The 72089-nt window shown below is 44.4% G+C and overlaps 1 non-coding gene across 1 annotated transcript; it reads left to right on the top strand.

Annotated features, from left to right (window-relative positions):
* The first annotated feature begins 31297 nt into the window (after positions 1–31297).
* On the top strand, positions 31298–31473 carry LOC128784851 (U2 spliceosomal RNA). Its single transcript, XR_008429652.1, has one exon. It is a non-coding gene; the product is annotated as a U2 spliceosomal RNA (small nuclear RNA).
* The last annotated feature ends 40616 nt before the right edge of the window (positions 31474–72089 follow it).

The raw sequence follows: 72089 nt of genomic DNA on the forward strand, positions 1-72089 counted from the left end.
ACAGGGGGACAGTTTGTTTCACCATGGTATTGACCATGACTTGCAGAAGAATTTTGGCTCTGATGCTTGGAGCACCTCTTCCCCCTCTTTCTTTTCCACTCGCCATGGTGCCACCATATATTTTTCTCTTACATGTCTTCACTTCGTCCTCTTCTCTTACTAGAAGAAAAACTGTGGCTTGTAGGTACCCTTGTCAACAAGTTCCACTAATTTAAAGGTTCTTGCAAGATTCCACAGCACTGAGAAGTTGATGTCATTTAGGTTCCATATCAGGGAATTGCTCACCATGTCTTCTCCAATGGCCATGCAGCCTCGCCACCACCATGTGGACAGCCGCAGCACTGGCGCTATTTAACGCCTCTCTTCGTGTGGGGTGCTGGGAAGGGGAAGCTGCCATCACCACCCTGCCCTTCTGCCTGCAGTGGCTGGCTAGGGGTAGCCAGGCAGGCAAGGCTCGCCACAGATCGCGCTGGCATGGTGGCGGCCACCGTGGGGCCTCCCCACCCCTGGAGAAAAACTGCACGTGCGCTGTTCTGATTTTCTTCTTAAATATGTCATCACAGAGGCATTATCAACCTCTCTAACTGGGCCAGCACCATGTCCATCTTCAGAGCCATCCAAGATCAGTTCTGTCAGACATGGTCGAAGCTTCTAGCACCTTCTCACACAAGCTACTCCTATGCTGTGGGGTGGTCCTCCCCCGCTACTAAAAAATCAGGCTGTGCCAAATCCACACAGCCTGAATTTAAACTGCTTGGGTTTTCATAGGTGACAAGTGTCAGCACCACCTCCTACATACATCATGGCAAGCTTGGAAATAATCTTTTTTATTGCTGTAAATGCTCAAATAACAAATACTTTCTCTGGATTTCATCTTTCAAGATCATGATGAAATCATTATTTTCATCTATTAAAAAATTATGGTAATATGTTATTAGGTCCCGGCCAGAGAACACAGTCAGACAAATGCAATACTAAAGTGTTTCCAATTCTTCTCATTTTATCTGGACATTTAGTACATTCTAAAAACCCCAGACTTCGGATCAGGGGATTAGGTATGTATCTCAGGTTCCTCATATTTGTTTTTCCTTCTAATACAGGGAAGGAAAGGAAGTCTAAAATGTTTTTTTTAAGTCTATTCTATTGACTCAAAAACAAATGAAAAACTGGTTGGCAAAGAAAAGGAATTTAAAAATGTAAATGAAAATTGGAAACTAGTAAAGAATACTTTACTATTAATATTTAAAGAAACAAAGGTCCACAGATGAAAGAGAAGAGTAAACTAATTTTTTTTTAAAAAATCCTTTACATGATGTCTTGGTTTGAAAAGACAGGTGTCTGCTAAGGAAGGCAGGAGCCTCCCCTGAAATGGAAAATGTAAACCCCCTCCCTCTGAATTGTTATAATTTTGAAATTAAGGGGGCTCTCAGGCAAAGATATGGGAGTAGGAATAACAGTTCTTTATTAGGGAAGAAAATACTAATTTAAAAAAAAAACATAAAATAAACAATGCAGTAATACAAAACAACACTGACAGAGTCAGAATACAACCTGACACCCTGTGTCAGATAGCAGTCCAATTGAAATGGTGGCTGCAGTCCTCCAGGAGTGACAGATGTGGTTCTGTTGAAGCAGTGATCCTGTAGAAGGGTGTAGTCTTCCTCTGAAGATCCAGTGGTGGTGTAGATGGACCTGGTCTTCCTATGGGAATCCAGTGGAAAAGACTGGCTGTGGTCTTCCAGATCTCTGATTCTATCCAGGTAGGAATGCTTGGCTCATCCCTCTGGGCAGAGCTTCTCACAATGGGATGATATAATTTTATCAGTCATGCAGTGACACTCCATGGCCCATTAACAGAAGATATTTAGCAGAGGGAGGATAGGTTGTGGAAGAGATAAAGAAAACTGCCCAATTAACAGAAGATATCTACCCCATCAGATATGAATAGAATATACACACCCATTTCCAACCTAAGACACAAGGGCAGCTATGCAGCTATGAAAAGAATCATAAAACTCCAATATGCAATACCCAGGGGAGTTTAAAGACAAAAATTAAAATCTACAAATTGTAGGTATTTTTGGGTGGAGAAAGGGAGAAAAGAAAGCTGGCACAATAAGTATGACATCTTAATAAATCAAAATCAGAATGAATCCAAAATGTAATATTGGCTCATGGACAGACAGATGAATATAGAAAGACAGAACGGACTTCATAACATAATTCAGAAGCAATCAGTGTCTTCAGAAAACAGTTATTTCAGTTTGGGGGGAAATATATTTATATTGCATGGTGATGACTTTACATTAAATCAGAAAAACACATGAAAGAACAGCTAATGATATCAGATACATAGATAATAGGTATCTGTGTAACTAGCAGCCCAGATTTACAGAAAAAATTTACAGAAAAACTAACCAAGGACCAATATGTGCTGTTGAGTTTGAGGAGTAACTTGCATCCTGGGAACAGAAAGAGTCCTTCTGGGACAAAGAAACAAAATAACCTCAGTAAATTTGGGCTATCAGCCTAACTCCAGTCATGGAAAAATTCATGGAGTTAATGACATCACTGAAAAAAATAACACTGATCCACACAGAAAACAAATCCCATCAAGCCAATCCCACAAAAATTTTGACAGGTAAAAATGACAGTATGGATGTAGCATATTTACACAGGAATACTCTAAATTACACCAGAACATTTCTCTTATGCAATTGGAACCACCAGATAGTCAACATAATGTACATTTGAAGGGATAAAATTGTCAGATATGTCTGAAATTAGAGTTTAAATGCTTATGCATTAATGCTTTGTCCTAATCCATTTCATAGCTGTACTCCAGATGGATTTGTCTGTAGACTTACATTATATAAGATTTTTGTCAAAGGCAAAGAAGCATGAAAATTGTAATGGATAAATATAGCATATGACTCTGGAACTGGCAAGAGCAATAAAAACCAAGACAGGTTGCTAACAGGAGGCAATTCACTGTAGTTGACATGCAAGCACAAACAAACTAGTGGTACTTTCACATGACCAAATGTAAGCATGCTTAAAAATTATACACAGGGTCATGATTTACAGGGTTGGGGTACAGTACACAATCTGACAATCTGGAAGTCAGCAATTCCAGCAGGGATGCACAGGTCCTGGAAGGTAATGGTTGAACCTGAGAAGTCCTGTGAACCTCAAGTTACAAACAGGGGAAGTAGATACACAAAGTTGTGGGAGTCAAAGCTAAGGCTGCAAATTTGGCAAGGGTTAATAGCAGGGGGGGAAAGGAATTACTGTAGAAAAGGGAAAATGCAGTCTCTGCATCAAGGACAATTCACAGCAGTTTTATTTTGAACACAGAGATGAATTAGAGTCAATCTTGTGGTTCTGGCCCAGGAAAAAGGCTCACCACCTTAATGATGGCTCCTGGAAGCCAGAAATGGAGGTGCTTAAGTTTCATGTGAGCCAGCTCCAAATACCTGAAGTATTTGGACCTGTCTGAAAAGGCCTGGTCCCCAAGAAGTTTGCGGTGATCCTAGGGGAGGACTGGGCTCCTCACTGCCCAGGCCATAGCACCAACCAGCTGCTGAGATGGTGATGGGGTGGTTTCCTTCAGCAGACAGCTGAGATCACTCCAGTAACTCTCAGAGAGGATTATTTCTCTACCACATGCTCACAGTTTTATATGTGCTTTTCTTGCAGTCCTGATGTCAGATTACAGACTTGTTCTTTCACCCAGGCTTCTCCTAGAAGGAATACAAATTTCAGGTAGTAAACCATCCCCTCTTCCAGGGGACCTGGTTTCTAGGTAGAGCACCTGCCTGGACTGGTGCCAGCCTGGTGGCTCCAGAAGTATCTTCTGAGGCTCTTGTTTCACCTGAAGTTATGTTGTCTTCTTCCCCTTTCATGGTCCAGGTCCTGACTAGCATCTGACACCTTTGGAAGGTTAAAAAAAGAAATACTTGAAAGGATCTGAGCAGAGCTGAAAATCTGAACCAGGTGTGGCTTCAATTAGTCTGTGGAAGAGTGAAGTCAGAGTAGGACTGGAGAGTGGGAAAATCAGGGAGTGCTGGAAAGAGGATGCTGAACCCTTGGGTGTCTTATGGGCTGGTGGCATCCATCCTGTGCAGCCTGAGTGCTCTGAGACAGCACAGTGAGGATCAGGGGAGAACAGCCAGAGGACAGATTAGGCAAAAGAGGTAAAAAGGGTCATGTTTGCAAACAGATTTATAGAACAATTTAGGCTAGAGTAGCCTGGATTAGGTCCATCCAAACAGGTCCTAAGTGTCTGTTGATCTTTTTTTTTCTTTCTACTAGTCCCAATCACTGTTCCTGTGCATTTCTGTGTAGTTCTTAAACCAGCCCTTCAGGAGATGCCTGTGTACCAGCATGCTACCAGGGGTAGAGCAATAGTGGGAAGGACCAGAGGAAAGAACCGGACATGAACAGAAACCCCTGAAAACATCAGCAAGTGCTAGAGGGTGGGGGAGGAAAGAATAGGCAAGAGGCCAAGTCAATGGCTTTCAAGTGCTATTCCTTTCTCCTACCTTTCACTTGACTATCCTGATTTAAGTCCTTGTGGGAAGGATCTGTCTTTGGTCCAATGATACCACTCTTCATACTCATTTGTGCCACAACTGAAAGTGTAATAGACCTCCTTAGTGATAAAAATTAGGTCAGGGGATTTGTAAAATACACGGCACTGGGGATTTGAAACTGCAGAATACCTGCCTCTCAGCTTGGCAGCCCTTCTGCACCTCTGTTTTCAATCTGCATGGAAAATAAAGGCTCCAGGGAAAATAAAAGCTCTGCTCACACACTAAAGCAGCACGGCTTACTGGAGTGAAAGGGCTCACAGGAAGAAGTGGCGAAATTCTCATTGCCTTTAGAGAGGTCAGGACTTGGTCTGACACTTTTCATTGAAGTTTTGTGTAAGGTTCCCACTGCTTTCCAAGTGGGACACAGATCTTTTGGGGTGAAAGAGCTTGTCAGTGAGCCTGCAGCAAAGAGAAGAGAAAAAATGAAATTCAGTACAGGGAGTGTGATGGGGCTTGCTCAAATTCCTCTGAGGGAAGGAAAAGGTTTTATCCTGTTCCTGGGCATACGGCAACATAGCAGAGCCCTTTCTGCTTGCTGTATCACACAGCTAATAAACTCCTGTGCTCCACACACAGCAGATGGTTTTGTGGCTGATGAATGAACCAGAATGGGATTCTGTTCCCTTTCCCACAGCTTTCCTGGCTGTGCAGTGCTAGAAAGAGCAAAGGTCACCTGTGAGTTGCTGTATGTGTCAATGTAGCAGAGCAGGGCTGTTAAACCTTGACAGCTTGAACGAGGGATCATAGAGGAGGCAGGGAAGAGAAAATAGATGAGTGAGATTTCAAATGCTGTGTTTAGAGACACTGCAGAATCTTTCATCAGAAAGGAGAAGGTATTTTAAAAGCTGCCTCTGCTGAGTGAGCTTTTGCAGGACTGCAGTGACATAGCAGACTCCGAGGCTGACCTTCCCCAACTGGCCTTCTCCCTGCACCAAAAATATTCCCAGATTGAACATGGACTCCCCATGCAGAAAATTTCATCTCCCATAATGAGTGATTCACAACTGAGTTTTCTCAGTTTCCTTGCAGTGGCCATGTAGAACCAAAAGAGATCCTCCACTGATGGGCTGAAATTCCTGGAGTCTTACTGGCTTTGCCAATCACTTTTACTCCTTAAAGTTTGGTCGCAAGCCATAATCAGCCTCATAAATGTGTCTGGAGAATTTTACATGGAGTTATATATGGGGCAAAAGAAAGGTTTTTATGGCAGCTTGAACCAGGACTGATCAAGACACTAGACACTAGAAATTTTTGTCTCTCAGGGCATAAATCTGCTATCTCTCCATTTGCCATACAGGAGAGAGGTCAGGACTATGTAATGTCTGAAGGAACAAATCGAAGACTTTCTTTATAATAAAAGATGAACATGAAAACACAAAGAGTATAAACAGTATAGTGATGATTTCTGAGTTTGCAGTTTGAGGGTTGAGCAGTACCAGCTCACACAGTGTTGGCTTCATGAGGTGCTCTTCAGGACTTTACTCGTCAGCTGTGATGTCTGTGTGGGGCAGGAAATTATAAGTATTGAATAAAGCCCGGCAGAAAACCTGTGGAAAAGGAGAAGGAAGATTTCTCCACATTGCTGAAGACCTCTCTGCTGCTTCCCTCCTTACTGCTCCTCTGGGGACTCTAATAAATAGCAAACAGCTGCTGGGGCTCATTCCTTGCTGTTATGCAACAGTAAGAAGTGTCCAAATGGAGCTTAAAAAAATCTTCTAATAACAGCATACCTCCCCTAAACTGTTTCCAGCAAAACCATTCCACAGAAATCATCCCATAAACACTTTTGAAGATCCCAGTAAAGCATGAATGGCCTCCACTGGTATTATTAGAGGACTCCTTGGAGCAAACTGAGAGCAGGCAGCCACTGCTGGTGCCAGCATCTTGCTTGCTCCATTCCCTCCTTTCCTCCTACTCCCCCAGGGTTTTTCATGATCTCAGTTAGTAAAATGTGTCCTGTGATGCTGAGACTATCTTTGTGTTCATCTGCTGTCCTGCTCTGCCTGTGAAACAATCCAGCCTCCCTGCCAAGTTGGGACAGCCCTTGCAAGCCCCCAGCCTGTCTCTGCAGGATAATTCTTCCCCATGTTTCAGCAGGCATCTCTCTGCTGGGCCAGGGCATCTGTGGGAGCAAGAGAAAACCCAAGAGACAGATGCAGGTAAATGCTACCCTCCCTCTTCTACTGGTGCTTCCAAAGACAGCCCTGTGGAGTCCACCCAATGCTGACCCTTGTAAATAAGAAACTGAAATGCCATGGGCTGCCATGAGCACAGGAGAGATACTACTAGAACGTGTGCCTGGGCATGAAATTAAAAAATAAGTGTCTCCAAAAAAGAGAAGAAAGACCAGTTTTCAAACCCAGCAGCTGCCTTGAAATAGCTGAGCAGGGAGGAAAGGGGCAAGGCAGCTTCCCTGAACTGGGAAGCATTGTTTTAAGAGAGGCTGAAGGGCAATAGGGAGGGAAGACAGGACTGGCAGCAAGTGCAACCTTGTGTTGCAAATCATCCCCATCACCAAGAACCTGGGCCTGCCTCACATCCACTCATAGGCAACTACAGATGGACATGGTGGAACACATTCGTTGAAACTGCTCCCCGACAAAAGAGACTACTGCATGAGCTGCAGAACCTGTGCTTGGAAGCTGGTGCTATTGCATATCTCATTAATCTTAAAATCTGGCTGAAAGTTTTCCCATCATTAGTATATTCAAAATAACTTTTTAAATGGGGATTATCTGCTGCTTAGTGACACAGTAACTTTGCTGCAGGAAATGGTGGATTCTCTCCCTTCCATCAGATTTTGCAGAATTTTCAAACTTCCTCTCTCTGAGTCCTTTTTTGCTCTGCCACAGCTGGGACAAATTGAATTTCAGGATTTCAAAGCTCTGCAGAGGGATGCAAGTATACTCACACATTATATGATCAATAAACATTGTTTCCTTTGGAAATGCTGACCATACACATTGCTGCTGCTCTCAGTTTTCCTTCTTTTGCAGCACATTTATGAAAATACCAGTTTCTAATAAAGTCTGTCTTTATCTAATCTGGTTAAAATAGTCCATGTGGAAGATGAGTTTGAAGCTGAATTATTTTTATATCACTGTAAGCTTCATCAAGAGAAAGAAAATGATAAAATAAGGATTTTTTTTATACTGGCATTTCCTAGGTCTTCATTTTACAGCTGTTAAGTTCTGTGGATGTAGTGTTACTTGTAAGAAACACTGATGAGAATAAGAATGCAGGAATGACCTATCTGGGACAGATCAAAGGGGCCATCTGTCCTAGTAACTCACTTCTGACATTGGCCCATGTTGAGGAAAAGGGTATTAGAAATCCGGGACCCTTCCCCCTGCTTTCCAGACTTTCTCAGTTTGAGGTTGTATCCAGACCCATGGACCAGCTCTCCATGTGGTCTTCTTACCCTTTGCACAGGCACAGTCAAAACCTGGGCTTTATTTGAAATCCCAAAATCAGAAGCAATTGGTTCAAAATGCAATAAATCACTGAAATTAGACAGCTAGTGTTGAGATTACATTATCCAAGTCAAGCTTATAAGGTTTTACCTCTTGCTCTGCTTTTAGGTTTCAAATGAATGTTTTCTTTCATCCTACAACGTAGAGTTTTATTGGAAAAGGCTTGGAGTAAATATTTTTATTATTAAGAGATTGTCATTTACATAATCTCTTTATTATTAAGAGTGCCATTCAGGGTTTTGGATAGGGGAGATTTAATTCAGTTCCCCCTGCCTCTGGGACACACCTGCAGTTGCAGCATGAGATAGAGCAGCTTTGTCTCCCATTTCTTTCTGCAAATTCCTCAAAGAGATGTTCACAGCTCAGCAGGACAGGCATTAGTCCAGGCAAAGGTCAGCAATGCCATCCTGAGCCAACATGGGTGTCACATCCAGGAACTTGCCTTTGACTAGGACCAGCACAAGCATTTTCAAGGGAAGAGGCAAGAAAATACAGAATAATCTGCCCATAATGCCAACATTAGTTTATTTCCAGCTTTTAATATCCAAATATTAGTCAGAGAAAAAAAAAATACTATTTTTAGCCACACATCTGGGGATCAGCTATGACTATTAAATGCTTCCAGAAAAAATGGGCCAGGCTGCAAAGCCAGGCCTCAAAAATGAGGAAATGTTATCTCTGTCCAGTTTCTCTCTCCTGGAACAACAACAGCAGGAGGTTTCAGGCACCAAGGGAGCGCTGACCCAGCAAACCACCATGGTCCCTTCTCAGAAACCTCTTCACAGCCCTCTGCTTGCCCTTCGTACTTCAAAGGTGCACACCACCCAGCTGATCCAGCCTTGGGTTTTCTGGCAGAAGCAAGTCCTACAGCTCCAGCTCTGCCACAGATTTTGTACATGAACTTAAGCAAGACACTGAACTAAGGAGTTCTCAGAACAGAGTAACACCACCTTCTTGGACTATTCAGTCCAACACAAACTGTATTTGCTTGTACAGTAGTAAATGGGGTTATATCTGCTCTTTCTGAGGCCTAATATCATACAAATAATATAAATCCACTTTTTTCAATGGTTTATAACATGAAGAGTGATGCAGTAATGCATTATTTTAAAACTAGGCACATTTTTTTTGTTTTTCCTTTTCAAAAGCCTAACAGGCCATGGCAGACATGAAATCCCAGCACATAAAGGGGAGCTCACTTGCCTAAACATTGGGTCTGCTTTATATTCATCTAAACAGACACTGAGCAAATGCAGTAAGAAGATATGCACATTAAACTGGTTCAATTTTATCACCCACCTATGACTTGCCCCTGAAAAAAACATTTTGAAAATATTTGATTCAGATCTACGAAATGAGCCCTTGATCTGCATGAATCCTCATTCCATGACTGGATTTTCCTCACCCTGAGGTGAGATGCTTGGGAACAACTCAAGTTGTCCCCAAGTCACTTGCAAGTCACTTGGAAACAACTCAATTTTCACAGAGTCTAAATAAAAGTCAGAGACTTAACCTGTAGAGTCCTCCATCAGTCTGAAATACATCTATACAAATAGAGCAACAGTTTGGACAGTCTCAATCTCAGCCATAAATCATCAATCAGCTCCACAGAGGCTTTTAGATCTTGCAGCAGGTTGAATGACATCTTAGAGCTGGCAAAGAGTCCTTTAGGGAAGACCAGCTGATCAAATAGGAGATACTGAACACTGTCAAAGGATGTTGTCATTAAACTCAACCTGGCTAGGCTTCCAGGAATCCTCCAGACCTAAAGAGATTTAACACAGAGAAATGTAAAGTCTCACATCAGGGGTGGAATAACCCCACAAAGCAGCCCAGGCTGGGGCCAGCTGAATAGACCCAAGGGTTCCAGTGGACTATAAGGTGCCCACAAGCCAGCATTGTGCCTATACAGCACAGGATGATCACATCCACAGAGCAACCAGCAGGCTGAAGAATGTAACTCTTCTGCTGAGGAGATCTGTTCTGGGTACACCACACAGTTATGAAAGACAAAGGAATGGGTATCTTGAAAAAGTGTCAAAGAAAGCATGTCTGATGAAAGGTTGAGATCACCAAACAGGATACAGGTGGTCTCTTGTCGAAACAGCACCAAAAGGGAGGACATCTATTTAACAGATAGGTGTGCTTTTTTGCTGTTGTTGTTGATTTTGGTTTTTTGGGTTTTTTTGTGTTAGAGGGCTTTATGGCTGTGACTGTTGCAGACAGGCAATGACTCATGGCTTAAATTACAAAGGAGTCAAGTAAATCCTACTTGAAGCTGCAAGTGCCCCCAGCCCTGGTCCAACAGAAGCACGCATTGCCTCCCACCTACAACTGGCATCTTTCAGCAAAACACATCTCGCATGTACAGACAGGGACAACATTGCCCAACTCTAATGATGTCTCATAAGTCCAGCAAATGTCTGAAGCTGCTGTGTTCTGGACAAGGTTACCAGAGTTACCTTTTTGGCTTTGTCCTGTGACTTTCCTAGTGTTCATGAAAAAATTAAATGCTACCCTAGATGAGAAACACACAATATATTCCAGTACAAAGGAAAATATCAGAAACACACAGAGATGGTAACTCTTCCTACGTGAAGGAAATTAGTAACTCCAGAAATTATATACAGCTTCTTAATGCAACAGATCTCTTCTTTGGATAAATGTAGGTTTGGGAATGGTTTTGACCCTTGAAAGCTGTTTTTCCTTTAATCCACTAATCCCTATCTCTCCTCCACCTCCACTCTCACTTTCTTTGTCTTGACTTATAAAGATATGGACCATTTATATTTTAAAGTATTTTGCTGTGGTCCTGTATCACATTTTGAGTCATACAAGAGACGAGATTTCCAAACTGAAAGAAACTCAAATATTTTAGGAAGTTTTTCATATCAGCTGCCTGATACAAAGAGCTTCTCACCTGGTGATTCCTGGGACAGCATTTCCAACAAAGCAGGTAAAACCCCTTTCCCTAAGGCAAATTTTCTTACTGTAAGAGCAGCTGTCACCCCCAGGCAGCTCTAACATGACATCACAGCCTAGCATTAAGTGCTCACTGAACAGCAGTGCTTGCTGAAGCCAGGTAAGTAGCAAAAGAAAAAGAGAGGCCCCCAACATAAGAGGGACATGGAGCAAATCCAGAGGCCACAAAGATGTTCCAAGAACTGGAGCCCCTCTGCACTGCAGACAGGCTGAGAGAGATGGGGATGTTCAGCCTGGAGAAGAGAAGGCTCCAGGGAGACCTTAGAGTCCCTGCCAAGGCTTGAAGGGGCTCCAGGAGAGCTGGAAAGGGACTTTGGACAAGGGCCTGGAGAGACAGGACAAGGAGCAATGGCTTCCCACTACAAGAAGCAGGGTTAGATGGCATATTGGGAAGAAATTCTTGGCTACAAGAGTGATGATGCCCTGGCACACGTTCTCCAGAGAAGCTGTAGTTGTCCCATCCCTGGAAGTGTTCAAGGCCAGGCTGGACAGGGCTTGGAGCAATCTGGTCTAGTAGATGTCCCTGCCATGGCAGAGCAGTTGGAATGAGATGCTCTTGTAGATCACTTCCTACACAAGCCATTCTGTGATTCTATTATAGGATTCCATGATTCATCCAAGCACCCATCACAAGCACTGGCAAGGCTCCAGCCAGCACCCTGCTCCTTGAGAACCAGCTCCATGTTGAGACACTGCAGTCAGCTTCTGATGTGCTCCAATTTACTCAAGCTCCCACGTATCTATCAGACATGCTTTTATTAACTGTTGTCCATCTAGTTGCCAATGTCCAGCCTGATCCAAAGGTCCCAAGTCAACAGAAGTCTCTCCTTGACAAAATCTCTTTTGAGACCCCAGTGCTGCTTACAGTTTCCTTTCTCTCAAAAAAAATCCTGAAATTTACTATTTTAATTTCATGCATTGTAAAAATGAATTATAATTTACAATACACTTTGGAGAAACTACAAAACATATCAAGTCATCGACTGAGATATAAATTATGTGTCCTTTGTTGTTGCTTTCAAAGATTTTATCTGTGTACATTTTAGCTCCTTCCAGGCTAAACTGTTTTTGCTGTGCTTACTCATGTGAGTGATTGTAGAACAGTCCAGCTTTTTTTTGGAGTAGCTCTTTTCAGTGTAAACCAGTAATTTCCTTTTTGGCCTTAATTCATAATGCATTTCCTCCAGGAATTTATTATTTATTTAACCTGTTAACTACAAGAATAAAATGTGCTCTTCCAAACCCTGTCTTTTTCTTCAAGACCTGCTCTGAAAAGCAAAATGTAGAGCCGTGAGGGTCATTTATATCTGGTTTTCAACCAGCTTGCACAATGTTGGTTAGATGTAGCCTCCGTTTTTCCAGCACTGCTCTGCTGCTCCACAAATGAGCAATCCAGAGCAAGGCAAAGTGATCAGACACAGTTGGGCTGTGTCTTCCAAGTACCCATGACCTCCACTGTTTTTTCCTTTCTTCCCCCAGGTATGAGTGAGGAGACAATTTTGACTAGCACCTGTCCTACAAGCAATAGGCTAAGACCACCAATCAGCAAAGAGATTTGACTACTAGTTAAGAAATCTCAACATCTATTACAAGTAGAATGGCTCTGACCTGTTCTTGTTTGTTTTTAAGACAAATGCACGTGAAATTAATTTGACAAAATCACCTGCACTTATTTATTTTCTTAAATCAGGTTTGCTTCTTTGTTTCCACTGCAGTCATGGCTCTGATATTGCCTCCAAGCCTCTGATGCAAGGGAAAGTCCGTGTTCTCTCCTGAATTTTATAAACCTGCTTACAAAGAGCAGTTTCTACATTCCTAGTGAGATGTGGAAAATTATAAGATTTATCTCCATCCTCACGTATGTGTGAACACATACGCATGTCTGGAGATTATCCATTCCCTAAAACTTCTGTTACTTCATGTCAGACCCACATCTGCACATCATGGTGCACTCAACCCATTTCAATGTTGGTTATATAAAATATAGGTGCATATGTACCTACCTACACATACCAAACCTGTGACTGCAATGATATCTTGTGGTATAAGAATGAAGTGCTTGAGTCCCAGCCTCTTTGCTAAAAGCAACGATGATCTCTGTGGCCATCCTCAGAGGTATAAAGATAATTCTCATTATTTGTCACTCAATTAAGCCTTTTCAAGTGTTGAGTATTGATGGATTAACATTTAGAAAGCTCTTATATAAGTGTTAAGAATCTGGTTTATAAATGCACACCTATTATATAGTTCCTTAAATATTAGCTGCAACAAGGCTACAGGAAATTGTTAAGGCAACTGTTACAGGTAAGGTAATTATTATTATTTCCTCTGGGGTGATGTTTTATTACCCTGGAGGCAGTCAGCATTTGCATTAGATACAGATCATAAAGAACTATGCACAGTAACTTATATTGTTTACTAGTGCAGCTCAGGTATTCCCTTCAGCTTTGTCTTGCAAAGAAATGCACCACTTTCCCATCAAGGTGCCTGATGAATTGTAGCACCACAGAGCCAATACTGATGGAAATGATGTCACTGCTTACTAGGCTTGGTGGATCAGAAACTCCTCCCTGGATCAGCTCAGATGGATTCCACAACCATTTATAGCCAATGTCCTCTCACACCCTGATTCAGGCTGTACTTGAGGGGGAGATGCAGGAGAGGGGCACATCTTGTCTTTCCACTTCAGAAATCAGCTTTTCCACCCTGTGATGCTGCCTGCTCATGCTTCCCTTTCTTGAGGCTGGGAAAGCCTGAAGGATAAACCTGGGACTTAAACAGCCTGCTTATTATTGACCTGCGAAGGTGGAGGTGGGCAAAAGAGATTTTAATTATCTTTCCAGCTGTTGCTAAACCCAAAGGTACTGTAAAGTTAGGGGGAAAGTGGGTGTTATTGCAGAGGTTTCCAGAACAAGCAGGGAAACAGCAGAAGTTGCTGCAGACTGGACAAAGACATCAGCAAAAAGCAGAAGATTTGTCCTGCATGCCTTGCATGGGGAGATAGGATTTGCTGTAGGATGGGTGAAGGGACAGAATGCAGCCTACTGCTTAGGATTCCAGATCCATTGCTGACAGGTGAAGTCAGTCAAGCTTTGTCTTTGGTAACAGTCATCATTCTCAATGTGGATGCATTTTCCTGTGGGTAAGCTGCCATTTTTCTCCCCTAGAAGCATTTCATCAGCATGGCGATTATACTATGCAATCCCAGCCATGGGACAGACTCTTCCAGTAGGTGTGATGGTGGAAGAATGTCCTCTTCCAGATCAACCACAGCTGCTCTTCATCCAGCCATCCAGGTCTGTCAGTAAACCAGTTTATCTGGATGATGACTGACTTCTTTCCTACTCAATGCCTGCAGGTTTGCCACCTAAACACCTAGCACAGACACAGTCTCTGGGAATGGAGTTCTTCGTGAATCTCTTACCTGAAGATTTTGGTGCTCAGGTCCAACACCCAGTGTCTGGGACAGACAAAAGCAATTCACCTTTCTTTCTGCAGGATGTGGGGACTCCTGCACTCCTCCTCCTCTCATCACACACCAGTCATACATTGAAGATCACTTTCAAAGCATAAACGGTCAAATTAATCTAGAGAAGTCTCCCCAGATATGAGGTTGTTTCTTCACCCCAAGACCACCAGGAGAAGAAGACCCAGGGAGCACAGCCATAGCAGAGGGAAACAGCTCTTCCCATAACCATTAACAGATTTGCCCTTTGGAAAGGACAACTGGTAATGTATTCAAAAGTATTACAAGCTTTCTACAGAGTCACACCTTGGAGCCACAATTTACACCCTTACAAATGGCACATTTATCAGCTGTGCAGGCAGCCTTCCCCCTCTGGCCAACACTTCATGGACTGTGGTGCTCATTGCAAACTAGTCTGAGGGACACTTCAGACCACGGACTGCATCGAAAGCCATGGTTCACTGCTGTTTTAATTTCTATCCCAATGCATTTTGCATAGTTGGCTTTGTCTCACTTGGGTGTGATCCAGGCACACATCCTTGAAACTATGCAAACCCACACTGTCTGAGTACCCCTTTGCCCTTGAGAACTGTGAGCCTGCTCTGCTCCATATCTCATTTCAGAATGTGCCCAAAGATTTTTACCTTCTTTAGATTTCAAAGTCGGTATTAAGAGAAGACTAGAGCCAGTAGAATAATTTTGAAGGAGATGCCAGCAATGCCCCCCTTGCAAACAGGCTGCCCTTGGCCACAAAGGGCATCCTGCAGCTCCCACTAAGCTGGAGGGGGGCAGGTTCCTGTCTCTGTATGCTCAAGTAGTTCTTTCATAAGCAGTGTGTCACCTCATCTGCAGGGAATTTGCATTCAAATTACACAGGGCTCCTAGCAGCAAAGATACTGCAATGGCAGCTGGCAGCCTGTTCCTATCTCAATGGGAACTTCAGTGCTGCAAGTATGCACCCCCCACCCCCCCCAGTGCCAATCTGTGGCTTGTGGCTTCTGCTGCTGGAGTAACTTAGACCCCAGGCATCGATCCGTGTTGCATAAATATTGCAGCTGGCATAACTGCAAACACACAGATAGATTAGGGTACAGCAGGTCACGGGTGCAGAGCACCCTTCCCAGCTCTTACATGTATCATGCAGAACACCTTCCTTTTGCATGTTGGCACAAGAACATCACTTCTCTTTCTGCTGGCAAGTGCACCTCAAGTCAGGTCCCCATCCCATCTGAATACAGTTAGAAAAGCTTGCAACTGCAACATCTAGGTATTTGCTGGGGTTTATTCCAGCACCAAAAGCCCCTGCAAGGGATCTAACCTTGCACAGTTAACTTTGCAGTACTGGACCCTTCAACATTGCTATGTATCCTCCAGAGAAGACAAAGGCTCTCAGAAGCTGGCAGCAACCCTCATCTCATCTAGATCTATGCCGAGAGGATATCAATGACCCTTTTTACATTCCCCATTAAAACTGCACTGGTTACACTGCACATAAAGTATTTATCTGACCCCCCCCATCCTTCTACTCTTCCTCTGTGACATAAGAGAGAAGGAGATGAATAAATATTTCAGCCCAGGGAAATGAATGGTGAAGCAGAGCCCCCATGGATGGACTTGATGGCAGAATGGTGGAGCACACATGTAAGCTGAGCTTTCTGGCCCGTCTGTCAGAATATCCCAAAGTGTTGTCTGCTGGTAAAGGCATTTTTCTGCAGTGCTGAGGCTGTGCTTCCAGCTTCTGGAGAAGCTTTCTGACTGCAGAGACAGTTTGAGAAGACCACATTAGGTCTTCAGGTTCTGGGTGAGACCATAGTGGGTCTTTGAAGACTAGATGTTGATGGAGCTGTAGCCAAAAATGGGCTAGGTTCCCTCTCCTTTTTTCCTGTTCTCCTTAGGGCTTTGATGAGACAATTACCCACAAAGCCTAGAGGAGGCATTTTTGTGCCTTCTTGGCAAAAAAGAACAATATATGAACAGCAGGGGAAAAGCAGAACTCAACACTCTTCAAAAAAGGAAAGGAAGAGTACAAGCTGAGACCTATTATCCAAGGTAATTAAGAGAAATTGTGGATTAAATGCTTATCCTTATGTATTGCCAGTTTATCAACCAGATATCAACATGGAGTGGAAGGCAGCAGGAGGGGAGAAAGATTTTTCATCACATCTTCTCTGGCCGCCACTGACTGCTGTTTATGAACCCCCAGACATGTTCAAAACACTTTACAAGGCACATGTGCTGACGGCTCTGGGCGGGCAGGTCTATGAATCTAGCTCCTAAAGGTCCTACCCCACTTTTGCTGTGGGACACCTGGAAATTGGTCCCACAAGCTGCAAGTGTGCAGGCTGTGGATCACAGACTCATCTCTACAACAAAAAGGAGAAGAGTAAAAATAACAAGAGCTCATTAAAAATATAGAAGCAGAGGGAGTGTGAATGTGAGGAGCAGGTAGGACACATGTTAGTTCAAGTTACTGAATCCTAGAGCTGCTCTGTAAGCAAACAAACTCACCATAACCCATTTTTCAGTGGAGAGAGATGGAAACCTTCATGTCATCCAGTCTAGCCACTGTGTCCTTGCCTGGTGTGGGCTGCTGGCCCACACTGAGCATCTGAAAGAGGAGATGCCAGAGAGAGTTAAATTAGAAACCTCAACCAAGCTTGCAAATGAACTGATTTTCATTTCCAACCACCACTTTCAGGCTAGAGAAAGTTCACAGTAGGTATGTGACACCCCAGCTGGAAGAAATAGAGCAAGGTTTAATGATACAAATCTAGAGGTGCCCTGAGAGAAGGCAGATAAAGTAAAGGGGAAGAGTAGTTTGGTTTCAGGATTTTATTTATATGCCCCAGGGCAAAGCATAAAACTTAAATCCTTTTTATTCCCAGGCCATTAGGATCTGAATTTTTGTCTCAGTTAAGAGACAAGTTTAGGAGAAAAACACTCTGGAATGACTGTTTCCTCTAAGAAAAGGGTTACAACAATCACTTTCCGCCAATAATAAATTAATACCAATAGATGAAAATGAAAAAAAACCCAGCCCTTTATTGACAGACACCCACACGGCACAGGAAAAGGTAAACTTTCCAGTAAACACCAGAACAAAACCCCAAAATGCCAGGGAAAGAAAAAAATAAAGCAATAGCAGCTTGCCATGTAGTGGGTACAAAATGACGTGGGTTTTCAGGGAATACAAACAAACGAAAAAAAGCTCAGGAGATTCAAGCAGCAGTTCGGGCAAACAGATGTGAACCTGATGAATCTCTGACATCAGTCTCCCTCTTCACAGCAGATGAAGCAGGTGGGCTTGGTGTGCTTTCTCCCTCCGGCTCGGCTTTTTCCAAGAGGTGAGGGCCGAAATGGAGCGGCCCCTCACCTTTCCTGCTGGTCCCAGCCGACTCCTCTCTCACACCAGTCGTCTTCTCTCATCTCGGACCCAAACCAAACCGTCCAATTCACTCTGAAAAGCCAACGAAGTATTGCTGCTGCAGCCAAGGCCAGGAAAGGGAAAAACAAACTTCTTGGCAAAGCTAACAAAAACCAAGCTAGCCAAGCAAATACCCAGACCACACAGCACCCCGGACACCTGGCGAGTGAGACTTTGAGAAAAGCCCCACGGCTCTCCATCCCCCCGCCCCCCCTTAAAGATACAGCACCCATTTTTGGACATAAAGCAGACGATCAGTGAAGAGACTAATCATCATAAATTACCCCAAGACAGTTTTCAATTCAGAACCCTCAATTCAGAATCCCATGGTAGGATTTATCTTTTCCGGCCCGCCCATCTGCAGAATACATTTTGGTATTTGGCTGGCACCACACTTCCAGCACCTGATCTGAGGTAAAATATTACCAATCAGATATGGCCAGGCTTGAAACACCACCAGCATTATTGTAGCAGAAACACTCTCTGATGACATTAACGAGCTCTTTGAAGGAGGTTATCAGTAGGATAATCCACCTATTCCCTGCAGCCAGTGAGCCAGGTGAAGAAAGACGCTTCAGCTTTTCCTAAGGAACTACTGCAAAGCGAGCAATTATCTGCTGACGAAATGCAACAAGCGCCAAGGGGGATGGTGGGCCGGGGCGGGGATAGGAGGGAGCCCACGTGATATTTCACATTTCCTCAGGCAACAGTAACTACACAGCACATTTTTGTTCTTGCTGGCATTCAAGAGCCTCCAATCCCCTCCAGAAGAGGGGATTACACCGCTGGGATAAGGCTTGCCTGCTTGTCTGATAAAGCCTAGCTGGAGATAAGGGCTCCTTTTATGTCTGGCCCCTTTAAAACTGGTCCTATCATCCTTTGCTTCTCTTGGTTCAGAGCCAACTGGTGATACCTACGTAAGCAAAAATAAATTGGGTAAGAGCTAAGAAATTTGCTGATAGTGAAGTGATATGTGGAATAAATAAATAGACTCCACAACCTGGTGTAGTTATGAAGTGGGTATGTAAGTCAGCACCTGACACAAGTGAGATAGCTCTCCGAAAACTTGTGCCCCAACCCTCAGTCTGACCCACACCTTTATTCCCAAAGGTGTTCCATATGCAATACATTACACAACCCTTCCACGCATATTCAACCCCTGGTCCTGCCTGTCCTCACCTCTCATGCTAAATAGGTTCACGCCCTTCTAGGCATGGGTGGTTTGCCATGGTGGTCCTGCGGGGGGTCTCTGGTGGTCTCTGGAGGCTGAAGATTGTGGTCTTCTTCATGGTTGAACTTTTGAACTTTTCGTCTTTGTGCGTGCACTTTTGGTCCTTTGGTGCTTATCTGAGTACCGTCAGCCAGTCTCGATAGGCGTGGGGACACAGGAGCCTCTTTATCTGGGTTCTTTGCATCTTTGGTCCTTTCTGGTATAGTTCCTTATGCAAGAAGCTTCAGAAACTTGCATTTTCCTATGCCCTTTGTACCATGGCAGAGGTTTCTTAAGTAAAAGGTTAAAATTTGACACATAACTCTACAAGCTAGAATATAAATGCTTAATTAATTTTGTTAACTTAAGTGAACTCCAAAAATCTCTGTTTCAAAAGGGCTGAGAATCCACCTCACTCTTTCTACTCCAGCCATGAAATGAGTCTCCAAGGCTTGAAGTATATTGAAATGCTATGCTTTTCCACTTGAACAGCCATCAGAGTCAGAAAGTTGTCTTCCCAGCACAAATGCCAGGCACTTGGAACTCTAGACCTCTTCTACACAATTTTTTGGAAAGGTAAAGAAGCCCTGCAGAATACTCACAAAAAACCTGGATGGATGGGATCCTACCCAGCCAGCTGCTCATCTGCCCCAGAATCTGGTTATCTATTGTTAAAAACGGGACCACACTCCCGGTACTAAAAGTGATTTCAGCATTTATTGTAATAAAAAAAGAAAGGCCTAAAGCATGGGGGACTGCGGGCTGAGCAGGAGCGTTCCTGTTGAGGATGCTGCAGCGCCGGCGCTGGGTCTTCTGAACAGTGATGTCCCCGATGTTCCAAGTCGAGCAGCACAGGTTCAGTGGGTCAGAAGCCCCTTTTTATCCTGTTTTTTTGTCCTTTTGGATTGGTTTCTTTTTAGATCCTTAATTTGCATGAAGGTTTAGGGTGCTTGATTGGCCCATTACAGTTCTGTCCAGGCTGGCTCGTTTCGCTTGGGGGCGGTGCACTTACTTAAGTGTATTACGGTACATAGAGTACCGTATTTCTGACAACTACCCCTTTAAACCCCTTTTACCATAACCAAACTAACAGTACATGCTTAACAACTATAATTATTTTACAATAATTTCTAACCTATTTTTAACATCTATGCTTCAAGACTTCCCTACATTATTACATTATTTAGTTTTATTTAGGTTATGATTAAGCATCACTTGCCACAGCTTGTGCTATGATACGTGAAAGGATATGTCCAGCCCTGGCGCACATAAAGGCTTCTTCCAATCAGGCATTACTTCCATTCAGAGGCAGAGATTAAACTAAGCTTCTCTGTCCAAGCCTCAAGAATTGCCATTGATTTATTTACCCTATTTATGCCTTAAGTGCCATGAAAGGAACCCTAATGTATCCTTCCCAGAAAAAGCCATCTAACCGTCCTGGCCAGCTTCAGAGACAGAAAGGTTCATCCCACCATCTCAATCCTCACGTTTGTAATACTCAGAGGTACTGCACCACTCCTGAGCATTACCGCATTGAAAAAGGGAAGACGGTGAGCTGCTGCAAACCTGTACAGCCCTAGTGATGGAAAACCCTAATTTATACCTAGGTGACAACTGTCACCTGCTTTAAAGTGTGGTTTTGAGAACAGAGCTCTGTCTCTTCTACATGGTTTGCTTTTACCTTGCATTTTTTGCTACCAGCGGGTAGGGGAGAGGGAGAAGGGAGAAGAGGAAAGAAGAGAGGGAGAAGGAAAGGGAAAGGGAGAGAGGGAAGGGGAGGGGGAGGAGCAGGAGAAGAAGGAGACGGAGAAAGAAAAGGAGAAGGAGAAGGAGAAGGAGAAGGAGAAGGAGAAGGAGAAGGAGAAGGAGAATAGAAGAACAAGCACTCAAGATTAGTAAAGGTGTAATAAAGCTGGAAGGTAGTAATACTTTGTATGGCTCAGTTTGGAGAAGTCAGCAAGGACCCTGCTGTATATAAATCCCACCATGCCTACCTCCTCATGCTTTGATCATCAAGTATGATTGCTAAAACATGCAAGCCACAAACACCTACTCCTTGGCTATTTCACATACCCCATTAAAACCAGGTCCTGAAACTCAGATAATCCCTCAGCTAGAAGCAAAAGAAATAAAGGAAAACATTTAACCATCAGAAGGTGCCAGGAAAGCCCCTCAGGATATAGCACCCCAGGCTCACCATGTGGTGGTGTCTCTCCAGCACAGAAGCGCATTGGAGAGGTGATGGAGCACAGAGCAGGTGAGGGCAGCAAAGAGGATCTGGGTGACCCGAGACTGTGAAAGGTGACAGGATAGAAATTTTGAAATTTCTACAGAAATCAGTAATATGCAAGAGATGTGTCAACCCAACCAGCTATTATGTGCCGCTGGCGGGACACCAACCACAGATTTGAACAGTCTGGCACATTCATGGTGCAGGGGGTCATTTGGTACATTGCCTGCATGTACCTGACACTGGGGCTTAGAAAGCCATGGCTGCTCCAAGTGGGATGTAGTCCTAGCTCCATTAGCTTGGGCCCAGGCTCAGCTGGGTCTACAGGAGCAATATTTTGTGGCTTCCAAAATTTTCATTGCACAATTTTGGATTTCATCAGGACCCTGCTGTGGCCCCTGGCAGCAGCCAAGGCTTCAGCTTTGAATCACATCAACAGGGCAGTACTTAGTGATGGAGTGGAGATCCCAAAACTGAGTGTACCCATGTGCTATGCATTCGATCACCAACATAACTGTTTGCTGTTCCTGCAGGAAGGGCTTTTATTCCCAGGTCTTTTACCCCAAAAGATCTTTTCAGACACACTCACACAATTTCAGCAGAAAGTAGATCCAAAGCAACATAAAAAAAGCAGTTATATATCCACATGAGCAGAGGACACACAAAGTCATACATTCACAAGAGCAGCAGAAGCTCATTGATCTGGAATAACCCTTTCGTTTATAAATTTCCCATGCAAGCCTTTGAAAGAAAACCAGATTGCAAAGAATTGTGTCATGCCTTTCAAGAGCTGACAAGTACCTAAAAATGTGTCTGCTTCTCCAAATGATCCATCCAACTTAGTTAAAAAAAAAAAAAAATTAAAAATCAGGGAATTTTAGGAACATTATGCCACAATTTTCCACCACTATTTTGGCACAAGTTCAAGGCTTGTCTTCTGATGGTTTCAAAACTTTCATTTTAACCTTTGAAAAGCAGCCCCAATGCAGACTGCCAGCTCACGTGGCTCTTTGAAAAGTCGGCCTCAGACTGGTCCTTCAGAGTATTTTCAGGGGGAGATACATTTCGCCTCCTCCCATTCTTGCTGTCTGGTTCTTTATTTCTTATTTTGGTCTCCTCTCCAGATTTGCTTTGCTGTGCTGTGTACAACAGAAAGTTGCCTTTGACTGATGAACGAAGTGACATTTGTACATGAGAAGAAACCCCTTTGGGCTGTTTTGCAGTCAAGAAGGCTACAGGAGGGCAAAACTAGCTATTGATTAATATTATGGAGCCAAACCCAGAGTCCTTTCAAATCCCCCTGGTTTTCTATTACATTCATTAATGAACCCACAGGATGGTAATTTTTTCCCTGTCATGCTTTCATTTGCAGACCTCCTACAACAATGGCGGGGGGGGAGGGGAGGAGGAGGGAAGTTGTTTGTTTGGGGGTAGTTTTGTTTGTTTAGGGTTTGGGTTTTTTTGATTGGCATCCCCATTTGTCTTCTTTCAGTCAATGTGAACCAACACAAGTCCCCAGTCCTCCGCCCCAATACAACCTGGATCCAACTTCTGAAGTATAAAACAGCAATAAGAAGGACTGCAGGCTGAAATGCCTACTGCCCAAAGTCAGCACAGTCTGGCAGATTTTGGCATGAATGCCATAGATCTGCAGTGCAAATTTTCATGCAGAGAAGAAAAGAAGGCTTCTTTCCTTACTGACTGCAGAGTCTTTTCATGGTCACCATTGCATCTACTCAGAAGGGTTAGCAGTGCTGAGTAGAACCATGTTCATGGTCACATTTGTCTTTATAATGCTTAAAAACCAATAAAGTCTGTCTTTCCTTCTGCAGCCTGGACCTTGGAGCACTCAATGCCAAGCTGTAACAGGAGAAACAGAAGGAGACATGGGACAGTTGGACCATGCAGAAAAAAAATTAAAGAAAATTACTCGTTTCAAACCCAGCCCAGATATGGGAGGCAATGGGATTTGATCTCTGAAAGGATCATTCATGGTGGGTCCAATTTCATGTTTCCATACATAAGGAGCTTGATTGGTTTCCCAGTCATTGCCTTTACTCTGTTCATCTGTTTCAAAAGCTTTGACAAGACAAGCTATAAAGAATCCCCCAAAAGCACCTTGGGGAACAACCCCTCGCTTTTAAAATAAGACCAATAGAAAATACACAGTGAGTAGCAATTCTGCCTCAGCAAGACGAATGGATAAAAATTCTCCCAGGTCTTTTCCAGCTCTTACTCCTAGGAGACTTGAGCCTAGACCCCCAAAGCCTCCTATGCCATGGAGTCACATACATTTACCCTGGCTGAAGGTTTGGACCTTGTGTTGAAGTTGACTGAGAAGAGTGTCTTTTAAAGCACTTCACAACTTGTTGGTGTCACCACAGATCAGTGGGTCACAGTAATCCCTTGCTTTTTGGGATGATAAGGTCCCCCCCCCCATTTTATAGTCCTCATTAAAATCTTTCTGTGTCTTTCTCAGTCTTATTTTTTTCCTGGGGTAAGTGTTGATGGTCCATATATGAGGCCCACAACAACAGCAGGAAGGGTATTACACCTCATGCATTGATTTGCAGTGGGAATTTCCTTAGCTATCCACAAAGCTGAAGAGACAGGAAAGCCAAATGTGAAAAACAATATGTGGGGAGACAATCTTGACAATCAGATCAGCCCATAATTTTGTAATGTGAGTTGTGAGGATTTATTGCATAAATAAATGCTGCAATCCTCTTTTTTATAAGGAAATTGAACAAAGTGAAGCTTTTGAGATACTCAGCAACTAAAAAATCTGCCTGAGGTGCGGCAAATATGGCATGGGTTTCTTTCTCTTCCTACCTCTGCTCCTGATTCTTTCTGTGCCAGGCATTTCCTCAATCCTCTGAGTGTGACTGCTGTAGGATCAGGTGTGCTCTACTAGCCCGTCACATCCCAGTGTCAATCATCCTATATGCAAACCCTAAATGTTATCCTCAAGAGCAGTCATTGAAGCCAGATTCAAGACACACTTTAAGACAACAGTGAAAGAGGTTCCAGATAGTTTACCAAATTGGATATACTCCAAAGGTGCATCCTCCTATGAGGTGCTCTGGTTGACCCTCTTCACCTGAACTCCCAGATACCTTTCTTCACACATATCTTTGTTTATACTTTCCCTAATTTCTGTCTCAGCCCAGTACCTTTACCAATAGGGCTTATCCTCCTTCTTTGAAATCTCAAAAGGGGGCAAGTCTTGCTTTATATGGGTGATGTTGAGAGGCACTGTCATGGTTTGACACTGGCGCAATGCCAGCGCCCCCATGAAGATGCATCTTCCCCAAATAAATGCTGTGAGATGTTATCAGGAACAGAGCAGAGCAGGCCCAAGCTTAATAACAAAGGGGAAAAAACTTTATTAAACTACTACTAACACAAAAAACCACATAAACTAAATCCAGGATGAAGACCTTTTAAAACACCCCTCCTCCTCCCAATTTCCAAAAACACCCACCATGAAACATCACCCAGGATTCCTGATCAAATTACCACCCTTCAGATAATCAATACTCAAACTGTCAAGGGAGAGAGAAGTCTCTCTTGCACCACAGACCCCCCAGGAAACACAGTTGCCACACCCTGTGTTTCCCTGTCACACGTGGCAACTGCCCAGAGAAAATCTGCCAGTGTGACCCTCTCCATTCCATGTCACAGTGCTCTCACCACCGTGCATGGACAGACTGCTCATAGGGCTCCTTTAAGGATGCTTTGCCATGGACCCAAAGATACAACAGTTCAGCTTCTCATCCTGGGATTACAGTCCCCCCCATTTTCCCCTGGGGCCGAGGGTCAAAGAACAGGAATCATCTTCTTCCCAAAGACAGAGGGTATCACCATTCCCTCCTCAGCTTTCTTCGGTTCTTGCCATTCCTGTGCTGTTTGAAGCTGAAACAGGTCTCCTTGGGTCACCACTGCATCCCCCTAAAGTGCAGTCTCTATTGCAGGAGATTTTGTTTCAGTCCATGGCTAACAAGAAAAGTCCAGCCAAAAGCTACTTCATCATCTCCTCCCACCTAAATATTCCTTCTTCTAACATCTCAGGTCCCGGACTATCTCTCTTCCACTACAAATCAAGGAGGAGTAATATTTTACAAAGCCCTCATTTCCTGGAAAGGGTTAAAAGTTCAGACTCCCTGGACAGCTGATATCTCGGTCCAGCGTTCCATCTCCCACGCTGGACATCACCCCCCCCTTCTCCTTCTCCTCTGTCGGCAAATTTCCAGGTGCCGCCAGGCTCTCTGTCACCTTCCCTCTGTGGGGGGGGGGGGGGAACAAAGGCATCTCCGCTTCTCTCCACCCTTCCGTCCAGGAGCTGGCTCGGTTCCAGACCCTCAGCCCCTCGGCCTACCTGGACAAGGCCGCGTGGCTTCCCCTCCCCTGCCCAGCCGATGGCAGCCTGGATTTAGCCGATGGCTGGGCAGGGGAGAGTCTGCACTGCACTCTCTGACGACCGGAACCAAAGAGACAGTTCCCTTGGGAGTTCTTGCTTTTAACCCCCTGTGTTCTCAGAGGCGTGTCCATACTTTCAGTGGTCACTCCAGGTGCCAATATCCAAACCTGACCACTGATTGGTTTGACCCAACTTCCTGGAAAAATTCACTTCCATGTCAAACCACGACAGGCACCAAAAAGACCATTTGGGTATTCTGAAATATTCCAGAGCCTCACAGCCTAAATCAATCAAAGATTTACAGTGGTTGTACCAAAGGAGGCACTTGGTTGGATTTGGATGACGCTGAGTTGTACTGAATGCAGCCAGGAAGGGAAGAGGGACTCATCATGTGCTTACACTGGTATTTGCTCCCATCCTGAGGAGCTCCCTGACTTCTGTGCTACACTCACCTGCCCCTACTCATGCCAAATCGAGCTGTTTTTTATCAAGATCCCCAAATCTAAGGTCTTCTCTAGGTCACCAGGTTAAACTGTGTATTTCACTACCACAGGGCATGGGGATGCTTGAAATAGGGCTCTATCTTGGTCTGGTCAGAGGAAATAAACCAGCTCCAAGGTGTTTTAATGTGTGTCAATCCATAGTCACATATTCCTGTGCAAACACAGGAAGGAGCTGCAGCCCACACCTAAGCACAGTTCAATGAGCACACAAATTCTGGTAGGTAAACTGGTTATATATGTAAGACATATTATTTCTTCACAGATAAATTAATTTTGACTTTCTGCTAACTGCTGAATGCTTTCTTGTTTTTTGAGAAAGAGTTAGGACTTTGTTTCATCCAGACGAAGAGTATTAAATAAGGGCATAGGTAGTGGATATTCTCCTCAAAAGACTTTCTAGGCAGATGTCTCAAGCCTGTCCTCTGCACAAGGATCAGCAAAATTCTGATCTTTTCCAACTCTTATAGCTGTGTTTGTGTTCTGGAGCCCCTAAGCACCAACAGAATGGAAGAGAATGATGCCAAAAGATATGGAAGATGAAAGAAATAATTCATGGATGAGAGCATTAGAAATGTTGAACTCCTTCCTGGTAAGTGTTTATAAATTGTTGTCTTGACATGAAGTTTGTGGACCTAGGAGGATGCAGATGGGCAATTCAGTGCCCAGTCCAGCCATCAGGTCCAGCCAGGTGCTTTGAAGTACGTACAACACTTTACTCTCCCCCCAAGAGCTGTGTGGACTAAGCTCTGCTCTCAGCTGAGCATATCTAGAGCCCTCCCCCACATTTTAATCCACTCTACCCCAGAGCAGGACCCTGTTTTTACCTCCTGACTGTGCCATGCAAACTGAGCTAAAGTGAGAGGGGCTGCCAGGAATGGATCAGAGTCTTGAACAATCCCATGTCCTGTCTCATACTCTGACAAAGAACAAATGTGTTGGGAAAACTGAAAAAAACCCAGAATAAGCAAATGTGGATCAATAGCAGGAATCTCTTTCTAACTTCCACCAAATATTGACTTAAACTCCCAGAGCAGACATGGACAAATATTGCCTCATCAGATCTTTTGGGGGTGATTAAAATGTCATTTCAATGGAAAATCTACTCTTCTTTATTTGTTTCTATTCAACTATTCTGAGTTTTTCTCTTCTGAAAGGAAAGTTCAAGTATTTTAATTTTTGGTGTCTCTGTTCAGAAATCCTTCCACCTCCCTCAGAGAAAAAACATGACACATTAAAAAGAAAAAACTAAAAAAGGCAATTGTAGATTTGCATCAGATTTGTACTGGAGACTGAAGATTCACCTCCCTTCAGAATCTCTGCTTTTCTTTGTATCATAAACGGTATTTATTGTATTTCCTGATGCTGTTGTTATCTGCATAAACATGTACTGCCATGGTGAGAACGTGCCAGGGTCATGGTATATTATTCTACTATGCTGATTTTTTTCCTGAGGCTAATAATCTCATGAATAGTCAGTCTTGACATTTAAACAGGAACGTATTTGTGACAAGAAACAGAAAATGTATCCACAACTGAAGCTGGCTGAATAAACAGAGCAAGACAAAAAATTCTTGAAGTACAACAAAGAAAAGGCTGAAATAGAGAGGGGAGTTAAGTGGATTTAACCAATAATTTTTACATCTGTGTCAACCACATATAACTGCAGAAGAGTTAACAATACAAACCTGTGGCTGGCAAAGCCATCCTCTTATGGCTATTCAGTTCTCCTATCCCTGAGCTACTGCTAGGAAATGAGTTTAGCCTCTTCTTTAACTTCCCTGCACCCACCCTTGCCTGAGAATGCCAGGCAACTGTCATCTTCTGCCCCATCCCTTGCTCCACAATATATTCCTTCTCTCCTTCAAATAAATTACCATCTGCAGGATGTTGTGATGTGTGTGTCAGTTCTATGGCTCAAATTAAAGATTATCAACCTGTACATCTGTATCCAAAAATGACCACAGGATCACAGTGTTGCTTGGTGGGAAATGAATCTCCAATCCACTTTGTGGTAGGTCAGAAAAATCTCTGTCACCAGCAGCCTTCCCTTACCCCTGTAGAGACACTGAGATGACACTAAAACACTGGGAGAACTGGGGCTGCTCAGCCTGAAGAAGAGAAGGCTCCAGGCAGACCTTAGAGCCCCTGTCAGTACCTTAAGGGGCTCCATTGACAGCTAGAGAGGGACTTTGGACAAAGTTCTAGAGTGACAGAGCAAGGGGGAATGGCTTCCCACTGCCAGAGGGCAAAGTTAGGTAGGATATTGGGAAGAAATTCCTGGATGTGAGGGTGGCAAGGCCCTGGCACAGGTTTTCCAGAGAAGCTGTAGCTGTCCCATCCCTGGAAGTGTTCAAGGTAGGTTGGATGTGGCTTGGAGCAACCTAGGATAGTGAAAGGTGTCCCTGCTCATGGCAAGGGGGTTAGAACAAGATATTCTTGAAGATCTCTTTGTACCCAAACCATTTGTACCCAAACCATTCTATGGAAAGAGCATTGCTCCCTTTCCCTGCAGCACATCCCTGGTGGTTGTCCTCAGGAGCAGTCAGGGGGTTACTGATGGGCTACTGGGTAGATGAAGGTACTGGTGAATGATGATCCTGGGTGAAGAAAGGCTACAACGCTACTGGTGCTCAATGCACAGAAGAAGGCACGTGTATTCTTCTAAACCATGCACTTCTTCTGGAGAGGATGGACAGGGTGATGGAGCAGAGACCAAATGTATGACACCCAGACATGAGTAGTCAGATAACCTTGCAGGCGCATCTCTGTGGCGATGAACCACAGAGGTTCTCCACATCTGCCACCCCATTTGAGGCACAAAACAGGACAGAAATCTTCACACTCAGCTCTGCTGTAAGGGCAGCTCATGATAGGCTAGGTTTGTGGTGGGGATAACTTTCCTTACACACTAAACTGCTACTGATTACCAGGTAAGATTTCCATCACACCAGGTCTTCTGCAGGTTTGGAACAGGAGCAACAAAATTATCTACTGGTTATACCCTGCTAGGAAATGTTCAGATTTGAATGAAATGTGTTGATTAACTCAAAGAAAAAAAAGGAGTTAATTGCAAAGAGGGTGGTAGAATAGTTATCAGACCTTTTGGGGGGGATTAAAAACATCTTTTCAATGGAAAAAGAATATCCACTCTTTTTTGTTTTCTTCTATTCAACCATTCTTTCTCTTGTAATTTCCTATAGGAAAAAAAAAAAAAAGAGAGTTTATCACTGGTGGGAAATGGAAAGCATGATAGCTTCATAGAGAAGAAAAAAGGTGTTGTTCCTTAGGCTCTTTTATTTCTTAGTATAAAACACATTGTGAAGAAGAGAGAGCAGAAAGAGAAACTCATCATATGCCTTCTGACCTCCCAGACTTGAGTCATACTCTGGGTTTCCCCTATGAAATAAGTCTTCCATCCAATCCCAAACTGGCACAAAACAAAACAACCAAAACACAGAAACTCTAATGCATTTAAATTGTGTTTTAGATTACCTTTGAGAATTGCTATCTTGATTGTGTGTCTTCTGACATTTCCCAGGCTAGTTACTTATTTAAATTATTGTAGTTATATGGTGGGTTTTTCCAACACTATTTGAAGACCCTCTCACAAGAGTCCCAGGTAGCTGCCAAGGATCTGGGGAAGAAATGACACCCACCTGCTGCCTCTCTGTGTCTTTACTTATGGTAAACTTTGAGGAGCACCAGGCTGATACCTGACACCATCACTGTGGAGACTCTGGCTGATTTACATTGGGGAGCAAAGCCAAATGGAAATACAACTATATGAGAAGAAGGAGTTGGCACTGCAGAATATGGATGTATGCAATCAGCCAGTACGTGAATGGAGGCAGTGCATTTCAGAACAATAATTTCGCTCCTCCTGTACCTTTTTTTATTTTCCATGTTAACAGAAAAATCTCCAGTAGCTGCTACCTGCTGTTAAAATCTTCACATATCTCAAGGTCATTGACACGCAGAATGTGAAAGATCTGCCTCTAAGCATGGATCTTGATTACCCTACTACAAACTCTGAGTGATGATATGTGCCTCGCAGCTGATAATGCAGTACTTTATCAGAACTTAGTACAGTTCTGATGGAGTCTTCAAATGTTGTTGGCACCAGGGACTTGCTTCAGTTGGTGTTGCTGGTTGTTGGAAGTGGGAGGTTAGTTTCAGGCAGCTGATGTTGCTGTCAGGGAAGCATCTTAGTCTGGGACAAGAAAGGCCAAAACACTGCATTTGGGTTGCATCCAAAATTCCCCATGTGCTGCGGCACAGCAGCAGCGGCACACAGTGGCATGCTGGGTGTGAGGGGTGTGCGACGCCTCCCCCAGGACCCCGAATCTCCTAAGCAGACACCGAGCAATCAATATAGAAAAGATGAGATGGGCCTTGCTTGCTTATCCAAGAATCATTTATTATGCAAAGCTTCCATAACTCGAATATCCAGCAGAGGTAAAGACCAGGCACAAGTCTGGGGAGTGGGTTTTTAGGGACATGACTAGGATGGAACTTGGAACTAGGAACCAATAGCAGAGTGGCAGGGAGGAACATAAGGCAGGAATTACAATGTTTAAACCAATAGGGAGCTCCAGGGGAGGGGAACAGTCTAACTAGACCAATGAAGCATCGAGGGACACATAAATGACAGGGAATCCTCTGGAACAAGGGGTAGGAATGAGGGAGGACTGACAGCAGGGACTGAACCAATGCCTCGGGGAGGGGGGGGTACAGAACCAACTATTAAAACAATAATAAATGAAAACACATCACAGCACCCATGAATTGGTCCCATACCAGCAAGGGACAGAGCTTGATGTTTTATGAAAAGCCCCAAAGATGAGCAGAAGGAGAACTGAAGTGGCTTTGCTGTACCTTTTTCCTTTCACAAGGTCCAGGCTAAGAAATAACAAGACAATATAAGTATTGTCTCCAGCTGGGTCATCTACATGCATCTATTCCTTTGAAGGAATCATACAAAGAGAAAGGACAGATTTGCTGCTGGTGTTGGCCAAGTGTAGTATCTGATCTTAAAAGTTTAATAATGCCCTTGATGAGAGGATTTTATATTAAACAGACTTTGGGGCATGGGAGTTGGACCTAGAGCTTGCTGTCTCTGCTTCATGCATTGCCCCAGTATTGCAGTGACTCTGGGAATGGTGCACTGATGGGTTTGAATTGCGCCAAAAGAGAGGTGGGTCGGTGTGGATATTCTCAGCTCAGTCAGAGAGAAAGGTTTTCTAACCAGGCGACATCCTGGGAAACAGTTGGGAAAGAATGTAAATAATTCTCTAATCTATCTTGTTATTCACATTGTTTATAGATATGTTCTGCTACTGTGCGTCATTCACTGCACACCAATGGTGTGACATGTTTTTACTCTACGACCAATGAAATTAGTCTTCTCAATGTTCTCTATATATAGAGCAGTACATTTGAAATAAATCAGAGCTCATTTTCTTTGCCTTCTGATCTGGAGTTCTCTGTTCCTGTCCTGCTCAACAGCAACAGGTTGGAAGGTCAAAGAAGAATCTTTCTCTTTACTCTGCCCTCATGAGACCCTACCTGGAGTTCTGTATCCAGCTCTGGGGTCTCCAACATAAGAATGACATGGACATGTTAGAGCAGATCCAGAGCAGGGGCACAGAGATGCTCCAAGAACTGGAGCACATCTGCTCTGGAGATAGGCTGGGAGAGCTGGGGGTGTTCAGCTTGGAGAAGAGAAGGCTTCAGGGAGAGCTTAGACCTTCCAGTGACCAAAGGGGACTTATAATAGCGGGAGAGCAGCTTTTTTTTATATGAGCATATAGTCATAGGAAAAGGGGAAATGGTTTTAAACTAAGAAAGAGTAAATTTGGATTAAATGTTAGGAAGAAATTCTTTCATGTGAGGTTGGTGAGGCCCTGGCACAGGTTGCCCAGGGAAGCTGTGGCTGCCCCATTCCTGTAAGTGTTGAAGGCCAGGTTTGACAGGTCTTGGAGCAACCTGGTTTGAGTGGAAGACATCCCTGCCTATGGCAAGGAAGTTGGAATTATGTGGTTTCTAAAGTCCCTTCCAATCCACAGTATTCTGTGACCCCAAGTAATGCACATGCATGGCAAATACAGAAAACACCTTCAGCTGCTCACTGACAAGCTGGTGCTGGATTCTTTGCCCTTGGGCATCAGCTAAGGCCAACCAGGCAACAGAAAGAAAGCTGGCAGGAACTGCAGACCACATCTACAAAAGGCCTTCTGAGGTTCCACAAGGAGTTGTCTTAGTCACAACAGGCTCTACCGGGTCCTGCATTATCCAGCAGCACCGCAGGGGGTCTGGGTTCTTGGTGTGTTGGCATGAAAAGTCTGCCTTCAGGATGAGATTTCCCAAAGCATGGCACTGCAGTATTGTCAGGATCATGAGGTGTATTGATTGGATCTCCAGATTAATTAATGTGCTGTGAAATGCCTGGTGGCAGTGCTGAATGCTGATCCTCAGTAGAGGCAATTTGATATTCAGTAGGTGAAAACATTTATTTCAACCTGGGTGAGATTTGCCATGCACAGTCCCAAATTTGTCCTTCATAATATAAAAGCAAATAGCAAGGAAAAAAAAACCCAGGCCACTTGCCCACCACTCCTGCAACCCCCTCTGCAGTCACTTCACTCATGTCAGAGGGAGGACATTCAAGCCTTTCATTATAAAAATTATTAATCTCCATTCTTGTGAAGAACAAATGGACCTACAGTGAGCTTTGCATCAAGCAAGGAAAACCAAGAAAAAAGAGTAATATTTCATTTTATACATCATCAGTCATAGGCTACTAGTTTTTGGTAGGAGAGCAGACCCAGGAGGGACTAGCTGTAAACACAGCTTGTTAGAAATGACCAGGGAGCTGTGAAAACTCACCTCCTTTGAAATCGGTATGAAACAGTTTGATTTTTTGCACCATTTAATATGGGCTCATTAGGAGCTGAAGATGGGTGCCAAAGTGAAGCCAAGCAAAAACCACTCAGATGAACCTTCCCAATGCCTTTGCTGCTCACTGCTGCATTTGGTTACAGAAGCATGAATTCCTTGTTCTTGTGCCAAACATATTGCTATGGGATGAGTAATTGTGCCAGTCATCACTGGACTTAGGCAGATACTAACACAATGCAGTATTGCACACAGTTCTCCCAGTCCTTCCCACTCTGGTATCTCTGTATGATCTTGTTAATAATATTGCCCAAAGCACTTTAATTTTAAACATTGTCCAGGATTTTAAAAAAATAAAATTCCCAAAATAATATTTTTTGAGCTGAGGAGGTGATCTTTCTTAAGTCGGGCTCTTTGCTCTGACATAGAGAAATATATTTTTGCAGATTTAAAAACTGGTGCTTGAAGGAAATTGATTGAAGTGTTCAAGGTTTCCATGAAGAGAAACTGGTTGAATAACAACAGGTTCATTTTCTGCAACTTGAAAAATTAGTAAAATAAGTAGGAGGGCTTTTTCCTGTGATAGTAAAGCCATGTATAATAATAAGGAGCATGATTAAAAAACAATTTTGTCAGTATCTCTGTTGTATCATATCAGATCTTTTTTAATATTTATAATTTCCATCTTACATCACATCTCAAGAAGAAAACATATGCCAGGTCCTAATTTCCACTCTTAAATCTATTCTACTTAAATCAAATTAGGCTTATTCATAACAAATCAGTACCTCACATTTCTTTTCTCAATGCAGAAACCTAAATCCCTTTCTGCTTGCCTTTCTAAAAAGAGCTCAAATTATTTTCCAAGGAAAATCAATCCAGAGAAAAAAATTTCCAAGGAAAATCAATCCACTACATTTGTAATGGAGGAAATTGTATCTCTTCCTTTTCATCTGAGCAAATACGAACAAAAAATTATAAGTAAAGTAATAATATTGAAAATTGTTTCAATGATCAAAGAACTGGGAAAAGAAGAAGGACAACTGAAGATTTCAGTCATAGCTTTGTGGGAACATCACCCACTGCTTTTCCCCTGTGCAAGGATTTTCGTGAGAGTATGTCCTTGTACTAATTGTCTGTAATAGGACTTTTCTCTCATCTATCTCATGAAAATGTATGATTGCCATTTCAAAGGCAGACAGCATTCTGGCAAAAAATAATTTGGCAACAGGGGGAGACTGAAGACCACTTGCTGTTATATAATAGGGATGTGAATTTGAATGCAACAGGATGCTACAGAGATGTAACTGTCCATATATTGCCCTCCCTATACATAAAGGAATAATTTCCTCCTAAGAAATAGATTCAGGTAATATACTAGAATTTGCCTCATCTAACTATGTGCCTTTTTTGTAGCTAGTACCACATCTGAAAGAAAGATGACTGTGTGCTGCCACTGGGAAAACCTCTAAGAGGAGCAACCAGACAAAACAAGCTACAGCAAATGGGTCCCCGTGCATTTGGAGTGAAATGCATAGAAATGTAACAGGTTGTAAGGAGAAAAAAAAAAAAAAAAAAAAAAAAAAAAAAAAAACAACACATTTGGGTTATATAAAGAATAAATTGTCCCCAAAGATTTATGTTCATTTCTTTGGCAAGATGCTCTCTCTGATCAGCCCAGAGAGCAGTGTCTCAATGGAATTTCCATCTGTTCCCTGATGATTCAGGACTTCAAGCTGCTCCCGATGGTAAACCATTCCTCACTCTGTCTATATTCCTTAAACTTAAATCTGATGGGTAAAACGGGAGTCTCAACTAGTACTCCCCCTCCTATCAAACTGCTTTGCTTTCATGTGATACTGCTGTCAGTTTTGGATACAGCATATTTCTGGCTAAGACTTGTTTGCACTATAATTTATAGTCTTATTTCTACAGCGGATTGAAGGTTCTTTGGATTGCAATTGAAAATATGCTGTTTATCTTGCTCATTAGAGTAATAAATGGAATGCTCCAATTTATTAATGAAAGGAAATTTATTAAATAGTCCAAATATAAATTTAGAGAATAACAACAAAAAGCCACTATCAAAAAGGTCAGTGCCGAGCCCAGGATTGGCGCTGGGCGAGACACAGTTTCCACCACTGCAGCAGAGATTCCCCTATGCTTCACACCGACTGTCCTGTCCGAGTGATTTTTATACATTTTTCTTGCCTGGGGCAAAAGTCCCTTTCTTCTTTTCTGGGTTGTACCCATTCATGTGGAGTTCTTTCACTGTGGCAAGTGCAACAAAACCCCTTCGGAGAGTGATGATCACCTGTGATCATGTTCCGAAGTTTGGTATTCAGATGTATCTTCCTGATGGTTCTGGTTATCTCGATCTCGGGTACTTATCACTTGTTCATCGTCCGGCTGTTCCTTGGACTACCTTGATGGATGATCCATCTCCGGGCTGGCCACGTCTATTAGCTTGCAAATGAAGCCCTCCCTCTTTTGTCCAGGTGGCTTCGACCCAGTGTTGCAATCCCCATCGCTGGCTTGTGCATTTCATATTTTAGTTTTCCTTAGAAACTTTTATAAGAATATTTTAATTTGCACAAATTATCACATACGTACATGACATTAGGAAGTCCAGTGGTCGTCTGCCTGAGACATGGTGAGCTCATCTATCCAGGAGAAGGTCTTGATTAGCGTAGGAGTTGTACACAAACCACTTGTGATACTCCTTGATGATGGATGGTAATTCTCCCGCAAGAGGCATCATACCTCCTATCTGGAGGCTGCTCCACTGGAACGCAGGAAAAAGGTGCTCAAATTAGATTTCACAGGGATATCTGGGAGACGTCTGCAGCCTTCTCATATCTCACTCTGTCTGTAACAGAATTTGATTTATTTTCTAGCCCGAGCCTGAAAAAACGCCACAAAATACTTGAATGAAGTACTCTGCTGGCTCTGATACTCTTGTGTGTTAGGCTTCTCAGGCAATTTCTTCCCATTGTCGTCAGGAAGACACTGGAAAGGGGGAAGGGAGTGGCTTTCTAGGTTAATATACAGTGATTATGAAACAAAAGGAGTAGCCAATTGCTCTGGCATGCCACTGTAACAGTTTGGGGGGAGGTGGCAGGGTGGAAGGGGGATTTAGCAGTTCATAGCTGGGGGTGGGCAGTCTTTCCCCCACTGGAAGTGGAGACACTTTTGGCCGTGGACTTCCCCTGTGCAGCAGCTTGACACTGCTGCGGAGTTCTCCCTGTCGCCTGCTTGTAAGCCGGTTGCTTGCAAGACAGGGGGAGACCCAACTCCGCCACCGCCCGACACCCACGCAGGCCGCATGTGGCCCCAGAGGCACTGCCGCCGCCCCTCCTGAGAAGGTTCCGAGCTCGCACCAGAGCTCCTCCTGCCAACCGCGAGGAAGCACCCGACTGCCTCGCCAGAGCCACCAGTGCCGCTGCCGGCCGTGGTCGTAATTACACCAAGGGGAAACAGCTTAGCAAGTGTAAAACTTTCTGTTAGTGTTTTGTTGTTTGCTCTGTTCAGATATCTATACAGTTTATAGTAAAGATCTGTTATTCCTTTGGCTACATTTTTGCCTGAAAGCCCTATAATTTTTGGAGTTATAATAATTTGGACGAAGGAGTCTTCCATTTCAGGAAGGTTCTTGCCTTCCTTGGCAGACATTTATCTTTTAAACCAAGACATTAATTGGCACCCAATGTAAGGCTTCGAGAGGAAAGGATGAAAAGAGAGTAAGAGTTCTTTGGTGACCCATTTGTGTATTGGATATAGAAACCTTATTAGGCATGTGGTCCAGCTTACCAGTTCAGGTTTTTTTCCATTTGCAGGTCATTATCTAAACATAGGCCCTACAACTAAGGCCATTGTGACTGTTACCAAGTTTCTAGAATGAATCAGTTAGGTGAGGAATTAAGTTCTTGTAAACCTCTTTTTGAATGTGTGCACATGGCTATCCAACTACTACAGCCTAAATTGGGGTTTCACTAATGAAAGTACCTATTGTGGGGGAGGAATGCAGAGGGGTGTTTTCTGCCAGCACTTCTTCAGGCCTACCAAAACAGCTTTTGAAGGGTTTAAATTCCCATTGCATGCTAAATATACCATATTCTTGCTGATGTTTTGCTAAGTTTATTCAATACAGTCCATTCAGCATTTAAAGACAGAATGAGGCTGCTTCAAAATCTGCCCCAGAGACTAGGAATGCTGCCCAAAAGCCTGCTACACAGGCTGTAGACACTACCCAGCAATACCACCTTTCCCACTGAGGGAAAGGTGGACAGTGCAGCCATAGAACCAACAGATATTACAACCATCCAGGTTCCAGCTAAACCACAAGAGCAGCCACAGCCAGCAGCAGTCGGCCCTGGGCAGAGGCCCTGGGCAGTTGGCCCTGGGCAGAGGAAGTATAAAACCAACCAGGTACAAGGGCCCTCACAACCAGCAGAGGAGCCAGAGCCCAAGATCATCACTGAGTCCCTGTCATTTGACAGTCTCTGCAGTCTGTGAAAAGATGTTACATGACGGGTAGGCAAGGCTACCCTTGCCTGATTGACTCAAGTTTGCCTGATTGACTGGACATCATGGGTGCAGGTGTACAACTTGATGGTACCGAAGCAAGGTTTTTGGAGTCCTTGCCCTGGAGGTGGGTATGAAGCAGGCATTTGTGAGAGAGCCAGGATCCTTTCTCTCCAGGAGTGGCTTCTAACAAATGTAAGAGAGAGATACACATTTGAACTTACATGGAAAAGTCTAAATTTTAATTTGATTTATGCTTGTAACAACATTTATATTTATAGTAATAAATGCAACACATATATGGTAATCCATACAGTGTAGTTATCCACCCTGAGTTGAAAATAGCCCAACTAACCGCAGATAAAATCCTGTGCACAGAGATTGACAGCAGCATCTTCTGTTATTTGTCTTTATCCAAAACACTAACAAAAGTGTCCAAGGAATGGAAAACGAGGTCTCTTGTACAAGACCTTTCAGAGAGTATAGGATAGAGCAACAAATACCTTTTGGGGCTGGATTTCCTTCCAAGTGCCCACAAGATCTGTGTGTCTACCAGTGCCTACATAGCTGTCACCTCAGATTAGCAGAACTTCTGTATTATTATTTAAAAGGCAGCATTGACTTTATTTCTGTGTAATTTATCATTTTACCCTAGGATATGGTCTTCTACTGATGCAGTCCTGGATGCAGATGAAATACAGCCCTGAATCCTAACACATCCACCTGCTAGTCCAAGTGGTGTATCCCCAGCAAGGGGATAGTGCTCCTGTTCCTCCAGGGCATCATCACTGAGGCAAATTCAGGTGTAAGAAAAACTGCAAGAGGGCATATACAAGAAACCTGGAGAGGGGAGGACTGTAGTCACATCTCTATGGTGTTTCCCTTCTTTCCTCTAAAGAAAAATAGATTTCACAAAAAATCCTGTCATTTTCCCAAAAGGTTTCAGAAATTGAAAACTATTTTTTGATGCTTTTTTCCATTTAATCAATGGCTCAGAGCTGGTAGTCAGGAAACCTGGTTTAAATTCCCAATCCCATTACAGGCTTCCAGTATAGCTGGGAACACATACCTGCAAAATGGCATGGCAATACCAGGTCTGTTGATGTCTATTGAGCTGAAGTGGGCTGGATAATAAATGTCTTTCTGTGTGGTTCTTCTGGGTGAAGTGCCTAAATATTTCTAATTTTCACATGACCCTTATTTTTCAAAATTTTTCAAAATGTGGCAAATCAAGCTCCCACAGTGGGGTTACCAAGATATTCACACTGCTTAAAATGCAAAAACACACCTCATGTGATTCTCAAAAGTACCAAGACACCTAAGTCCTACTAGTTTAAGAGATTGGAGCATACTCTATTTGGAAGATTTTATAAATCCCAGCAATGTCACTCTGAATTTCTAAGCTTGCATTGCTTTTTCCAGGACAGTGTCTGGTTTGTGCTACATTTTCTGAGGGTTTGGGCTTACTTGCCATTACTGGAAGATTACCCTGGTAATTAGACTTTCCCTTCTAAGCTAAGGAGAAGATTGCTTTACACAATGCCTTTCATCTCCTCTAATATGTGCCATATTATCCTCTTGATTTCTTCCATCTGGGCAAATCTTTTGTTGACCTCACCTGAATTCTAAAACCTTTCAAAATAAGCTCTTCCACTTTTGTTCTCTGATCTAGTAATGGTGGATGTGACTGAAAGGTCAGAAGTCTGAGATTAGTCCTGACCTCACTCTTGGGCTTCACACTGGCAGTAGGTTAGAAGCTTTGAACTTGGCATCCTGACAAGTTGTTATTGCTACCTAACAAAAATCAGCTCACCCTCGTGTCTGGGGAGGGTGTGGGGCAAAAGATACGGGAGATGGGTTCCTTCAAAGAGTGAAGCTTTTCCACACAGCATGACACAGAGACAGGAAGGCTTTAATTAAAGCAAGGTAAAATCTTGACAGACACTAACTCCTAAAACACAGCCCAGAAATGCTCTTAATTGAATCCTAACTGGGTTAGATGAGGTGGACAATTAATTCCACTTTAGCTTTTACTTAAAGGTGAGCTGCCAACCTGTCATGAAAACTGAGTAGAGACCAGATTTCTGCACTGATTGGCTCTCGTATTTTACAAAGTCAAGAATAAATCAAGTCAGGCTAACACGAATATTTAGTATATAACCCTAACAGACAAGATCTTCAGGATCATGTGACTGTTATCAAAGGCAACTGCTTTGACAAAGAATGTATTCAAACATATCTGCCTCCATCTGAAGAGAAAAATTTTCCTTTAATGTTAACTTATATAATTCTCTGTTTTTAGTCTGGAGGAAGGAAGCTACTGCAAACTTCTCTCTGTCAGACTGTGAGAATGTGTGTGCTCATATCTGTCTACTCCCACTCTAACAGCATCTGACTCTGTTGGCCAAGCTCAAACACTCTTGCAGGACATTAGAGACCAAAAAAGTTTTGTTTGGTATCCTCCTGAGAGCAAAGGTTTTCTAGTCAGTCAAGCAGAGAGGCAGACCCATAACCGCATTTGAAGCCAGACAAATACAACTTGAAAATAGAGTCTGCTTTTTTAAAAGCACAGCTATAAAATGAGAAAGCCTTCAATTGGACTTTGTGTCTTCTTAGGCAGCAGAGTTAGTCGGCCTAAAAATACAAGTCCAGAGGAAACCTGGCTCATTTTGATCCAGAGCTACCTATTTCTTAGATTTTAAAGTCATAGTGGGCCATTAGATCATCTAGTCTGAGCTCTATATAATATGGACTATAAAATTGCATACTCCAGTAAGGAACGCAATAACTTGTGCTGGGCTGAATCTTCTGTTCCAACAGGCATTTGCTCACAATTTGAAAGTGTCTGAGGAGGAACACCCTACTACTTTCATTGGTATTTCGTTTCAACACCTAATCATTCCCACTGTTAAAGCTCTTTTTGAAATGAAATCTGTCTGCTTTTGAGTTCCAGCCTTGGACCTCTGATAGACTACAAGGCTCTGTTGCCTCTGGCTCTTTTCTCCTGAGGACGAACTTCCACCCTTTCTGAACCTCCTCTTGCCCTTTCCTTGGTAAGTGAAGCGGGTGAAAATCTACCATGAGATTTGTTTTTTTCCAAGCTTTTGAATACTTTTGTGACTTTTCACTTTTTTCAAGGGCTTTTCAAAATATGTTGACATAATAATAGCTTGGACAACTTACAAAATAGACTTTTATTGATGCAATCAATGCACATGGGGGAAAAGGGTGAGAGGTGAAGAGACAAGAATTGAAACAACCCAGGAGTTTAATTTCTCTGTCTGGTGGGGACATTTGACAGTGTTAAAATTTCATGTGTTTCAATAAGCACATCTCCTCTCCTAAAATTATTAAAAGTCAGAAACTAGTTTGAAAAGGGAGACAGAGGAAGAAGCTCATTCAGGGCTCACAAGAGGTTTCCAATAAGGATGGAGAAGAGTTGAGGGCACAGATATGTTAATGTGATATTCTCATGGCTTGTTGAGCATGTCCCAGCAATGATGGCTCATACAGTTTCACTTCTGGAGTTATTCTGTCACAGCCTGGCTATATCTTCTGCTCTAAAGGATGTCTAAATTCAACTGCAGTAGAAAAGAGTGCACAGAGGCTATGCACAATCAATCTGATGGAGTATTTGTGGAGACTAAGTTCAGCTCTTCAGGCCCTCACTTCCTGGCCCACTGATAACACAGACTGTAAATCACTCCTTGCATGGTTTTCATTTTTAAGTTCTGCTTTAAAACAGAAAACTTATGTCTGTTGGAAGAATAAGCCAAATATAACAATGGCTCTTGGGGTGTGGTGGTAAAGCAGCAAAATGTCTCATTGTGGATGAGGAACCACATATTAGAGCCTTCCTCTAGATTCGGGACAATGACCACCCGAAATAGCTTCCACCATCACGGGTCACCAGCAGATGGCTCATGGGATACACAGATCAGTATTGGTGCCTTTTGCCCAAGGCCCAGCTCTGTCTTTCTGTATCTGACCCCTTCTACAGGCCAGCCCTGTGGGAATATAGTAGCTAATGTCAGAGAGATCATTCCCAGGAGCTTCTTCATCACAGTCACCACCAGAAAGCAATCAGAGCCCTAAAAGGGAAAACTATTAGTCAGAAAGGGAAATCAGTTCAAATAGGTCAGGGGAAGTCTAGACTGCAAAGATGCACCATGTCTTTCACTTAATAGTGGTTTTGTCTCCTTGGTTTGGGAGGTTTTTTGGAGCACTGGAGGGGAGCAAACAATGTTGCTAACCTGCAACAGCTCAGCAACAAACAAATGCATGTGTTGTGATTCTTGGGTGTCTTGTTCACGGCCAGGAGGTGGACTCAATGATCCTTGTGGGTTCCTTCCAACTGAGGATAGTCTAGAATTGTACTATTTTATCTCTATCTTCCCATGTATTCTGTTAAGTGAGCAACATATCTTTGCATGGGCAAAGAAAACAAGGACCTATCCTGCACATTGTGACAGCCTGATGTTATTGTCTCACTAGGATATACCAGAGAAGTGTCCTTGTGCTGTCCTGCAGATCCATTTTTTTTCCCCTCCTTCTCTACTTTCTGTTTGTGGGTCTGCTGAGATGGGATTGCCACACATCTCCCTGATTTAAAGCATGAGAGATCCAAGATGAAGAGAAATTTGGATTTTATGGGACTTTGGCCAACAAACTCTTCCAAGTGCTGTGGCACTGATCTATGTGAAGTGTGTAAAACAGGACTAACAAGGAGAGGAAGAGGGTTTAACCTATATTACAGAATCCATAAATCACCATTGAGAGGGTAAAAATTGAGTAGCAATTCTGTGGCTATAAAATTCACACACTATGCTAGGGTGACAAAACAGCAACATTGGAAATAGATTTTCAGAGCCCAAAAGAAACTCAGTGGCTTTCTAAAGGTATTAAAGTGTCTGCAAGGAGCCTTTGGCAACTTTAGCAAGCTTCCTTTCACCCATTAGGAAGAGAAAGAGGCAAGTTTTCCCCATTTTCTCCCCCATTCCTGTCAGCTCAAAGGAAGGCAAAGGCTTCTGCCTAGCTCCTCCTCATGAAGTAAAAGTGACAGTCCATGAGGACATATATTTGCTTCCATCTTGCACATGTCCAGGCCACCATTATCAGTGCAAATAAATTTCTCTCCTGATCTCTTAGTCACAGAGTCACACTATCATCTTGGGCATCCCTAGCTTTGCTGCATTTATTGTTGTTGTTGGAAGTTAGGGTTTTTCCTTTTGTTTTTCTTTTCTCCTAGGAAATTTCCACCTATTTTTGTTGCTAAGGAACAATAACTACCAGCTACTCAAGGGAGAGAAAAGGAGTTGCCAAGCTCAGGGGAGGAGGGCATCTGGCTGCATGTCTCATATCCCAAGGTTTCTCTCAGAGGGGCAGAGATACCACAAGAATTGGGCTTGGAAAAAAAGGTGCTTGGACAGCTGCTAGTTCTCTCTTGCTCTCAGCTTTGGAGGAGGATGGTCGAACTGCTTGGAGGAGGGAATTCGCTGTAATCGCCAGAGCACCACCTGGTCCTGCTTCCTTTGCCGTAGATGAGCCTTTGCTGATGAATGCAACTCCTGAACTGGGACCTTATTAGTACCCTACCTCACTAAAAAGCAGGACTTCCACCATCTGCTGAGGTGCCTCAGGGGAAACCCCAGGATCCCAAGCCTTTTCTCCTCCCAGGGAGCCTTTTCCCTGCCCTACTCCAGAGCTGGGCTGCCACCTGCCAAGTTTCTCTGATACAACTCATCTACCACTCCGGGTCTTTGCTCATCCCTGCCTTCCCAGCTTGCTACTCCGAGATTCCTACTGTTATAGGTAAAAATGATCAAGGCGAATTAATAATTAATAAAATAGATTTTTATTTTGCAACCAAGATTCAGTCCAAGATATCCACAATCAAAAAGTCAGTACCGAGCCTGGGGATTGGCGCTGGGTGAGACACAGGTCTGACCTCTACAGCATAGGGTCCCCTATGTTCACACCAACTGTTCTGTCTGAGCAGTTCTTATACTGTCTATTCTGCCTAAGGCAGGATTTCTTTTCTTCTTTTCAACAGTTCACATATTCATGTCGTTTCTTTTCTCTGCATGGAGCTGAACAAAACAAGTCTGGGAAGCAATGTATATCGACCATGGAGTTACTGGAATTCGGCATTGAGATGCGTCTTCCTGATGGCTCTGGCTATCTCAATCTGAGATATTTATCGAGCATTCATCATCTAGGTGTTCCTTGGATCACCTTGGAGAAGCACCCATCTCCGAGTGAGAAGCACCCATCTCCTTGCGAGCCACATTTATTCGCTTGCAAATTAGGTCCTTTTCTCCCTGCTGCCAGCTGCGGTTTCAAAATACTGTGAAGCTTTCGAAATACTGGGAAGCAATCTTGCCCTCCCCAGCATGAGTGCTTAAGAGAACTTACAGGAATATTTCCAATATAACATATTTCATACGTCTATTTCAAATATGCACAAATTATTCAAAATACACATAACACCACTACAGCTCCTTTTGCTATCCAGAGGGGGCACCAAGATCGGCTCCCACTGTGAGTTTGTAACAGAAGCATTTTCTGCATCCCTGTCTGCCAGCTGCGTCCGCCATTACCGCCTGGAGGGAGACGGCTGAAACTCTCTCCATAGCACCCCCTGCAGCTGCAGGGAATCTTCACACCTGCCCCGCCCAGCTGGGGACGGGATGGGACGGGACGCCTTAAACATTTCAGGAACATTTTGACTGGATGACAAGAAGGACTCCATGAATCCTCAGAGGTTTGTGAGGACCGTGCTGGAGCGGAAAAGGCAAGGAAGGAAGGGCTGCCAGTGAGATAGGGAGGACTACCAGGTATAAAAACCTACCGCATCCCATGCTGGAGCACAGGTTTCATGGTTTTCTCTGTCTATGGCAGGTCACTATTCAGTTGACTGGTGCTATACTTTTTTAGGATTGTTCCCTGAGATGTGGATATGGTAATGCAATGGTTTATAAACCTTTCACTTCTGAGTCACTGTATACGGAGCTCACAAAAGACACAAAGGCCTTCAGCTTTTCCTAGATGTATGAACTGTAGAAACATCCAAACTGCATGAAAAAGGAGCAGACAGTGTTACTGGAACACAAAAGTATTTAACCATTTATGATTTATGCGAAAATATAATGGCATAAACTGAGACCATTCCATTTGAAGCAGCTGCACTTAGCAAGCCAGTTCCTTGACAGCAGATGACATTAAACCATGGCTCTCTCCCATGCAAGCTGTTTTGTGAGCCTGCCTGAAATGAACAGGGCTAATGCCTTTATTAATGTTCAGCTCTTTATTAAAAAGATCAGCTGGGCAGGTGGCTCGACACAGAGCTTGCCCCCGCGGTTGTAGCTTTCCCAGGCAGCCGGAAGGAAGGCGGCGTGCAGAGTCGGTCACTGGAGTCACTAGCAGCAGCTGTCCTTTCTCCTTTCCTTGTGGCACACCGGTGGCCTGAGGATGAGGAGGCGTGGTGTGCAGAGTCTGTTGCTGAAGTCCAGAACAACAGCTGTCCCCGCTCCTTCCGTGGTGGCAGCACCAGGGCTCTCTGTCTCTATCTCCCAGCTTCTCAGAGCCTAATATAGTCTGTTCTTTCTTAGGTGATGGCGACGGTTAAAAGCCAGTCAGGGGATGTGTTTCCCTCTTCCTCAGCTAGGGCATTTGTCTAGACTCCTCTATTGTGTTCAGTTTTTGATTTATATTCATTTTTATCTCCTAAAAATACTCCCATGATCCTAAGGGGTTTTTATTTGCATGTTAGTCCCAGAATGGCAGCGTGGAGGGGTGGGAGGCCAGGTAGTTTAGAGAAAACAAACAGAGCAATTAGCTAATTAGCATTTCAATATCGGTACTTAGCTAGAGTTAATAGTTTTCTTTTAGTGTTGCCATGGGAACTAGGAAAGCGCAGCCCGCGTCTCTGGGGAACATGTGGAAACTGTTCATAACACTGCCCACTGTGACACCAAAGTCTATCAGTTTCAAGCTCTGGTGTGAACATTGTGTCAACCACCATTTCCAACCCAGATCATGCTCATATACTTCCAGCAAGATATGCTGGCACTTTACCACATATTTCATGGTATGCTTTTATTAGTCTGAGTATGTGCATACATTCTGTTTTGTTTTGTTTTGTTTTTCTTTTTAACTGCATGTCATACATGGTTTTGAACATGAAAGAGAGTGATTTCTTAGCTTTATAGGTTTGGATTTTATCCTCTGGTTTTAGGGTTGTATCTCTTAATAAAAACAAAATGCTGGAGTCCAATCTGTCAAATTAAAGCAAAGACTTACCAAAGGAAAATATGCTTACAAAGTAAATATAGATTAATTTAATTGGTTCCTATTTTCACTTCTATTGGAGCCTGAAACTATAATCTGGTGCTGAGGTAGTTAATTATGTGTGAGGTAGCTACTGTGCAAAAAATTATAGGAAGTGAAACTCCCAGACTTCTTGCCCTGATTGTTACCCTGTTACCTGAAGCATCTTGGCTTTGTTATTTTGTAGAAGGGAATGAATTGAGTGCCAAGCTCTGCAATCAAATGTTCAGACAAATACCTCCTTTAGTGTTTTTGTGACGGGTGGTTACAACTACAGGTATTTTCCTACCTGGGTGGGGTCAAGATTGTTTATGGAAGGGAAGTCAGCAGATAGGTTTAGCACTGCTGGGATTGCCGGTACTGGTTTTTTTGTTTTTCTCTGCCTTAATGTAGTCTCGGCTTTAATTGCTCTGTTTTTTTTCCCCTCCCTGCTCTGGCTGTGCAATAAAGGAGCTTTGTCTGGTTGTTTGTGGAGGGGATGGAGAGCAGTGGTGGGTAGAGAATGCAGTGTTGGTACAGGTCTCAGCAGCAGCATCATTGAGAGAGCCACCACTAATGTTCTTTCATTTCATTTTGCCAAAACAGTCACTCCTGGAAGCTGAGAATTAGCTCAGGCAGCCCATCTGGATTAAAATAACCCAAGAAGTGCTACATGGCCATCACAGCGCCCAGGATGTACTTAAGCTGCAGGATGTACTTAAGCTGCAGGAGCTAAAATCAGCTCCAAGCACGTGTTCTGCTCCTTCCCCTGCACCTCGTGTTTACAGGGTCTCATGCGCAGCTTGTGGCCATGTGGCTTTTGGGGACTGCTTCAAGACACAGACAAAAAATTTAGAGCAATGAGATGACACCAAAAATACAAGGACTTTGGGGTGATCACTGTCCATGCAAATTCCTGATCAAGATTAGAAACTGACTTTGATAGGTACAAGCCTTTACATGCCAGGACACCAGCTCTGTTTCCTGGAGTCTGCAGTAAAATCAGCCAAGACAAAAGTTCTGTATTTCAGCAAGTGCCAGCATCTTCTGTATGAATCTGCAGTCTTTTGCTCAATTCCCAGCCCTGCCAAGGCCTCCTCTGTTCATCCTTGAGACCCTCCACAATTTCCTTGTACCTACATATTTGGCTAATGCAATCTCACATCACGGGTGGGACAGAAAATTAAAGTAATTATTGTTCACAAGCCACGCTAATTCTCCTGAATGCTCAGGACCAAGGCAGTCCCATGTGATCACAGAATCCCAGACCACAGAATAAACTGAGTTGGAAGGGAGTGACAAGGATCATCAAGTCCAACTCCCAGCCCTGCATAGCACCATCCCAAAGAGTCACACCATGTGTCCGAGAGCATTGTCCAAATGCAAATCCATGATCACAGTACCCTGTTGTATTTTAGGAAGAAAATCCCAGGTCACACAGGAGTTAGCAGGAACCAAGCTCACTCAGGATGGTGTGGATGTATCCCAATGCGAAGGCACCCCAGAAACATGGGTTTGGTCCCCATCCAAACTGCCCAGACCTTCCAAACTGATGGTGGGTATTTTCCAAGGGCAGCACCTCCTTCCAAAGCCCTCATGGACAACAAAAGAGGAAATCACACAGACAGTTCCAGGTAGCCTCACCGTGAACCACTGAGGCTATGAATGATTGCAACTTATGGGCCAGCCCAGGCTGGAGAACCTCATAAATTATGTGGAAGTGCAGAGTTACGATTTTCCTCAAAGACCAGCTATAGCAGTCTGCTGTCATTGCTGATGGGAGGCCATGCAACTCGCTTCTGGGAAGCCTGGGAGGGGAGGTCTTGGATGGGGTGATGCAGTTTCTGAGGAGTGCAGATGGACTAACACCCCTCCTGAGGTGCACGGCTGGAGCAAAGCTCAGATGAATATAATTTCCTGCCAGTGCTGTTCCAGAGTTCCTCAGCATGCAAAGTTGCAAAGTCTTAGCCCTGAAAATTGTCTGAATGTGCCCAGTTTTACTCCTGTGAAGGCCAGCGTTTCCGAGCAAAGCAAAAAGCAGCTTAAACTGGAAGGGAAGTCAGGTTGTGAGACCCGCATCAATGGGAGTTCTGTCTGCAAAGAGTCTTTACTTGGTGGTCCAAATGCTCCAGGGCTGGGTCTGTGCAGTAAAGACAATCCTTGTAAACACTCCACACCTGAGCTGAGTGACTCAGAGTAAAAATTATTAAAAATGTTAATAATTATCAGGACCTCCTTTGATTAAAACAAATAAAGCTTATGATGTGTAAGCAAGGAGGAATGTGTAGGTCTGCATGGCTCATCTCACAAGCAGGAGCTGATAGCAAAAGCAGACGTGGCGCCTGAGTCGGGCACCAAGGGTGCTGGGGGCAGGTTGAGCGCACCCCAGCCACTGACACCCAGTGTCAAGGGTGGTCAGGCTCCTGCTGTAGCAGTTGCCTCCATCCTTGATCCCAAAGCACTGTCTCAAAACCAGAGATGAAACAGGGGACTGGAGGCATAATATCTCCACATCTCAGCATACCCAAGTGGGAGACCTGCTAGGTTTTGGATAACTGATCCTGGAACCAGCATCATATGAATTGCTGAGGGAAGGTGGAAAGCAATTTTGGAAGGTGAAGAAAACGTTAAATACAATTAACTGCACCTTGAAGCATGTTCTCTCAGGAGCTCTGAGCACCTGATGAGTGGAGGAAGGCACATCTGAAGGGAGATTTTGGTCTCACACGGATTTAGTTGGACTTCTGAGGTGCCCAGAGGAATGCTGGATTCATGGCTTAGATGGTGGCTTCAGTGCAATGATTGTCAAGTGAAGCAGTGTCATGAAAGGACTCTTGTGGTCTAACCCTTGCCAAAAAACTGGTGCTGGTTGAGATGAGATATGGCAACCACTCTACTGAGCTTGGAAGACAACTGCAAAGCACTTCAGCAGAGATGCACATGCCCAGACAAATGGCCCCTGTGTTCCTTGCTCTACATGGGGCAGTTGGAGCCAAGGGCAGCATCTGCACCCACTGGTTGTTATGGACAACAGTGGTCTGTGTCACATTCTGGAGATCTGCAACTTTGGCCAAGAGAGGAGATGGTTATAGTGGTGTTTTCGAGGAGAATGCGGAGTTCCTCTCCTCTGCTGGAATGTGGCCAGAACAGGCAGGCTGCAGGGCACTCATAGCAGAGTTTGGAGGTGCTTTTCAAGGCTGTTTTGATCTCTCAAGTGAACGAGTGATAAGAATCAGCATCCGACAATACTGGAAGGGCCTTTATAGACAAAACAAAATATGCCTGTGAGGCAGGAGGGTAAGTTCACATTATATCACACCTGAGATCTATGATGCTCTAGGGAAAGAATACCACAACTTCCTGGTAGAGTGTGTTTTACACATAGTGCTTGCATGGCATCACACAGTGTTGCCCTGATTTTTTACGATTTTCTAAAGCCTTCTGAGTTTACATTCTTGTAGCAAAATTTCTCACACACTTTCTGTAAATAACTTATTGTTTTTGCATTCCTTCACAGACGCGGAGAAATTTGATGGACTGGTAGTTTGTCCAGTGTCGTTGGAGAGGTGGCTCTTTCACCTCTGTCACCTTTGGAAAACTATAAATGCTGGAGTCAGAAAATAAACTTGCCTTTTTTACCTTTACAACAGCAGCGGCTCGCATCGTGCTTTCTCGTGTCCTATAGTGACAACACAGCACCCGTGCATGTAACATCATGGCCATGCTGACTGCAAGGAGTACGAGAGGATCCATCTCCCTCAGCTTCACCACAGGAAGGCAAACTCTAGGTTGACTGGAGTTGCAGCCATTGCATGAGCAAATATGGCATCCCAGGGTAGAAATGCTCTTTGTATCCCGAAGTATTTTTAATCCCAGGATAGAGCTCATGCGAAACACAGGATTCAAGTGGTCCTCTCTGCATTTGCAGTGTCCCTGTTGATGAGCAGATGCAGATTTTTCACTGGAATGGACCCTCTTTGTGGCAGTCTGTGAGAACACAGGAAAGCGTTGCAATCACTGGGGAGAAGAAGCAAGAAAAAAAAACCAGCTCCAATTCAAACCAAGGAGTGACCAGAGAATATTCAGTGTATTCCCCCTCCCTGGAAGTCAGCCAGGACCCTGGACCTACCACACCTTTGCAAGCACAAAAGGGACCCAATAACAGAGAGGAAAGAACGCTACTCACAAAGAGCAGACAGCTCGCCAATCTTTTCTTCCCACTAGTGGAGATGGGGCATGCAGAGGGAGGGTAGCCACCACCACTATCTTCTGCCACATGGTCTGTATCTGTCAGTTTGCAACCTGCTGCCTCACTAATAAAACAAGCAATATCCTTGAAGAGCTTTCCTTGGGGGGAGGCATGAAATGCATTTGGTGTTAGTTTATTTTTTAAGTCATATTTAAGAAAAGTAGAGGAAACGGATCCCTGCAAGGGGCACACTTGCTAACATGAGAGCACAACATGCTTGACTGCATTTTCTTCTCCCACAATATTTCATTGACCCCCTGGAAGGCAAAACATAAGAGGGGTTAGGTGATGCAGCTAAACCATGGATAAAGCAGCAGCTCCTTAACATGTGGTTGTAGTTATGCAGCTAGGGGGTGGAGACATATTTTGGGAAGATACGTAGACAGTGTGTAGCTAGCTGTGAACTGACATCCAGCATAACTGCGCCACCTCAAGGTTCCCAAAGTTAGAGTCCAAAGGTGGGTGTTCATAGCATGACTCATGTTCACTGAGAAGCATCTTCACAGCTGCCTCTGAGGAAAGTTGTAACAGCTTTATTCACTGTAGCATCTTTATTTAGTGAACACTCATTTCAGAGTGTTTTTCTCCTAAGTTTTTCTTCGAATCAAGACACCAACCTGGCCTTGAACACTTCCAGGGATGGGACAGTCACAGCTTCTCTGGGAAACCTACGCCAGGGCCTCACCATCTTTGCAGTCAGGAATTTCTTCACCATATCCCACCTAACCCTGCCCTCTGGCAGTGGGAAGCCCCTTGTCCTGTCCCTCCAGGCCCTTGTCCAAAGTCCCTTTCCAGCTCTCCTGGAGCGCCTTTAGGCCGTGGCAGGGACTCTATGGTCTCCCTGGAGCCTTCTCTTATCCAGGGTGAACATCCCCAGCTCTCCCAGCTTGTCTCTAGCCCTTGGAGCATCTTCATAGCTTCTTCTGCACTTGCTCCTGCAGCTCCCCATATGTCTGATGTTGGAGGCCTCTCTTTTTCTCCTGGTACTTACCAGGCTCAATGAGCACTGCTGTTCATTGGGAGCTGAATGCTGGGCTCTGATGTCACGTTAGAGCTGCTTGGGGGTGACATCTTGTCTTACAGAAGCAAAATTCAGCTTTGGGAAAGAGATTTTTTTACCTGATTTGTTTGGAAATGCTATCCCAGGAATCACAAGGTAAGTTCTTCGGATCAAGTCAATTTATCAAAAGAGTAAGTTACTTGCAGTATGGAAATCTCATCTCTGTATTTGACCCAAATACAACACATAAAATGTGAACAGAACACTTACCAAGCATAAATGTAGCTGTCTGTGAGTACAAACTCTTCACAAGGCAAAAGAGGAACTGGTTGGTGAAACAATTGTAATACCACTAAAGGAACCTATTTCAGGATATTTGAGAAGCCATTTGTAAACTTTACTCAAAACCTTTTCTGCATCCTTGCCTTTACCATCCATCATGGATATGATCTCCCACTTTGAATTCCATGGTTCCTCCTGGAATGAAGAACTAGGGACAGTTGTAAAGCAGAGAGGAGTGAATGACTGCTCACCTGCTGCCAAACTCCTTGATTCATGCTTTGAGCAAAGTCATGACATGCAAGGTGTCCTTGGAAAGCTGGGAACATCAGCCCCAAGTAAAAGTGATCCAATACTGTTCAGCTTTTTCTTCACTCCTCCCTTGACAGCTTTAGAATTAAGTTCCTAAATACACTTAATACGCATGAAGCAAGATAACTGAACAAACACATAAAAACTGTGACCTCTGCAGCTCATCTTAGCAGAACATCTTCTACGGCAAGTATTTAAGCATCACAGTTGTCCAGCAAAAATAGACATTGCTAAGGTCTGCCCCCTGGTCCAATGGCCAGGTGAGATGCAAAGTTCTATACCTTTATTTTTAATCTCTGTTTCTTTACAGAACAGGTTGGTCATGTCCATTCTCATCACCAGGAAGGCTGTTTGGCCTGTGCAACTATTTGGGAGTGTCCAAAGCTGTTCCAGAGACCTTGCATAAAATTTAACTGTACAGCCAACTGCGACCTGCACTGGTGATTAGTATGGATGTAGCCAGGGAGTTTTATTTACTTGAAAGAACAATGGTGTCACAGCTTCATCAGTGAACACTAGACAGATCTTACTACAGGAGTGAGGGTCAAGGGGTCAGATTGAGCTCAAGATGTTGCCTAGAAGAAAAGAGAGACAAAGAGAAATGAAAACCTAATTGGTACTATTATTTATGAGGAGGAGAAGGAAGATGCTTTTAAAAAAATCCTCAGTTTCATGTCTTTTTCCTTTTATGTTGTGCTTATGGCCTTCTCTAACAGTATGCCAGGCATTTAAATATCCTGCACAATGCCTGTCAGCATCTGTCTGGAATCAGCTATAGAATGGATGAGCTGACAGGGACTAGAAAAAGTGTGTCACATTCCCATTTGAGTTCCAGGCCTTTGCTCTAGTTTAATGAAGCAATGAGCCAATTCAGTGTCTTCATGCTTTTGGCTGTAACTTCCTGTCTCTATCTATGATCAAAGGAGTCCAGGCACCACAGGCTATAGAGCATATTGTAAGAACCACTAAATGAAAGTTAATGAGCTGAAGGATTAATTAGATCAAATTAGATAATTAAGCTAGATTCAACCACACTCCAAATAAAGGAAAAAACCCCATGTAACTCCTCTTAAGTGCTAAGGGCATTATCAGTTTTCTAGGAAAAAAACACAGATAAAGTCATTTAATTCTATGGATAAAATCAGAGATGTAAGGGTTTTGTATGATGTTTGACTATTTGATTACTGGAAATAGTCTCAATGCTGCAGCACGATTTGCACATAAAACCTTACTAGTTTTCTTACTTAGTGAGCCACAGGAGCTCATGCTCAGTGTCATCCCTGTCCCCTGGGACTTGTCATGCATTTCAATGTCACAAACTCTTTGGGTCACTATTGCTCTGCTTTAAGACGGTGAAACTGAGGAGTGGAGATTTTCAGTGCATTACCTTACCCACAGAGTGGGAAAGTATTCCTTTGCAATTCAAAACAGTACTCAGTCCTATGCCAAGTTTACCACTGACCCAAGTCATAATAAAGAAGGCAAAGAGAATAAATGTGAAAGGCAGAAAAGGGATTTGCATTCAAACACACATTAGTTGTAGGCAGAGTTTTTCCCTTAGTGGGAGCACATAAAGAGAAGACACATCCACACATCCACCCAATCTCAGGCCTGTTATTTCAGATGCCATATCAGGCTTGGGGACCAGCCTAAGCTCTGGATCCCACCTTCTAGTCCAGCAGCTACTGGTATTACTTTCAGGCTGAGTGTGTTGTCATATTTTTCAGAAGATATGTTGACCATTTTTGTCATACAGTTGTTTGTAAAAGCCCCACCTATCCTGTACAGCACTTCCTTTCTGATAATTGCTACTGAGATACAGAGCTATTTAATGGAAAGGGAGAAAATTCTCCCCATTGTCTTGAGGAAAGGCTGTTAAAACATGAACTCTGATCTTTTCTTCCAAACTCTCCCCTGCAATAGGCTTCTGAGCATCCCTGGAATTTCCTTGCATTTGGACACTGTCCTGAACTGTCGTGGGAAACATACTGAGATTGGGAAGGTGCCATTTGGTGTTGAAAGATTCTCAGATTTGTCGAGAATGAATGGAAACACAGAGCTTTGAGCTGCTCTTAGTCTTCAGCACCCATGCATATGAGATCCAAGGAGAAAATCTCCTGGAAATGAGCAAAGACACCAGCAGGGAGATGGGCTATGGAAGATAATTAAAATATTAAAGTAGAAAACAAGTGCTTCAAAATAGGATCAGTGATGGATGACAGCAATAGTCTTATTCCCACTGTGACACTTGAAAAAGGAGGCAGATGAGAAGGTTCTCACTGACTCTCTGTGTTAAGAAGTATTATTAAGGAAAAACAATCCCTAAGGAATGAAAAGCTACAAGCAGGTTTTGTCACAGCTTGATTTCCACCTTGGTCTCTGCTGTTCATCAGGGAAAGCAGCTCATCCCCTACTCTGTGAGGTCAGCAGGACATCTAGTGGCAGAATAACACTAAAATGCACAGGAGAAAATACTCGACTCTGAAGATTTGCTTCATTTTCTGGGCAGCTCGATTATCACCTTCTTTCTACCACACATAAAAAGGACTGGTTGAGAGCTCAATTATATATTTTGAACTGAACAGTTGAAAAAATGTATTGAAATTATGCTTTCATGTATCTTCCAAACTCCAGCTTTATGGAGATAAAACACCACTATAACTACTGTGCTTCCTGCCAAGACGCTGTTCACCCTGACTCTCCTTTTTGAGGAGTTGGATCTGGCTCTGGTTATGCTTTTTGCCCATGTGTGAAGGGTTCTATGTGCGATTGCTGCTGGGCTGATTGATGTGGTCCTGTTATACCGCTCATACGAATTTTTTTAGCAATCTGTTCTTTCCGAAAAAATTTTTAAGAGCTTTTTGTATTTTGGCTTTGATGGCACTGGATTTTGTTTAAATATTCACATTACCTATTATGCTGTACATCTTTGTGCAGCTGTTCCATTTAGTCCAAGTTTGTTCTTCACTGGACACAAACCAGGCACTATTCAGCTGTGACAGCAGCTTTAAAAAGAAAAAAATATTTGCTATAGCAAAATTAATTTTTTTAGTGGAGCAGGGAATACTGTCATCTTACCTGCAGTGAATCATAGAATCACAGAATCCGTCCACTAATGCCTCTGCACCCAGCTGGAGTACCATGCTATAGAAAAATATCTAATATAACTCTGAAGCCTTCACATGATAAAGAATCCATCCTGCTTTCTAATGACCTACTCTAGTGCTAATTAATCACCCTGTTGACAACAAACATCTTCCACCCTGAACATTCCTGCCTTCCTTGTCAAATGCTTGTCTTCAAGCCTGTTAACTCCTGTAGTCCTTTAGTTGGAGACTGAAATGTTATGATTTATGGCTTAAATATTTTTATGAAAGATTTTTGCCTGTTATAGCAAAACTGTATATCAAAAGCTGCATGGAAGACCACCACACCCTGAGTGTGCCTTCTGACTGAAGCCCTGGACTGCAAGTTGATGGAGATAAGATAAAATTACTCAGGTCTGGGTTAGGGGAGAAGAATACATTCACAGGAGGATCAAGCCTAGCTTTATGGGGTGGAGACGACAGCCACAGGCTTATCTGCTGCCCGGCTTGCACAGACCCTCACACCAAAGTGAGGAGGAAGAGAGGTTTTGCGTGTGTGGTGAAAAAGCCTCTTGTCTGAGGTAGTGAACGTCCATCCTCTGCTGTGAAGATCAGCTCAGCTGTGGGGGCCACCACTCTGGGAAAGCCACATCTACAGGACAGCAGAGGGGGTGTCATGGCCCATCAAAGCCCCCCCACAAAGGGGTTCCCAGACCCTGCACCAGACTACTGCATGTAATGCAAATGATGCAACAGATCTAGACTCTTGCAAGGGACAGTTTCAAACTTAGCTGCATCAGGGGAGGCACCTGGGCATTCCCCCCTGCCCAAACATATATTAATCCATGGGATTCTATACTCTTCAGTGTGGACCCTCACCACCAAGAAAACCAGATAGAGGGAAGTGACAATGCTGGAAATGATACAAAGTTTAAAAAAATTTATGTAACTTTATTCAGTTTTATTCCGCTTTGCCCTGGGGGAAGGGAATTGAAGTTACTTTTCAAGCGACTATTCTACTAGGTGAAGTCTAATGAGCTTAACATCCCAACAGACTGGGAGTAGTACAGAAGATACACAAAAGATAACAACCATTACTGACCACTAACAAATATCAACTTCAAACATTACCCCTAGCATAGCTGCGAAAAAAAAAGATAGGAATGAAAACATAATTTGCATCGGAGGTGAAGAAATCCATATCCAACAGGAAACCAAATACTAAGAACTGCAAAACTTGGGACCAATGAACAATGAACCAATGAATTTCTACAGGTTTTGACTGTGTAAAATATGTGGAAAATCTAATAAAACCCATGTGTGATGAAATTATTTGCTCTGCACTACCCAAGAACTGTGTGGACGAAATTATTTCTGTTAGACATCCTGGCCAGAATAAAGTAATGCCTTGATTCTCTAACACTAAAATGTTGTTGGAGAGTTTTTTGGTTTTCCCACAGTTTCATTGACAATGAGACATTGCTGCGACCCTCAGCAAGGTAATGTGTTTCTACCTAATCCCTGTCATACACTCCCTTCTTCCTTTTCTCCTTTTCTCCTTTTTTTCCTTCCTTCCTTCCTTCTGAACTTCCGACCTTCCTTCCTTCCAAACTTCCGAACTTCCTTCTTCACTCGCTCTGTGACAAATGACTGCTCACTTTAAAATTTTCAAACCTTTATTAAACCTTTGGACTTAATAAGGAACTGAATAAGGAAAAAGGGCAGCAGTAGTAGTGTGAATAACTGCTACAAGCTCATCCACCAAATGACTGCTCTGCCTTTTATGCCCCTGGGGGTTGCATTAGGCAACCCTGCCTCCCCCAAAGTCTGACAGTTAACTTCTTCTTCACTGTCCATTGGTGGAGACTTTCTTGCAATTTGATTGGAGGTCAGGTGTTGTCATGCTGTGCCCCCCTTCCCTATTCCCAACTGCCCCATGCAAGGGGCTCCCTCCACATGCCCCTGACAGCCCTGACAATCCAGGCTGTCTGGTGGAAACAACACAGAGAGGGGAGAGGGGCCTATGGAGAGAACAGAGGGTGTCCAACAACAAACTACAATAACATAACCATACTTTAATAAAACTTCTTTTGACATGCGTGTGATATTCATCCCTTAATTGTAAAAGCCAATCATCATATTACCCAGCTCTAACATCTCTTTCTTTCTCTTTCTCCCTTTCCCTTTCCTTTTCCCTTTCCCTTTCCTTTCCCTTCCCTTCCCTTCCCTTCCCTTCCCTTCCCTTCCCTTCCCTTCCCTTCCCTTCCCTTCCCTTCCCTTCCCCCTTCCCTTCCCTTCCCTTCCCTTCCCTTCCTTCCCTTCCCTTCCCTTCCCTTCCCTTCCCTTCCCTTCCCTTCCCCCTTCCCTTCCCTTCCCTTCCTTCCCTTCCCTTCCCTTCCCTTCCTTCCCTTCCCTTCCCTTCCCTTCCCTTCCCTTCCTTCCCTTCCCTTCCCTTCCCTTCCCTTCCCTTCCCTTCCCTTCCCCCTTCCCTTCCCTTCCCTTCCCTTCCCTTCCCTTCCCTTCCCTTCCCTTCCCTTCCCTTCCCTTCCCTTCCTTCCCTTCCCTTCCCTTCCCTTCCCTTCCTTCCCTTCCCTTCCCTTCCCTTCCCTTCCACCTCTTTTAATATTAAATAAAATATATCTCTTTTCTTTGCATGAAGATCTAACCATATTTGTTTTTAATCAAGTTTTGGGGAATATTTTGAACTCTTCTGGGTTCAATCTGTTTTAATCACAGACTTAGTTTTCCTTGCTCTTCTGTGTTTAAATCAGTTCAGAAGACCTTCTCTCTAGGCAGGCAATAACCTGAGGGGAATCAGCATCTCTGCACTTCAGAGCCTTGTTCAAATTAATAGCTATATCTCTTGTAGTAAATGTTTTGGGCCCTGCTTCGTTCCAACACCCTTCAAAGGAAAGATCAGCTGCATAAGGATAAAAACACTATCCAAAGTTGTAATAAGTAAAAGTAATCTTAAGGGCGGCCATAAATACCTATGACTTTATGTATGGCTGAACTTCAAGCTACTAAGGAGAAGGAAGAGGCCAAGAGAAAGTTTTTGCTTAAGGCATTTCACCTTATAATACATCCTAAAGAGATGTTTGTGATTTTCCCTGTGGTGTTGAGTGTAATCAGTGTCTGCACAAATATTCCGAGCTGCAGTTTTACTGAGAATGACAATTTTAGTGATACTGCAAACCAGAGGCCCATCATTACCCTGAAGGAAAAAGACAATTAGAGGAATTGTCCAGCATGGCTTCTCTTTTGGGAATGGGGAGGACACAAAATAAGTAACTGTTTAGCTCACAAAACTAGCACGATCTCTTTCTCTGTACTATTGTTTTAAAGTAAGAACCAGTGAATATGGATTGTCACTTGATACTTAATTTCAATGCAAACTTGAAGAGTTCAAATCCTCAACAAATCGAGCTCTAAGTACTTCCTCTGGACAGACTTGGCTGCTGTTCCCAGAAACCTCTTCCTTCTCTTTTCTCATCATTATTGCACTTGCTTTCAAAGTGTCAACCCATGAAGTAAAGGAAAATGCACAGCCAGAAACCAGAAGACTCTTAGGTTTTAGAAGGCTCCTTGGCATAAATTCTGTCTCTCAAGCTATTTCACTCCTTAAGAAATATGAAAAGTCGGTCCAAAAAGGCCAAGGGAAAGTAAAGACAACATCTGAACTATCAAAAACAGGACATTTGGCTTAAGTATTTAGAAATTACCACTGAAGCAGACAATAACTTACTGAGAGCAAGTAACCAAGAATTTTATTTCATAGAATCATGGCACCATAGAAGAGTTTCAGTTAGAAGACATCTTAAAGTTCATCTTGTTCCACATCTTGCTATGGTCAGCAACTGTACACCAGGTTGCTCCAAGCTTCCTCCAACCCAGCCTTGAACATTTCCAGGGTTTCTCTGGGAAACCTGTGCCAGGGCCTCACCACCCTCACAGACTATAATTTCTTCCTAATTTCTAATTTAAATACACCCTCCTTCAATTTAAACCCATTCCTTCTCATAATATCACTGCACACCTTTTTCACAAGTCCCTCTCTAGGCTTCTTGTATTCCAATAAAAACAATTATTACAGTCTTTGAATTCCTTTGATGGTCTTTCTGTGCCACTATTTCCCAGAATAGCTGAAGTACTCAGAGATCTGAACTTATATGAAAGGAGACATTTTAATGGCCTCTGATTTTAAGGGCACTAATATTGTCCATAAACACAGCTAGAGGCAGGATGCTGCAAATTAACCAGCTGAAACCTGAGGCATCCATTGTAGCAGTCAGAGACCCTGAAATGCCTCCATGGCAGTCACTAGCCTAAGATAAGGAATGCAGAGTCATGATGAGTGGACCAGAGCTGCCCCTCTTCCATATATCAGACCTCTGTTATCTCTCTGTAAGGCTCGTATTCTCCTCGACCCCAGCCATTGGACTATTTCCAATCCCCTAACAGCATACTTAAACCCTCACTTCTGCCCAGTTCAGCAGAAGAGCTGTAACTGGACCCTTTGGAGAAGCTGCCAATAAAGACATCTCCGCAGAACTCCACACAGCCTTCACCTCTCTCCATCCCTGCATCTGCTGAGGCACTTTGCAAGCACAGAGCTGAAATCACTAAGAGTTGAAATCACTAGAGCTGAAATCACTACACAAGTGCTCGCTATAGTAGGCTGTGGCTCGGAGCTAGCCGGAGGGCCCAGACAGGCTGTGTCTCATCAACACAGTGCTATCCGGAACACCTACAGCAGCTACTTATCCCGTCCGGCCCTCCAGGACCCCAGGCCAAAATAATCCATCACCAGCATCATTATAAAATCTTGATACATTTGCCAGTAACAAATGCTCTCCCTTCTGGTTTTCCTTGCACATCCCTAGTTCTGAGCACATTCGGATTAATGCAAAGAAGGTGACTTATTTAAATGCAGGTGGCTCTCTGCATTTCTCTAGGGCCATCCTGAAGGCTGCCAAGCAGCAATTTAGCGTTTACGTCTCTGTTTGCACAGAAGGACCTCAGTGACGTGGAAAGCATAGAAAAAGGAAATATTTTCTCCCTTACATACTATGGGTTGCGTACATTAAGCATTCTTCCTCAGCAGCTGCACTTATTAAATGTTGTCAGCAGCCTGTTAGTCCTTTAGGGCTGCCAGTGTCAAGAATCACTCTAAAGCAATCGTGCAGGGACAAAACCCCTGCACCAGAATCGCACTGGTCACACTACAATGAAGCCTTACATGACTGGGCTGCAAGACTGAATTCTTCAAAATAAAATCAATTTCAGCTGCTTATTGGGAACCAGCAAGTCTAGTGATCTAGTCTTCAGTAAGGTATTTAGTCCTAGCATATGCATCATAGTTAAAAGCTAAAATAATCCTAATATGTCTGACTTTTCAGTAGGAAACAAAAGTAAATTAATTACACTGCTTGTCTGCTAGAATATACTAAATTGCCAGACAGAAATGGTGATAACAACTTTGCATGCTCTTACATATACTGTTCTTCCACTTAGTATTTTCAGCCCAGTTTCTAAAAAGAAATCAATTTTTTAAATCCTGTAAATGTCTTGGGCTATTTGTGTGAACTTATCAAGATTCCACTAGAATCTTTGAACCAACTGGCCAATTTCATACAAATATGGGGAGGGAAGATGGATCCTGCAGAGCCACAAGAGACAGATACTCTGCAGTTCACCTTGCTAGAGCACACAGCTGGATATGGGCTTACCCTTTATCAGACAGAGAAACATCACAAGTGAGCTGCCCTTGGAAATACAAGTGAAGAATAAATGAAGGTTCTTTGGATCTGCTAATCCCAAAACAACATAATTCCTCTGTCACACCAGCAGTCCCCGCCTGGGTTCCCACTTCCTACCCCAATCCTGTGCAAATCACAATGACAAAGCAGCACTTTGTAAAAAAAAAAAAAAACCAAAAGAGGATCACCAGTAATTTTTCATCCATAATGGGATACAGGCACAGTTTATTCCTAAAAGCAAAAGTAAATAAACTGAGGAAATAGCCAGAGGTGGCTTTATGATGATGAATTTTACCCCCATTTTTCTGTTTAGCCCAGAAATAAGTATTGCACCTTTAAGACTGGTTCTGAGAGCAAAGCGGGGAGAGAAGAAGAGCAGAGTTTGTTTTCAGAAAATGCACTCACTCCTCCACATCCTGCTCCTGGACTGCGTTGTCTGTAGCACAGACAGCGAGGGAGAGATCTCCTTTGCTTTTAGTTAGTTTTTAGCTTACTGAGGCAGATAAGTTCCCTGAAATGTGTTTTTTTTTCTTTCTCTAGGAACTATTTAAACCTGCTCTGGACTGAAAGCCCAGAAGAGCACTGGCAGCTCATACCTGTGACCCACTGGGGCCGGGCCTGGGCCATGGCATTTCCAGCACTGATAACAGACTGGATGAACTGAGTTACAGCCTGCAAAGGGGACTTGCTGAGTTTGTCATCTCTTCAGATTGGCAAGAGTTTTTATTGCTTAATATTGTTCTTTTTTTTTTTTTTTGTGATGGTGAATGCTATAAAAAATTTTCCACTCTTCTCCAAAGAAATCTTTTCCCGAACCATTTGGGGGAGGGACCACTTGAATTTGCTTTCTAGAGGAACCTCTTTGGAGGTTTTCTCTCAAATTTGCCCTAAACCAGAACAGTTGTTCCAAGTCCTGTCCAACCTGGCCTTGAACACTTCCAGGGATGGGACAGTCACAGCTTCTCTGGGAAACCTGTGCAAGGGCCTCACCACTATCACAGCCAAGGATTTCTTCCCAATATATCCCATCTAACCCTGCCCTCTGGCCATGAGAAGCCATTGCCTCTTGTCCTGTCACTCCAGGCCCTTGTCCAATATCCCTCTCCAGCTCTCTTGTACCCCCTTTAGGCACTGACAGGGGCTCTAAGGTCTCCCTGGAGCCTTCCCTTCTCCAGGATGAACATCCTCTGCTTTTCCAGCCTGTCTGCAGTGCAGAGCTGCTCTAGCCCTCAGACCATCTCTGTGGCCTCCTCTGGACTCTCTCCAGCAACTCTATGTCCTCCTGATATTGGACCTCTGAGTTGGAGGCAGCTCTGCAGGTGGGGTCTTACCAGAAGAGAACTGAGGGGCAGAAGCCCTTCCCTGACCTTCCTGCCCATGCTGTAGGATCAGCCCAGCACACAACTGCCTGTCTGGGCTGTCAGTGCACATGGCCAGGTCAGGTCAATTTTGGAAGCCAGATCAGTGCACACTCCTGGAGATGAGAAGATGGCTCCAGGATTCCTGGTTGGTTAGGGACACTCACTTTGTTGGACTCATTTTGTTCTATATGCAGATAGCGTGTAAATTCTAATCATAGATATTCATATAACCCCCATTTCTGGTATATTTTCTATGTAGTTGATTTATTTGTTTTCATAAAATCTCTGTGATATAAGGCCCAGTTTTCTGGTCACATGAAAAATTTGCAGTGAAACAGAACATGTAATCAAATTCTCCCAAACCCCTGCTTAATGCTATAAAACAGTACCTCTAGTCCAGTAAACATACAGATCTGACATGATGAGAGACAGCAGAAACAGTTAGTTTGGGGTAAATGAATATTCAGTTCATGGTATTCATAAGAACTAAGGAGACAACCTCTTCTAACATGAGTATCAATCTGGATTCATGCTTTGTCAGCAGTAGACAAAGAAGGATCACTGGCAGAGGGAGAATATTATAAATTCATTCCATGTGGCTTTGGTTATTTAAGCAAATTCTTCTGCCTGACAGCACTGTCTCCTCTCGCAGTGACAGCAATGTTTGAATGGTTCTACTTCACCTCTTCTTCTTCACACCAACACACCCAAACATGGTTCTGCAGAAAAGAAGGTGGAAACTGGTTGGTGACGGGAGGGTGAGTGTAAGGCAGGTGCGTAGGTGAGTAACATCCATTCAAATTATTAAATATCCATGACTGACTCAGGAATCTACCTACCATGTTAATCTAATTGCAAAAAAAAAAAAAAATTATTGATTTATTTTCAGCAAATCAGTATTTCCTGAAATATTGTGATACCTGAGCTGAGCAGAGCTCCAATAGGATTTTCATTTACATACAATTACATAATATCATATTACATGTAACACTTGTGGTAGATCATATAAAAATGTCTTTCATTCGTTGCTTGTCCTAGAGCTGCTGCACAGTAGATGTTTCAATGTGCTAAAGACATAAAAAGCTATGAGTAGAGAGTTTTGGACTTTTTTTAGGGTTATTTGGGTATATCATTCACTTTACTACTTCTCCTGAGCTGAGAAAAAATTTGGAAAGAGACATGAGATAATATTTTTTATTCAACAATAATCCTGAATTTAAAAAATATTTTTAAACAAAAAGTCATAATCAATGATGAAAAAAAAAGTATACATTTTAACCCTCTCAGCATTAAATTGAAGACAGATTAAGGCAAACTTTTGTGGGTACATATTATCGAACTTAAATATTTCATCTTTAAAACAGAGTTACATTCGACCTTAATGAACCATTCAGGAAAACAATGCAATTCACATATAATTTTTCCAATTTAAGAGAAAATTTCAGCTGAGAAACTTGGATGAATGCTTTCTACATGTCTGTACCACCCTGGTTCAATACGTTTTTAGAATAAAGACAAATTAAATCTTTTGGTTTTTTTGACTTTTTGATCTTATTACATTGCTCATCAGATTTATAGTGAAGGCAGAGTGGAGCAGTGAGTACACCTTTTGTTTAGAGTTAGGTTTCTTTGCTTACTTATACAGGTAAGTAACAAGTGTTACAGAAGCAGGTTGAGGGGAAAACCATTTTTGGTAAGAGAACAACTTGGGAAATTTTTAAATTTACTCATAGGAAATTGAAATATATGTTTCAATACAGAGCAGTCACCTTATACCTGACATTCCTATATTTCCTTCTCGTATTAAAAAATTGCAAATTCCTATACTAGGAAAAATATGGCAGTGACAATTTCTCACTCAATATGCAAAGTAGGCATATAAACTTTGGTTTCCACGCAGGTGATATTTTGGTAAAAGCAAAAATATTTTGTATGTGAAAAATTCCTGGAGTTATTGAGATAGGTGTGCTTCAGAACGGACTTCCCAGATGCTGCAATTAAATCTTCAAAAGTTGATCAGGAAAGTTATACCACATTTTGGAGCACCTCTGCTCCGGAGACAGGCTGGGAGAGCTGGGGATGTTTAGCCTGGAGAAGAGAAGGCTCCAGGAAGACCTTAGAGCCCCTGCCAGGGCCTAAAAGGGCTCCAGGAGAGCTGGAGAGGGACCCTGGATGAGGGCCTGAAATGACAGGACAGCGGGGATCAGCTTCACAGTGCCAGAGGGAGGGGTGACATGACAAGGGGGAGTGGTTTCACACTGCCAGAGGGAGGGATTAGATGGACTATGGGGAAGAAATTTTTAGCTATGAAGTTGTTGAGACCTTGGCATAGGTTTTCCAGAGAAGCTGTAGCTATCCCGTCCCTGGAAGTGTTCAAGGCCAGTTTGGGTGAGGCTTGGAGCAGGTGAAGTGGAACGTGTCCCTCCATGGCAGGGCATGGAACGGGATTATCTTTAAAGTCCCTTCCAACCCAAACCAGTCTGGGATTCAATGATTCTACTGCAGGTTCCTGGTTTCCAGTCTCCTTGGACTGCAAGCTGAGCACAGGGTGAAGTGCCTACAAAGACCAGAGACGTGTATGACACCAAAGCAGGCCATGCTCAGTAAGGTTTACCATTCATAGAGATTAGTAGGTAGTGGCACATAATGATACAAATCAACATTCTAAAAGGTAAGATCCAGAGCAAAGATGATAGAAGAGACATGCCAGTGTAAAGCCTAGAATATCTTTTCATCATTTTGAGATATAAAATGTCACCTTATCCCCAAAGTGTAGCTCCCTGCACAGGCAAGGTTGCAGGAGGAAAGCACAAATCTTTACTTAATATGTAACGATTATTGGTGTTTGAAGAAAAGTGAAGAGAAACTTGCCACGTATCTACATTTATATTCCATAAAAGCATTATTTTAAGATGAGGGGGAAAACAGGATGCTAGGTGAGAAAAATTATGGGTTTGTTTATGACAACAGTAAACCTAACCCAATATAGCTTGCAAATATATCCTGGTCAGAATAGAAAAAAGTCTTGTAAGGCTCAGAATCAATGGATGATCAACATCTGAAATGAAATTGAGAAGCAAAGGCTACTTTGTAGACAAACAAAATGGAGGACTGTTGGCCAGAGTTTGGGAAGGGGAAAAGAAAAAGTGTAAAGTAGGAAAAAATACAGCACATGTAATACCTAATAGCCGAAATGTAATACAGTCTGATTTTTCTATTCTCCAATCCACCATAAAAACGAGGGGATATATCAAAAAAGGCAAATTTTGAAATTGTTTAGAAAAATTTAATTTTCCTAATATCTACAGAAAGCCACCTGCGAAACGAAATTAAATACCAAGACAGCAAACCAAGGATAGCCCCAGTGCTCTATTCAAATGATGAAATTTTTTCTTGAATGGAGACTTTCAAAATCTGCGCTTTTTCCTGCCTATGACTGTGCACGCCCAGCTTGCACAGTCAAGCTCCTTTTTTTCCAGCTTGCACTTTTCAAGCTCCTTTCAAGCTCCAGAGGACAGTGCTAAACAATTTATAAAATGCACAGCCCATCAGTACACCTCCAACAGGGAATTGTAAAACACAGGCAGCTAACAACACTGACATTAAAAAACACGTGTTTTGAATTCAAAACACATGCCATTAGAGGGCAGCATGTTAAGTAAAAATATATGGGTATTGCAGGCACAGAAAAACAGCACATAGATCTGGAAAAAGACCTGTCCTACTTCCAGCTCTGTGCATATCAAGAGTTTTGGAAGAAAAGAAAACTAGTGAGACTAGAAGGATCACACCAGCAAAGTGTTCAGGGGCTTATACATCCCCTGGAGAAGCAAACAAGAGAGAAAATGGCTGTGTCGGCATTTCAGCACTTTTTTTTCTTTGAAGATTCTCAAGAGAACTGTTGCACTCTTAGACGGGAAACTGCAACCATGTTCTACAATATTGTCTTCCCTGAAGAGCACAGAGAATCAGGACATCACTGCAAGGGGAGATGGAGAAAACCAGAACGCCATTTGTAGTCCGGAGCCAGAAATTACACCAGCGTCAAGAATCACACTACCAATGAAATAATGCATTTGACCTCTCTCACGCATCTCGCCATCCCTCTAACGCTTCCCTAATGACAAAAATCTTTTTCCAGTAGTTCCAAAGACCCACCAGAGGAAACAGCAGATGAGTAGGCTTCTGTGCGCACTGAAGGCAATGGCAAGCATGCAGCTGCTGCTCCTTGCCAAGCACAGTCAGCTGCCTATGTTCTTCTTTCTTGTCAAACTCACTGCTGCCCTTCTTTTCAGCAGTTGCCATCGTGTTCCCTGCATCTGGGAGCCTCAGGGGACGAGCAGGATTTTCCCAGGAGGGATGCGTCAGGACTATGTAAAAACCCAGGCAAGTTGTCCTGGAACGCCTTCCATCCGCTTGCCAAGAGTGAATTCAGCAGGCAGGAGAGTGGCAGCCACCGTCCTCCAGCAGTCTGCCAGCTTCGCACACAAGCCGGCTTCTTTGCGGCTTCGTTCTTCGCCTCTTGCAAGCTACCGCCATCTCTGGCTGCCGGAGGCGGAGAAGCGGCTACTTCGCGCACAGAAGACTGGAACGGCAGCGGTGCCTTCCGGAGCGCCGCTTCTGCCGAAAGACGCCGGCAACCGGCGCTTCCCTTCGGCCAGCTCCGGAGCACCGTCTTCTGCTTCTCTAGTCGTCTACATCTTAGCGAAAAACTTTTCCGCTGCATTTCGCAAGGAGAAAGCCTACCAGCACTGCTCACCTTCCCCGATCTTGCCAAGAAATGGGATTTGCTGCTCATGTCAAGGACACTGCACTTTCCTGGCCAAGTTGCAAACTGCTGGCAGATGGCCGTGCTCTCTGACCCTCTCCTGCCCAGCTCTGGGTAGTAGCGGGCACATTCCAGCCCGGCGAAGGCAAAAAACCTCGAGAGCTTTCACGCAGCATTAGGAGAGCTGAGATGCTGAAAAGCAGCAAAGCTGAACAGCCGGGCTCAGCTTCAATACGGTGCAATTGCCTGAATGGGAAAAACGAAGCAGCAGAACAGCGGGCTTCTGTGCGCACTGAAGGCAATGGCAAGCATGCAGCTGCTGCTCCTTGCCAAGCACAGTCAGCTGCCTATGTTCTTCTTTCTTGACAAACTCACTGCTGCCCTTCTTTTCAGCAGTTGCCATCGTGTTCCCTGCATCTGGGAGCCTCAGGGGACGAGCAGGATTTTCCCAGGAGGGATGCGTCAGGACTACGTAAAAACCCAGGCAAGTTGTCCTGGAACGCCTTCCATCCGCTTGCCAAGAGTGAATTCAGCAGGCAGGAGAGTGGCAGCCACCGTCCTCCAGCAGTCTGCCAGCTTCGCACACAAGCCGGCTTCTTTGCGGCTTCGTTCTTCGCCTCTTGCAAGCTACCGCCATCTCTGGCTGCCGGAGGCGGAGAAGCGGCTACTTCGCGCACAGAAGACTGGAACGGCAGCGGTGCCTTCCGGAGCGCCGCTTCTGCCGAAAGACGCCGGCAACCGGCGCTTCCCTTCGGCCAGCTCCGGAGCACCGTCTTCTGCTTCTCTAGTCGTCTACATCTTAGCGAAAAACTTTTCCGCTGCATTTCGCAAGGAGAAAGCCTACCAGCACTGCTCACCTTCCCCGATCTTGCCAAGAAATGGGATTTGCTGCTCATGTCAAGGACACTGCACTTTCCTGGCAAGTTGCAAACTGCTGGCAGATGGCCGCGCTCTCTGACCCTCTCCTGCCCAGCTCTGGGTAGTAGCGGGCACATTCCAGCCCGGCGAAGGCAAAAAACCTCGAGAGCTTTCACGCAGCATTAGGAGAGCTGAGATGCTGAAAAGCAGCAAAGCTGAACAGCCGGGCTCAGCTTCAATACGGTGCAATTGCCTGAATGGGAAAAACGAAGCAGCAGAACAGCGGGCTTCTGTGCGCACTGAAGGCAATGGCAAGCATGCAGCTGCTGCTCCTTGCCAAGCACAGTCAGCTGCCTATGTTCTTCTTTCTTGACAAACTCACTGCTGCCCTTCTTTTCAGCAGTTGCCATCGTGTTCCCTGCATCTGGGAGCCTCAGGGGACGAGCAGGATTTTCCCAGGAGGGATGCGTCAGGACTACGTAAAAACCCAGGCAAGTTGTCCTGGAACGCCTTCCATCCGCTTGCCAAGAGTGAATTCAGCAGGCAGGAGAGTGGCAGCCACCGTCCTCCAGCAGTCTGCCAGCTTCGCACACAAGCCGGCTTCTTTGCGGCTTCGTTCTTCGCCTCTTGCAAGCTACCGCCATCTCTGGCTGCCGGAGGCGGAGAAGCGGCTACTTCGCGCACAGAAGACTGGAACGGCAGCGGTGCCTTCCGGAGCGCCGCTTCTGCCGAAAGACGCCGGCAACCGGCGCTTCCCTTCGGCCAGCTCCGGAGCACCGTCTTCTGCTTCTCTAGTCGTCTACATCTTAGCGAAAAACTTTTCCGCTGCATTTCGCAAGGAGAAAGCCTACCAGCACTGCTCACCTTCCCCGATCTTGCCAAGAAATGGGATTTGCTGCTCATGTCAAGGACACTGCACTTTCCTGGCAAGTTGCAAACTGCTGGCAGATGGCCGCGCTCTCTGACCCTCTCCTGCCCAGCTCTGGGTAGTAGCGGGCACATTCCAGCCCGGCGAAGGCAAAAAACCTCGAGAGCTTTCACGCAGCATTAGGAGAGCTGAGATGCTGAAAAGCAGCAAAGCTGAACAGCCGGGCTCAGCTTCAATACGGTGCAATTGCCTGAATGGGAAAAACGAAGCAGCAGAACAGCGGGCTTCTGTGCGCACTGAAGGCAATGGCAAGCATGCAGCTGCTGCTCCTTGCCAAGCACAGTCAGCTGCCTATGTTCTTCTTTCTTGACAAACTCACTGCTGCCCTTCTTTTCAGCAGTTGCCATCATGTTCCCTGCATCTGGGAGCCTCAGGGGACGAGCAGGATTTTCCCAGGAGGGATGCGTCAGGACTACGTAAAAACCCAGGCAAGTTGTCCTGGAACGCCTTCCATCCGCTTGCCAAGAGTGAATTCAGCAGGCAGGAGAGTGGCAGCCACCGTCCTCCAGCAGTCTGCCAGCTTCGCACACAAGCCGGCTTCTTTGCGGCTTCGTTCTTCGCCTCTTGCAAGCTACCGCGATCTCTGGCTGCCGGAGGCGGAGAAGCGGCTACTTCGCGCACAGAAGACTGGAACGGCAGCGGTGCCTTCCGGAGCTCCGCTTCTGCCGAAAGACGCCGGCAACCGGCGCTTCCCTTCGGCCAGCTCCGGAGCACCGTCTTCTGCTTCTCTAGTCGTCTACATCTTAGCGAAAAACTTTTCCGCTGCATTTCGCAAGGAGAAAGCCTACCAGCACTGCTCACCTTCCCCGATCTTGCCAAGAAATGGGATTTGCTGCTCATGTCAAGGACACTGCACTTTCCTGGGCAAGTTGCAAACTGCTGGCAGATGGCCGCGCTCTCTGACCCTCTCCTGCCCAGCTCTGGGTAGTAGCGGGCACATTCCAGCCCGGCGAAGGCAAAAAACCTCGAGAGCTTTCACGCAGCATTAGGAGAGCTGAGATGCTGAAAAGCAGCAAAGCTGAACAGCCGGGCTCAGCTTCAATACGGTGCAATTGCCTGAATGGGAAAAACGAAGCAGCAGAACAGCGGGCTTCTGTGCGCACTGAAGGCAATGGCAAGCATGCAGCTGCTGCTCCTTGCCAAGCACAGTCAGCTGCCTATGTTCTTCTTTCTTGACAAACTCACTGCTGCCCTTCTTTTCAGCAGTTGCCATCGTGTTCCCTGCATCTGGGAGCCTCAGGGGACGAGCAGGATTTTCCCAGGAGGGATGCGTCAGGACTACGTAAAAACCCAGGCAAGTTGTCCTGGAACGCCTTCCATCCGCTTGCCAAGAGTGAATTCAGCAGGCAGGAGAGTGGCAGCCACCGTCCTCCAGCAGTCTGCCAGCTTCGCACACAAGCCGGCTTCTTTGCGGCTTCGTTCTTCGCCTCTTGCAAGCTACCGCGATCTCTGGCTGCCGGAGGCGGAGAAGCGGCTACTTCGCGCACAGAAGACTGGAACGGCAGCGGTGCCTTCCGGAGCGCCGCTTCTGCCGAAAGACGCCGGCAACCGGCGCTTCCCTTCGGCCAGCTCCGGAGCACCGTCTTCTGCTTCTCTAGTCGTCTACATCTTAGCGAAAAACTTTTCCGCTGCATTTCGCAAGGAGAAAGCCTACCAGCACTGCTCACCTTCCCCGATCTTGCCAAGAAATGGGATTTGCTGCTCATGTCAAGGACACTGCACTTTCCTGGGCAAGTTGCAAACTGCTGGCAGATGGCCGCGCTCTCTGACCCTCTCCTGCCCAGCTCTGGGTAGTAGCGGGCACATTCCAGCCCGGCGAAGGCAAAAAACCTCGAGAGCTTTCACGCAGCATTAGGAGAGCTGAGATGCTGAAAAGCAGCAAAGCTGAACAGCCGGGCTCAGCTTCAATACGGTGCAATTGCCTGAATGGGAAAAACGAAGCAGCAGAACAGCGGGCTTCTGTGCGCACTGAAGGCAATGGCAAGCATGCAGCTGCTGCTCCTTGCCAAGCACAGTCAGCTGCCTATGTTCTTCTTTCTTGACAAACTCACTGCTGCCCTTCTTTTCAGCAGTTGCCATCGTGTTCCCTGCATCTGGGAGCCTCAGGGGACGAGCAGGATTTTCCCAGGAGGGATGCGTCAGGACTACGTAAAAACCCAGGCAAGTTGTCCTGGAACGCCTTCCATCCGCTTGCCAAGAGTGAATTCAGCAGGCAGGAGAGTGGCAGCCACCGTCCTCCAGCAGTCTGCCAGCTTCGCACACAAGCCGGCTTCTTTGCGGCTTCGTTCTTCGCCTCTTGCAAGCTACCGCGATCTCTGGCTGCCGGAGGCGGAGAAGCGGCTACTTCGCGCACAGAAGACTGGAACGGCAGCGGTGCCTTCCGGAGCGCCGCTTCTGCCGAAAGACGCCGGCAACCGGCGCTTCCCTTCGGCCAGCTCCGGAGCACCGTCTTCTGCTTCTCTAGTCGTCTACATCTTAGCGAAAAACTTTTCCGCTGCATTTCGCAAGGAGAAAGCCTACCAGCACTGCTCACCTTCCCCGATCTTGCCAAGAAATGGGATTTGCTGCTCATGTCAAGGACACTGCACTTTCCTGGGCAAGTTGCAAACTGCTGGCAGATGGCCGCGCTCTCTGACCCTCTCCTGCCCAGCTCTGGGTAGTAGCGGGCACATTCCAGCCCGGCGAAGGCAAAAAACCTCGAGAGCTTTCACGCAGCATTAGGAGAGCTGAGATGCTGAAAAGCAGCAAAGCTGAACAGCCGGGCTCAGCTTCAATACGGTGCAATTGCCTGAATGGGAAAAACGAAGCAGCAGAACAGCGGGCTTCTGTGCGCACTGAAGGCAATGGCAAGCATGCAGCTGCTGCTCCTTGCCAAGCACAGTCAGCTGCCTATGTTCTTCTTTCTTGACAAACTCACTGCTGCCCTTCTTTTCAGCAGTTGCCATCGTGTTCCCTGCATCTGGGAGCCTCAGGGGACGAGCAGGATTTTCCCAGGAGGGATGCGTCAGGACTACGTAAAAACCCAGGCAAGTTGTCCTGGAACGCCTTCCATCCGCTTGCCAAGAGTGAATTCAGCAGGCAGGAGAGTGGCAGCCACCGTCCTCCAGCAGTCTGCCAGCTTCGCACACAAGCCGGCTTCTTTGCGGCTTCGTTCTTCGCCTCTTGCAAGCTACCGCGATCTCTGGCTGCCGGAGGCGGAGAAGCGGCTACTTCGCGCACAGAAGACTGGAACGGCAGCGGTGCCTTCCGGAGCGCCGCTTCTGCCGAAAGACGCCGGCAACCGGCGCTTCCCTTCGGCCAGCTCCGGAGCACCGTCTTCTGCTTCTCTAGTCGTCTACATCTTAGCGAAAAACTTTTCCGCTGCATTTCGCAAGGAGAAAGCCTACCAGCACTGCTCACCTTCCCCGATCTTGCCAAGAAATGGGATTTGCTGCTCATGTCAAGGACACTGCACTTTCCTG

Source organism: Vidua chalybeata, chromosome 2 (assembly GCF_026979565.1).
Source record: "Vidua chalybeata isolate OUT-0048 chromosome 2, bVidCha1 merged haplotype, whole genome shotgun sequence".
In the NCBI taxonomy this organism is placed as follows: Eukaryota; Metazoa; Chordata; class Aves; order Passeriformes; family Viduidae; genus Vidua; species Vidua chalybeata.